Source organism: Peromyscus maniculatus, chromosome 18 (assembly GCF_049852395.1).
Source record: "Peromyscus maniculatus bairdii isolate BWxNUB_F1_BW_parent chromosome 18, HU_Pman_BW_mat_3.1, whole genome shotgun sequence".
Taxonomy (NCBI): Eukaryota; Metazoa; Chordata; class Mammalia; order Rodentia; family Cricetidae; genus Peromyscus; species Peromyscus maniculatus.
Window position 1 is genome coordinate 2220481 of NC_134869.1, and position 72089 is coordinate 2292569.

The 72089-nt window shown below is 42.4% G+C and overlaps 1 protein-coding gene and 1 pseudogene across 3 annotated transcripts; one reads left to right on the forward strand and one right to left on the reverse strand.

Moving 5' to 3' along the window:
• Nucleotides 1-304: 304 nt before the first annotated feature.
• On the reverse strand, nucleotides 305-18548 carry Tmem263 (transmembrane protein 263). 2 transcript variants are annotated; one of them, XM_006986967.4, is made up of 3 exons: nucleotides 18265-18548; nucleotides 10415-10481; nucleotides 305-3011 (listed from the first exon to the last, which is right to left on the reverse strand). In XM_006986967.4, the coding sequence occupies exons 2-3, from the start codon at nucleotides 10473-10475 to the stop codon at nucleotides 2725-2727; spliced, it is 348 nt and encodes a 115-aa protein (XP_006987029.1). In that variant the 5' UTR covers nucleotides 10476-10481; nucleotides 18265-18548; the 3' UTR covers nucleotides 305-2724. The 2 variants fall into 2 exon arrangements, with proteins under 2 accessions (XP_006987029.1, XP_076410569.1); XM_076554454.1 differs by lacking the exon at nucleotides 18265-18548 and adding an exon at nucleotides 17278-17296.
• Nucleotides 18549-18750: 202 nt separating this feature from the next.
• LOC102921560 (four and a half LIM domains protein 1 pseudogene) lies at nucleotides 18751-24399 on the forward strand (annotated as a pseudogene). Its single transcript, XR_013045772.1, has 2 exons — nucleotides 18751-19159; nucleotides 22489-24399. The product of XR_013045772.1 is annotated as a four and a half LIM domains protein 1 pseudogene (transcript).
• The last annotated feature ends 47690 nt before the right edge of the window (nucleotides 24400-72089 follow it).

Here is a 72089-nt window from a genome sequence, read left to right on the forward strand (position 1 = left end):
ATTCATGTGTTCTTTCCCATCCCTTTAATACAAAAAAAAAAAAAAAACAAAAAACGCATTATTCAATCAGCTATTTTCATCTGACATTTCACTAAGTACAGTATTCATATGCCAACATTATTAAATCAGTTATTCAAGTGGATCACACAAATTTATCTTCACTGTGCCGAAACCCACTCAAAAAAGAAGCTGAATAACAGACACTTCCAGATGTACACAACACCCATAGTTTCTGAAGTGAGCTAGTCCTGTTTAACAGGTCACACTGCTAGTCTACGTCAATAAACTGGAAGAGACCTAAGTATACAGAGGTACACATCATCAAATGGCAAGTTTATTTCAGTTAGAACACAGCTAACTGGACGCCTGTACAGTTAGTTCTCTGCTATTGTAGAATTGTACTTTAGCATTTAAGACAATTGAGAAAATTTACCAGGTGGCTTTTCTGTAGCAGAAATTAACTATAGCCATTTCCTCAAGTGATTTTTAAAGACAAGCAAAGTTGAAAATAAATATGCAAGCATATATAAACTAAGTCTACACTTAGACAAATTCAAGTACAAAGCACAGCAGAGCCTTTAAGTTAGAAATACAAACCAACAATGAATCAATAATTTCTAAATAGCAGGAATCAAGTTCTCCAATACCATTATTTAGATCATTGAGAATGGGTCTATTAATTTTGGAATTTAAAAAAATACCATTTGTTAAGATATTCCACCAGATGTACCAACAAATGTCTCAATTATATTGCATGAACTAAATGGCCATTTAATTCCTTCTAAATTTCACTCCTCAGTGATTTTAAATTTTGTGTAAGCATAAAGGTTCCAGAACATTTATAGATTTGATTGCAAGTCCTGCTGTTATTTATGAATGCTTTTAAAATTTCTATTTTTATCCAGTTGTTGATCCACATTACTATAGAATAGTCTTAAGAGTCACAAACATTTAAAACCTGCATGTTAGGGTGACGTTCTCAGGGACACTAGGTCTTGACTTCTTTGTGTCAAGGCACCACTCCCGTCCTCTCTCCAGGGAGTTAGAAAGGGCAGAATGGAGACAGAGTTCTAGTTTTAGGTATAAAGAAAATTAAGATTTTTTTCAGACTTAGATTATAAGATAAATGCCAAACATAATGTCAGTTATTAAATTTTCACGAAACTGAACACTAAAACAAAAAGAAATGAACTTTTGAGTTATGTTCTATGAGAATAAATGAGCTATGATGACACATTAAGACACAACACACTTACCATCCATATCAAAAATACGTCAACTCCCTATCTGAAACTGGCTTGAAAAATGGTATGTCTGCATCTGCTTTGAAGGGTTATAAGAGAACATATCTTAAAAGCATGAATAAATTTCACTGCAGATGCAGCTCAGTTGGTACAATACTGGTCTAACATGCATGTAGCCCTGGGTTCCATCCCCAACACCACATAAACCAAGCATGGTGTTTCATGCATGCCTGTAGTCCCAGCACTTGGGAAGTGAAGGCAAGAGGATTAGTAGCTCAAGGTTTTCCTCAGCTACATAGCCAGTTCAAGACCAGTCTAGGCTACAGAAGATCCCATCTCAAAAACAAACAAACAAAAAAAAAACTCTATATAAGTCACTGAAAGCACTTATGTATTTTTTTTTATTCAAAGCCAATGTATGGAGCCCATCTCATTCATTTAAAGAGTCAATCCTCATGTATTTGTGGTTGCTTTTATTATATTTTTAAAGGAACTGCTACTAATAATTTAAGACATCCTAAAGACAGAATATGCATGAAGGATTATCTTAGAGGCTTCAGATAATTATAAGAACTTAAAAATTAATACTTGTTCCTTCTTAATATAAAACTCTTCCCACACAGCTTTTGATCAGCTAAGAAATGTTCCATAGGCACTGTGGGGTGTATTAATGATGGGACCATGAACCCAACTAAAGCATATGTTCGATGTTCACTACTGACAACAGCTAACAAGCACTATCTTACCCACTGACACCAGGAAACGCCTTTACCTCAAGTCAATACTCCTGAGATTCTTAAGAGGGAAAACTAGTTTTACAACCTTTAAAAGAATTCACTGATAATTATATGAACTGCACATATTTAAGGTATTAGAAAAGATGTTTTCTTTTGTAAGGCATCAATGATTAAACAAATAAAATGTTTATCTAACAAAAAACAATTAACACTATCATAAAACCTTTTATCTTCTAAACTTTTGAATTCCTGCTACTTTTCTGCCAGCTTAAATAAGAATGCCTCTTGGCCTAAACCACTATAGTTATAAAAAACTAAGACATCTGAAACTATTAGGCACATCAAAGGTACAGTTTATGTAGTTCAAGAGTCCCTTTGTAAGGGTCATATGAGTTACCTGGCACACTGTACACATGGAACTGTAAAGTCATCTACTAAGTTGAACTTTCACATTTTTAGTCAAACTGAAAGACTGAGAGCAAATATTTAAACATACCATATCTTCAGTTACAACTGAGTAAGTGTAACATTTTACCAGATAGAAAGCTGAACTTAAGTATGAGAAGCCTCCATACACTGGGATGGTATTGGTCTCTTCTTGTTTTAGATGAAGCCAGCCATCGATACTTTCAACACAGCAGGTTAGCGGTTGACTTGGCTGTAGTCTGTCCTTGAGCAGTTCAATGCCACTGGCATCATATGCTGTGGAGAGCAAGTGTGCAAGTGTGCAAGTGTACCTCATCTTAGTCAGACTTGTCCTTCTTCTTTCCTGATAAGGGCACTTTGTTTACAACAGCAGAACCAACAGCTGTCACACCTCCAGCCACAGCAGACACGCCTCCTTTCACCAGCCCTATTCCCATGGAAGGCACAGTTGTAACAGCTGTTTTGGTCACCTCCAGACTCTTTCCACCAATCCAAGCCACACCACCAATGGTGGCGCCAACAGCTCCCTTTGTAACACTGAAGATACCTCCAGTCACACGAGACAACATGCCTGGCTGCTGCTGTGGGTGATCTTTCATCGACCCTAATGAGAGAAAATAGTATGATGATTAAAAACAAGTCTTTCTAAGAACAGTACAAACCATTAAGTAACCTTCCTTACAACCAGGAGCTTCATCTGATAAGGTCCACTATCTTGAGTGAACAGTAAGGAGCCCTTGCCTAAGTACTGCTGCAGAAGTTTTATATTATACCTTGGTCCAAAGCTAAATCTTTTGAAGCAAGGTCTCGATAATATAGCCCTTGCTTTCCTCAAACTCACAATTTTCCTACTTCTGCCTCACAAAGACTGAGATTATAGGCATGCACCAGCACACTTAGTGTTGTGTAGCAATTTCCTCACAGATTAAAATCTTCTATTTTGGAAGGAAGCTGGTTAAGACCCAGAATATTTTACTAAAAGGGAGATGAAATATTCCATTCTGCATAGAAGCTCTTTAAGCTCAAAAAGTAAACAAATCAAAACAGCTTCAGGAAGTTCCTGAAACTGACCAGATTCACTAAGACCCTCCCTCCCCAAGCATATATAAAAAGTAAGGACTGCTGAGAGACATTCAGACAAGCTGAGGTGCCTGGAAGAAGCACAGAGCAACTTAGAACACTCTCCAACCTGTTGATCTACCTTTAGGCTATATAATATGCTCTAGGTTTCCATCCTCTGTGAGCTGTCACTCACACTGGAGTGGACTTTGTTGGTGTAACTGTCTTTGAATCATTTCTACTCCTATAAGTAACCCCAATTAAACTCACTGGTTCACCAAGTTGGACTTTGGTCTATCAGTGGTTCCCTATTGAGAGTGAGTAAACATATGTCCATATGTACCCTGAAATAGTATCACACAGCATGTGTGGCTCAGTGCTAAGTCTTGTCTATAACAAGAAATACTGTAGAGACTAAAGCGCTTTCTACAATATAATCCTATACTAAAAGATATATTTTAAATATCTCCCTGATTTACAGTTATGTTAATAAAATTTTATTTTAAAAAGTATGAAAAAATGAAAATATAAACATATATATCCTTCAATTTCTTATGCAGGATTCAATCAATAACTAACAAAATAATCATTTTCATATAATGTGGGTCTCAAGATTCTCTGGGGATCACTAAGGTCTTTGGGGGAGGGGACACATGGTAAAAAAAAAAAACCTCTTTCAAAATAGTATTAAGATGGCATTGTCTTTTCACTTCATTCTCTCATAAATCTATAGCTGAGAGTTCCAGAAACTAGGAACACAACAGAGACTGATTGCAGAAGCAGCTGCAAGAATGCTGTCTGTCTTCTATCACTCCAAACGGTAAAGAGATTTACAAAAATATACAAAGATTATCACTTAGGTAACAAATTCTTACTTGAAAGTTCTAAAATTGAGCTTTTCTAAGACACAAAGCATAAGTTCATCTTAAGGCTTTTTTTTTTTCATTGCTTTACATTCTAACTGGGAAAATCTTACTGATTATTCTAAATAGTGCATCAGGCAGGAAATAGCCCCCAGATTTAACAATTGGAACTACATGAAATTAAAGGTTATTGCATAGTACAAGAAACAATCAGAAGGGCAAACAGCTTATGGAACAAGAGAACATCTTTGCCAGCTGTACAACAGACAGAGAACTAATACCCAGATTTTATTTTCTTAAAATACAAAAATCATAGACATAAAAAGCAATAGCCAATCAAAGCATTTTATGCCCTTAGCCCTCTGGAAAATGAAATTAAAACTACTGTGAGATACCATTTCACCCAAGTAAGAATGGCTATCATCAAAACTAATAAGGCCAGATGCAGTGGCGCATGCCTTTAATCTCAGCACTCAGGAGGCTGAAGCAGGCAGATATATACTGTGTAATCTTTTTTTGTTTTTCTAAATACTTATTTTTCACATTAACACGCAAAGTATCATTATGGCATTTGCAAGCAAAATCGGTTCTGATTTCCCCCATCAACATACAAAGCTCCCAACCAGTCAGGGTTACATAGAGAACCTGTATCAAAACAAGCAAACAAAAATAAAAAACTAATAGCTGATGTTGGTGAGGATTTGAGGAAAGAGAAACCCCTGCTAACTGCTTGAAGGAATGCAAACCAGTACAGCCATTATGGAATAGTATGGAGGGCTCTCAAAAACTTAAAAATAAAACTATCATATGACCCAGTTATGCCATTCCTGGGCATATACCAAAGATAACATACCATACCACAGAGCTGCTTGCACATTCATATTCATTGCTGCTTTATCTACAACAGCCAAGAAACAGAACTACCCTAGATGCCCATCAAGAGATATTGAAAATGTGGTGCATATATACAGTGGAATTATATTCAGCTATAAAAAGTGAAATTACAAAATGTGCAGGAATGTGAATGGAGTTGGAAAGTATTATATTAAGTGAGGGGACCCAAACTCAGAAAGAAGTAACTGTATGTTCTCTTTCATATTTAGATCCTAGCTTATATGTGTATATTCAAGTAGGAGGAAATGCAGATAAAACCTAAAAATCTAAAAAGGAAATCAAAAGAGGGCAAAAAAAGATGCTGAGGAAAAAGAGGACATGAAGGCAAAGGGATACATGTGACCGGAAAAACAGAAAGGAGACAGAAAAAAGGAGGTGAGAAACGGGGAATGGGAAATGAGCTAAAGCAAATTTTGCTCGAAAATGCCATGATACTTGTATGTTAAATATGGAAAATGAGTATTTAAAAATGAACAAAATATTACACGGGTGTAAGATACAGCCATTGATAAATTTGTTTTTAAAATTCAAATATTAAAACTACTGAGCATAATACATTTTAAATTTTTAAATGGTTAAAAATAAAGGATGTTGTAGGATGTTTTTGCTCTTTTGGGGGACCCTCCACCCAGTTCCCAAATAAATCACACATGGAGGTTTATTCTTAGTTATAAATACTTGGCCTTAGCTTGGCTTGTTGCTAGCCAGCTTTTCTTAAATTATCCTGTCTACCTTTTGCCTCTGGACTTTTTCCTTTTCTTACTTCTGTGTATCTTACTTTCATTCTTACTCTGAGGCTGGCTGGGTGGCTGAACCCTGGTGTCCTCCTTCTCTCACTCCTAGATCTCCTCCCAGATTTCTCCTATTAATCCTCTCTGCCTGCCAGCCTCGCCTATCCTTTCTCCTGTCTTACTATTGGCCACTCGGTTCTTTATTAGACCACCAGGTGTTTTAGACACTATCACAGCTTCATAGAGTTAAACAAACGCAACAAAACAAAAGTAACACACCTTAAAATAATATTCCCCAACATTTCCTCCTTTTTGTCTAAATAAGAAAGATTTTAACTTTAACATAGTAAAACTATACACAACAAAAACAGTTGTCAAGTAACAATTAATTTACAATATTCAGTTCACTTACATTTAGCACATTCAGAGGAAATAATGCATTATCTACCCTATCTTAGTGAATCCAAAGTTTTACGCCTAATTTACTCTCTATCATAACTAAGGAAAACTGCAAGTATAACTATCTAGTCTTCAACTCCATCAAAGACCCAGAAAGAGGGATTATCTAACAAAAGAGACATTTGGCTGCCTGGACAGTCACACTAAATTCCTCTGCAACATTGGTGCATCCATCTTCAGCCTACAGGCCCACAGTATCTGGCAAACTTTTCAATGAAGCAGGAAATTTGAAAGACTCCCCCAACTATGTTGGCACAGTTTGTCAGTCCCTTTCCTCTGTGTCCTGTTGAATGTCTGGCAGTTCCTTCTGTGAATCAGGAATGCTGAAGGACCATCCTGCCTTGTTTTGGCAAAGTTCAGCAGTCACTTTCCTGTGGGTCCTGTACGTTCAGTTTATACAACACACTGTTCAGCAATCCAGGCAAGAGCAGCTTCTTGCCCAAATGGCTAGTCTTGCCACATTGAAAGCAAACGCCACAAGGAGTTTCTTCATTGCCCATCATCTTTGAAGTAAATTGGTGCTGCCAGGAACAGATGTGTCTCATTGTTATAAGAAGTCCTAAGTTAACTAAATATTTTAAATGCCATATTCTGTAGGTCTCTGAAAGGTTTGAAGACCATCTATCAAAAATATATCTCTATATGATCTGGAAGGCATACCTAACATATCTATAATTTTGATTGTTATAAATGACTAACCACTAACCTATGATTCCTGATTATCCTATACAGTTTATAACAATAGCTTTCAAAAACTAGAACTTCACCCTGCATTTCCAAATGAACTGCATAGGTACAATACCTCAAACAAAAATAGAAACATACATGTGTTATAACAAAAATAACCTTAAATTTTTATCAATACACAGAAATCCTTGAAACAAGAATAGAAACATATACACAGTCTTTAAATTTGTATCAATATTCTATATTCCCCTAAATGATAGCAAACATCCATAACCCACCAAATAACCAAAAACCACTCATAACCCCCAACTCTTGGGAATGTGGGCATAGTTTTCTCTAGACTGCTTCCTGCTGTCTATGGGCAAAACAGCTTTAGGGTTCCAGGGAGAAAATTTGAGATAATGACCAAGTCCTGGGAAGACCAGCTAGAACCTTTGTTGATAGATACCACCTGTCAAGGTTCAGGAGGCCTCCCCTGGTCACACCTGATTATTATTATTATTATTATTATTATTATTATTATTATTATTATTATCCACAGTCTCCTGTGGGGACAAAACTCCAAAGCATTTTTTATTTTCATTTGAAAAACACATTTTTTGACTCTTTTTAAAGTTAAGATAGCCCTAAAGTATCTAGATTGGTTCAGTTTTGTAGTCCTACTCACAATCCCATGTCTGTCAGCAGCTGTCATTTGCTCAACAACATTCAAAAAATTCAAAATCAACACAATAACATACAGGATCCAGACTCCCTGTTATTTCCCATCTCTACATGTCTTTTTCTTTTTTATTATTTTATTTCTCTATTTAAAGACTTTATTTTTAAACTATTCATTTTTTTTTTCTATGGCTATACCCTTTTTCTTTTATTAAGCCTACACACTTTGTTAAACACACTGTAACCTGTTTAGAAACTTTTCTTTTTCCTCCTGGACCTCTTTTAGCCTTTTTTACCACATGAACAAACTTTAAACTGCTAAGCAGCATGGACCTCTGCCTGCGGCTTTGGCAGCTGACTCCACCTACTTCTTGGGGTCAGGAAAGTCAAGCCTAAAGCTCAAAACCAGGTCGAAGGTTTGTCTGACCAGGAACTGCATTCAACCTTCTTAGAGTTCTAGAATGCTGATGCTTGCACTGTAGCAGGCATTTTTACTTAGATTTTTGTTTTTACTTAAGATATAAGCTGCTCAAGGGCTTGCCAGCAGGCAGAAACTCTTAAAGGAGCCATATCTTTTTTTTTTTTTTTTTTTTTAAAGCTTTCTCAGGTACTATGGAAATTCAAGCCCCACATTGGGTGCCAAAATGTTGTCTGTTTTTGCTCTTTTTGGGAACCCACCACCCAACTCCCAAATAAATCACACACAGAGGCTTATTCTTAATTATAAATGCCTGGCCTTGACTTTACTTATTTCTGGCAAGCTTTCCTTAACTTTAAATTAGCCCATCTATCTTTTGCCTCTGGGCTTTTCCCATTCTCTTACTTCTGTAAGTCTTACTCTTACCCTGTGGCTTCCCGTGTAGCTGAGTGGTTGGCCCCTGAGGTCCTCCTCCTTCTCCCTCCAAGATTTCTCCTTCTATTTATCCTCTCTGCCTGTCAACCCCACCTATTTCTCTCTTCTGTCTCACTATTGGCAGTTCAGCTCTTTATTAGACCATCAGGTGTTTTACACAGGCACAGTAACACAGCTTCACGGAATTAAATAAATGCAACATAAACAAAAGTAACACACCTTAAAATAATATTCTACAACAAAAGGACTTAAGATAAAGTTAAGCACTTGAATATATTAGTTATAAAATTTTATTAAATCCTGAAAAATAAAGCAAGGAGCTCTGTGTCATCAGACATGCCTGTAATTAGTGTACTGAGGAGGCATGAGGACCTCAGTGTAACGTTAACCCAGGCTACATGTTAACCCAGGCTACATAAGATAACCCTGTTTCAAAAAATAAGTATGTTTAACTTTATTATAATATACAATCTTTTCCTGAAGATGAGGATAAGGGAATAGTGGCACATACTTGTCAGATAGAAACCCTGTCTCCAAAAGACAACAAAAGAGGTGTTTTGTTTTGTTTTTCTTTTTTTGAGATAGGGTCTCACTATGTAGCCCTGGCTGTCCTGGAACTCACTATGTAGACCAGGCTGGCCTTGAATTCAGAGATATGCCTGCTTCTCCCTCCCAAGTCCTGGGATTAAAGGCATGCACCATGACACCTGGTTAATAAGCTTTTAAAAACCAAAACACAGAAATAGAAAACATACATTCAAAAAATATATATCTGTAAATTATGTATTAAACATATACAAATTATTCTTTTAAAAAAAAAAAGCAAAAAATTGAGTTAATAATTTTCAGGTTATTTTTCCACTAAACTAAATTAAAACAATTAGATAAGATAGTTCCTCTGTGTATGCGGGCAGGGGGAGAGGTCTCACTATGTAGCCAAACTTAGACTTGATACCTCTGGCTTCTGCCTCACAGTGCTGGAATTGCATGTGTGAGCCGCCGTGGAGGACAAGTGTGTCCACCTTCTCTGAGGCTTACCTACAAAAATTTTATGTTATTTTTAAATTTTGGAGGTCTTTTGTTTTTATATCTTCCCAGAAATTTGATTTGTGCTTAACACTGTGGGAAGAAAATGCAATACCTAGAGTTAGGACATCTAGCCTAGGGGCCACATGCAGCCCTAAGGAGGCTGTTGTTTATGTTAAGCTTAGAAAGTCTATACCAAAAACATGAGTGAAATATGACTACAGGCATTTTCTGTACAGAGTCAGGACATTGAGGGACAGGAGGTAAACAGTGTTTCCAAAGCTTTTAGAAGCTAGTATGAGAGTAATTCATGTTACAATTTTCAAGCTAAAATAGTTTGATTTAGAAAGACAAATTAAGCAGAGCCCAAGATCATATATGAACATAGAGAGGTATCAATTATAATGTAATGAACAATAGGAATTTTTAAAATCTCAAGTCTTGGATTAGGTGTAGTTGTGGGCAGGACATCAAAAATAAACAGTCCATCCTGTATGTCCCACACCTTTGTAAATGAAGATGTTTTTGCTTGTGAAATGGTCTTAAAATAAAAGTGCAACAAAAAAATGAACCTTAAATAATGGAAATTGTCTTTACCCCCCAAGGTCTGTGCTTTCTTATTAAAGACTAATTTATTTCAATTATTTTTGGACCGTGTTTATTGACCATAGATAAAAAGTCTATGATTCTTTATATTTAATTTTTTTAAATAAATGATCATAGCTTTAATTTACCAGTACATTCCTTCCATTCTTAGTGTCAGGCACATGCTTACCTTCTGGTGGTTCATCACTAAGATAAGATGGAATTTCTTGATTTTTATCTGCCTGATTCATGATCACCTATAAAACAAAACATATTTCAGAATAAGACTACTACTTCTCACATGCTGTATTAAATTAACTTAAGCAATTTTATTTAGATAGAGAACATTTTTAAATACCTACCACAAAAGTACCTCATCCTATCTCCTATTTCAAACTGTGGAGTTTACAAAGGACTTGAAATTACACCAACAGACAATAGGAATTTTATCAGAAACACTAACAAAGAGCAGCAGCAATGATACAAGTTTTCCTTTGTTTTCTTTTTTTTTTTCTTTTTTTTCTTTTTTTTCTTTTTTTTGGTTTTTCGAGACAGGGTTTCTCTGTGCAGCTTTGCACCTTTTCCTGGAACTCACTTGGTAGCCCAGGCTGGCCTCGAACTCACAGAGATCCGCCTGGCTCTGCCTCCCGAGTGCTGGGATTAAAGGCATGCACCACCACCGCCCGGCATCCTTTGTTGTTTTTACTGTGGAACTTCAACTGAAAATTGCTAGTGAAAGAGAGCTGGACAATAATAAAAATTGGAAAAATAAGATCTCTCTCTATACAGATAAATACCTAGTGTGAGTCAGCAAGACTTGAATGTTTTTTGTTTTTCTTAGAGTTATATACAGAAGTAATGACAAGCCGGGCAGTGGTGGCACACGCCTGTAATCCCAGCACTGAGGAGGCAGAGGCAGGTGGATCTCTGTGAGTTCGAGGTCAGCCTGGACTACAGAGCTAGTTAGTCCAGGACAGACTCCAAAGCTATAGGGAAACCCCGTCTCGAAAAACCAAAAAAAATAAAAATTAAAAAAAAAAAAAAGAAGAAGAAGAAGTAGTGACAGAATTGAAAAACCTGTGGAAAAATAAACTATGATTAATTCTAAGTAAAGGTATGAAAGAACTTTAAGAACTAATAAGCTGTGCTAGGATGAAGAAACTATGGTTAGAATTCCTTTTCCCAATTCCTTCATAATCTGAAAATATCTGTTTTTTTGGTGGTTGTTGTTGTTTTTAAATGAACATGACTAAGTAAAGGCAAGACAAGATTGGCCTAAAATTGTTCTTTATAATATCCTATCTTGCTTGGAGAGAAAATAAGGACTGATTCCAGCAGTCAACTAAGTATTCGTCCTGTGTCTCTACAGCTACAGTCAACTAAGTGTTCATCCTGTGTCTCTAAGGACTAAGTTATTATGTCTATGCATAAACAAGGATACTGTGAGGAGGCCAGGCTGAGGGTTCAGTCAGTCAAGTGCTTACACAGAAGCATTGAGGACCTGAGTTCTGAGTCCCAATACCCACTTTAAAGAAAAAAATTAAAAGCTGGGCACATGCTTACTCAGAAGTGATGGGAGACCATGTCTCGAAAAAAGTAAGGTGGAGAACTAACTGAAGAACACAGCAAACACTGACCTCTGGCCTCTACATACACACACATACTTGTGCTTGCATACCTGTAGCAGGCCATCAAACACACACAAACATGTACACACCAACACAAAATGAAGAATTTTAAGACAATGTGAAAAGAACAATGAACTTTAGAACACTGATTAATAAGTAGTGATTAAGCTACACAATGTCCAAGGTACAAAGGGCAATCAATCCCTGCCATAGTGAAACAGTCACACTAGTTGGGGAGGATAATATATGAATACTATAGTGTATGTCAAACGGTGCTAAATGTTCCAGAAGTGGAGGAATGGAACAGACAGAAAGGGGTGTTCTAAATGGATCATCTGTGAAGGCTTCATTCCAGGTGTGTCCCCCAAAGGTAAGATATCAGGTATTTGGATGAAGAGTCCTCAAGCACAACAAAAGCAAGAGACAGGGCCTGAGGTGAAAGCCTATCAGGAGCAGCAAGTAGCAAGAGCTAGTGGAGCATCACGATACTACATCAAAGGGCGACAGACATGAAACCAAAGATGGGGTCCAGGGCATACAGGCCCCTGACGGCAGGGGTAGAAACTGGCTTTTAGCCAAGTCAGGTGGAACGTCAATAAGATGCACTGAACAGAATAATGAGGTGTTCTGAATTACTTTTATTAAAACAGGTGTGGTGGTTCAGGCCTGTATTCATAGCACTCAGGACGTTAAGGCCAAAAGACCAGGAGGAATTCAAGGCAATCCTTAGCTACCCAGCTATGCCCTACCAAAAAGAAAGAAAGGAACAAACAAACAAACAAACAAACAAACAACCCTTCTGAACTGTGGAAAGCACAAAGAGCAGGAAAGCACAAGCAGTTGCACAAAGACCTGTACACTCTATTTCAGTAACTCATGCCAAAATACAGCAAAATGGTGGCCTGGGTATGGGAAGCAGAGCAGACTGTAGAAAGCAGAGACTTTCCACGGTAATTTCAGTTTCATGTGTTATATCTTGCTATGGCTTTACAACCTAAATCCTAAAACAGACTTCTGTGGGCCTAAAATCCAACAACACAGATCATGTGATTGATAAACATCTTCTAGTTGCTCTGGTCAAAGTCCTCAAGACACTTAGTAGCAGCACTTGATCTGGTCTGATTTGTGAATTTAGCACATCATTTCATATGATTAAAAATAGTAATAATATAATCTTGTACAAAAATAAAACAAAACAAAACAAAAGAGTATCACTTGGTACATTACTCCAAGATGAAATTCCTGACTAACTTGACTTAATTAGAAAACTCCCACAAACTAGAAAGCTATATTTATTTTCATTTGTATCTATAATCATGGTAAGAACATAACAAATTTTATAGCATAATGTTCAAGACTCTAGCATTAGAAAACTTAAGTCTGAATCCCAACTGATATAAAATATATGGCAAAGGAAAAAATAAGAGATTTAAAATAGTAACTAAGATATTCCAGTCCTAACCCTAAAATGAGAATTTAACACACAAATCTATATAAATATACCTATATACATAGAAATATGTGGCTAACTGACTGATGGTCAACAGATCAATAGAAGCTATAATAATCTATACAGAAATTTGAAAATTACATGCAAACATACATCTTATTTCTTTTTTCTTTTTAGGCAGAGTCTCCTATGTAGCTCAAGCTAACCTGAAACTCAAATCCTGCCTCACAAGTGCTGGGATCACAGGAATATGCCACCACCCCCAGGTTCATCTTACGTATTTTAGCTGTAATTCAAAAATATGTGTGAATGTGATTCCAACTGTATTCATTTCAAAAGTGTCCCTATCTCATAAATCCCTACATTTTCCTCCTACTAGAGAACATTACATTTTCCTCCTACTAGAGAACACTTTTAAAAAAAATTATTTTTCATATTTTATCTATGTGTATCTTACATCCAATATAGAATATAGAATATCACCACATATAGATCATAGTTGCTTTATAATAGCCTACAGACATGAACATTAATATAAACATGAACTGATTTCATCCATCTGTGGATAGGCAATGAGCAATCACGTGCAGAATAACAATGCCAGATCTGTGCTTTAAAAAACTAGCTAAGAGTTCTTGTCCATAACCAGGTGAGAAGTCTCTGCTACAAGTTTCCAATACCATTAATTCTGCCATGCTTTTCTTGCTATTATATACCCTACAAATCCTTGAGCCAAACTAAACTCCTCCTCCCTTAAAAAAAAAAAGCCACTAGCTAAAATCTTTAACACATCTAAGGAAACACCAGCAGACTGAATAGACACCCTACAGAAAATACATCATATAGAGGCTTAATGTCCAGAATCTATAAATAAAGTTAAACACCGAAAGAACAAATAATATAATCAATAAGTGGGCAAGTGAACTAACCAATTTCCAATATATGCATTAAAACGTACTCAACATCCTTAGCCATCAAGGAAATGCTAATCAAAACTGTAGATTCCCTCTTACCCCAATCAGCATAGCTATAATCAAGAAAACAAAAAACAAATGCTTTCAGGATTAGGAGAGACTAATGGGATCCTTGTATAAATATCTCCTTATAAGATCTCTAGGCAAGCACTCTCTTCTACTCTATCATTTTTATTTTACTGATTTCCTCATAGCTTTTATTATCACTTAATATATATTTAAGTGTATCCCTATTAGAATGTAAACTCGTGAGAACAAAGGTTTGGGTTTTGTTCACTACTTCCTCTTCAGATCTTTCATGTCTAACATAGTCAAATACTTGAATTTTTGTATAAAGCCAACTTAGGTATTAATACAAGCTTACGGGAAAGAGCTAGGTTTCTAGTATGAGCAACCAAGTATGCAGAAATGATAATGAAGACAGGATATATTAGAAAAGAAACCATTTCATCAAAAGATGAAGGACTTCTGAACAAGTTGTGTTGGAACATCCACAGGAAGTTTTATGAGATACCTTCAGGGAATCCACAGAAGACATTCATTAGGCAATTGTACTTAAGAAGCTGAGCTAATCTGAGACAAGCTGATTTAGACAATGGCATTGTTAAGTGATAACCATCTATAGAGGGTACTTGATGTGATCACAATAATGAGTGGTGAGAATGGACTTAGAGCCTGCATTAGACTGTATTTAAGAGCCATCTGAAGAAGAGAATTTATCAAAACAACCCTTCAAATGAATAGACAGTATTCACTGAATAGTTAATATAGCTTCATAGAGGGCAAGAAAGGAATTTATAAGATTCCTAAAAACTTAATGCAGGCATTAAAATAATTTATCAGGATCAAATGCTGGAGGGAAGTGTTAATTATCAGAGATTAGTATAGAAGATACTATCAAATGATAATGCTCACAAAGACTGAGTCCTGAAGTTTTAACTATGATTGAAGTAGGAAGCCAGGTGTTCTGCAACCCCTGGAGACGGAAGCAGGACTACCATGAATGTGAGGCCAGCCTGGCTACAGTGAGCTCCAAACCAGCCAGAACTAGAAAACAAGACTGCATCTCAAAAAGAAAGAAATATATAAAAGTTACCTGTTACCATCCAATCCCCTGGAACAGGAGTCACAGCTGATTGTGAGCCTCTGTGTGGGTGCTAGAGGTTGAACCCCCAGTCCTCTAGAAGAGCAGCCAGTTCTTTCAACCACTGAGCCATCTCTCCAGCCCCCCAAATTATTGATTTCTATACAAGCCATTCTGTTCTGAACTCACTGAGTTGTTGGTTTAACATACACTTGAACCCTATGTACTGCGTCCTGTTATGCATTTAGACACACACAGGTACTACTCTAACCCAGAACTAACTAACTCACATGGGAATACACTTTCCAAGCAATTACCACTTTGATCATTGCTTAAGAAACAAAATATAGTATCTGTTTTTTAGGAGCTCATGATGCATACAAGTTAATAATGCATACAAGTGTCTAGTTATAAAAGAGGGCAGTGATGACAACAGCCTTTAGATCAAAGCAAATGATTTATTTTATAAACATAATCAGTTCCATCTTTTGGTCCTGACATGAACAAACCATTATAACATCAACTATATGAACTTCTTTACTACAGACATGACAGCAGATTCAGCAGCAGAAAACTTTAATGGGAAAGGGATAATTCTTATCTAGTACAAAATACTACAGCAGCTGGCAAATATATTGAGCAAATATCAATACCACTATTCCCTGGAGAGTAGTTTATTCCAATAATAGAAACAAGTAACCAAACACCTGTTCGAAACGTTTTCCTCTGTTGTGTTTGGGGGGGTTTTTTAAGAAAAATAAAATCACTTGTGAAGAAATGTTATTTGTGAGTTTCAGTAACGTTTTATATAAAACAGGTATTTTGAAAAGCCTGTGAGTATAATCCTCTAAAGTCACACAAGTTAACCGTATAAAGCTCAACTACAAAATACAGTGTGCAACACTTTACCTTCAAAGTCACTTCAAAACATGTTACACAAGTAAAGTAACAGTCTTGCTATATAAGAAAAAGACTGAGCTAGGCATGGTGGCTCACACCCATAATCGCAGCTCTCATGAAGCTATAGTAAGACCACCTCTAGCTAGGCCAGCTAGCTACATGGTAAGGTCTAGACCAGCCTAGGCTATAGAGTGAGAGCCTATTTAGGAGAGAGGGAGGGAGGGGAGGAGGGGAGGAAGGGGAGGAGGAGGGAGGGGAGGAGGGAAGGAAGGAGAGGAGGAGGAGGGAGGGAATTCTGCATGTGCTCTACCGAAACTGCCACATCCTCACTCTTGCCAACTAACTTTGAGGAGTTTCTAAATTACACATACACTAACAAGCAGTGTACAAGAGACACCACCTTCTGTGGCTAACAATACTGACCACCGCCTGTATACAGAGTGGCTCCTGCCAACTAAGTTAACAGCAAATGGATAGAGGAAAGGCAAGAGTTTGTCAAGTAAGAAAAATGTATCAGTGAAAGTTTTAAAATCACACATAAAGAGACAAATAACAATGTAGTCTCAAAATAGAAAATTTTAAGTGTTGTCCTTAAACGAAACATGACATAGGATTAAAATATTCTGCCAAGCCAGAAAACCAGTACATCAGTCATCCTCACTAAAATACACTTCATTGCTTCAATAGACACTGGCACCCCTACTTTGTGCCAGAGCTTGTTGAGACAATGAATGAACATACACACAGAGACTCTGCTCCTAACTGTATGTAATCTGATGCAACACCATCAGGAAGTAGGCAAAGAGCAAAAAAACTCAAGGATGGAAACAGGAAAGTTAAGATTTTCCCAGAAATAATTTTAAAAAAATCAAATACTTGTGAGTGTATTTTGCTAATGTAAAAATCATTTAAGCTATAAATGCTATAACAAAGACCAAAAAAGTGAAAATAAAAAATGAAAGCATATCTATATGACTTTATTAAACACTGCTAAAGCAGGAGTGGAAACACACTTACCTGTGATAGCCCTTGAGGGCAACAACTAGTAGACGTTTTAAACCCTAACAAATAGCAGATACAAATAACCACAATGTTCCTTTTGGATTAGCAGTGTTCACAAAGACAATATCAAATAAGATTCCACTTCCTAGTCTAGGTGTTCCTCACTCTTCCCAGAAGCCTATTCTCCCCCTCACTGATCCACCTTTAGCCTTTAGGCACAAGCCTTTTTTTTTCTTTAGCGGAGGGAGTGACGTGGCAGGAGAGGCAGAAAATGACCCTAGAGGCTAGCGCTGACTTGGGCACCTCCTTCCTCCTCTCCTTCGCTGTCCACTCAGCACACCCTAGTTCCTGCAGAATCCCCAATGTAAAACGAGTTGGAGAGAGACATCCAATTTGATCCGGAGCTTCCACTCCGGGGCCAGTCTAGAAGCTGCGTGTGCCCGGCAGGCTCGGTTTTGGATTAAGCCTGGGGTGGGCAGCGACTACACTGACGGGTGCTCCTGGACTCACCACGTCGTTCCCTGACACTGCCGGCGCCCCCTCCATCCCCACACCTGCGGGTTTAGAGCCGGCGTGGGAGGGGAGTTCCCAATTTAGGACGAGCGGCGGGAATCTCCGCTGGGAGCCCTGGACTCGAACCCGCCCGGCCCGTTTATCAACAGGTCACAAGTTAAGTGGGGCGCGGAAGCGGGCTCCTTCTCGGACGCCCCCACCTCGTCCTCCTCGTCCACGCCAGCCTGACCCAGGTCAGACCGAGGCTTCCAGGAGCGAGTCCCCCACCTCCCAACACCGCGTCCGCGAACTCACGGCCCCAACCGGGGTGACCCGGCCGCACAACCTCCATCCAACGACGCCCCCCTCCCCCTTCCCGCCCAGTGCCCCCCAAAAAGGCCAGGCTGGGGCGGCCAGGCCCGGGGGCGCGCAGGGGAGGTGCAGACGGGCTAACGGAAAGGAGCCGGAGGGCGGCCAGCCAGGCCCGCGCCCCCGACCCCCGACACTCACCGCGGGGTCGGGGCCGGAGGAGCGGCCGGGCGGAGGGAGGGAGGGAGCGGCGGCGGCGGCGGCACCGACGACTGCAGCGGCGGCCGGGGCAGCAGGGGCCGTGACGCGGTCCGTCCGGGGCGGCTGCACGATCCGGATGCTTCTCCTCCTCCTCCTCCTCCTCCTCGGGGCTCCGGAGCCAGGCGCAAGGCTGGGTCCCGGGCGGCGGCGGCGGCGGCGGCGGCGGCGGCCTCCGGCTGCGGACGTGGCGCCTGACGCGACCCGCCCCCTCCGCAGCCTCCGGAGCTCCCGCCCCCTCCCGCGCCGCGGGTTCCTCCGCGCACGCGCGCTGGGCGCCCCCGGCCCCCCCCCCTCCCCCCCCGCGTCCCGCGCCCACCGGTCGCTCGGCGCGCGCAGCCCTCCCAGCAGCCCCCGGCCCGCCTGCGCGCGCCTCCTCCTCCGCCGGGGGGGGGGCGGGGGGGACGGGAGGTCTCCCCGCCCCCCTCCGCCCCGGCGTCCAATCAGAGCGGGCGAGGGGCGCGCGGGCGGCCCCGGCCGGCCCGAGCCTGCGGGCGCGAGGGGAGAAACGGTTATGGGGGTTTAGAGCCGCTCCCCGGCCAGCAGAGTGCCCCTCTCAGCTTCGCCCCCGGGGCGCCATCCTTTAGCGGCTGCCCTAAGGGAGCGCCGGGCGGGGCCTCTGTCAGCGCTGCAGGCAGCCCGGGGGACGGGGCACCGGGAGAGGCGAGGCCTTGCTGCACAGTGTGAGCTGCGTGGTCCCCTGGTCCCCTCGCTCTTGCCCGTCCCGCAGCCCCGGGGCTTGGGGGTTAAACATCTGCCAGGCTCGCGCCCTCATCACACAGCGCTTCGGGAGGTGCCAAGGCCTTGCAGGGGGCCTTGAGCTTGGGTGACGGAAAAGGTTGGTTCTTGGTGGCGAGACGTGAGCTGGAAGGGAGAAAAACTGCCCCGTGTCCCTCCTAACCAGGGCTCCTTCGGGGTCCTGGGACGGAGGCCGCCCAAGAGGATGCAGTCTGGGGAGTCCTGCAAGTCCAGCCCTGCCTCGGCTGTGGTGGGGAGCGGACACTGTACTAGCCGACTATGAGGCTGTTTGGGGGAGCACAGGAGATAGGTCGCTAAAAGGCTGCTGGACTGGCTAAATGCTGTTAGCTTTTCCTTGAACACGTTTAAGACAAGACAGTAAACGCACTTGAAGCTTTTTGAGAGGATAAGAAGACATGGTGGATGTAAAGGGGCTTTATAAACTGTGAAGTCTTTCCAAGATGTGAGATTTATCATTTCACGACCTAATTAGCAAGTGGAAAAAAACCAGGGTGCAGGACTTCAGTTTTTAAACGAAAGTAGTCCGCATGGTGTAACTGGAGAGTAAGTGTTGACAGGACTCAGAAAAAGGTCTGCTAAGAAAAAAATCCTGAGAGGGAGCTAACTTTCCTCTGGTTCTTAAATAGAATGGACTAGAGTATGACTTAATCGTTATCAAATTAGCGAATTAAATCCATTTAGATCACTGTGCTGAAATTACGATAATCTTGTTTTACAGAACTTAGTGTATGATTAGGAGAGTCTGAACTGTGGTGTTTACTGAACATTATCTTTTACTGTCACAGAATCCTGAGTTAATAGGATTTTAATAGGTGACTTTCAAGATTGAAAATTACAATGTGCAAAATTACACTTTATAGGCCGGGCGGTGGTGGCGCACGCCTTTAATCCCAGCACTCGGGAGGCAGAGGCAGGCGTATCTCTGTGAGTTCGAGGCCAGCCTGGGCTATCAAGTGAGTTCCAGGAAAGGCTCAAAGCTACACAAGAGAAACCCTGTCTCGAAAAACCAAAAAAAAAAAAAAATTAAAAAAAAAATTACACTTTATAACTTTCTTCCCAAAGTTGACTTATGGTTTTGCTAGTTATTAAGGCTATAATTCAAAGCAATGATTCCCTCTATTTCATAAACTAATGAAGATACCAGGGAGCTTTTGGTTCCTTCTGAAACTATAACTATAGGTAATCCTGTATTTCTTAGAAATCTGACCCCAGTCATTTCTTACTGCCTCAGCCTCCTTTTATCTATAAAAATGAATAGCATCGGCCGGGCGATAGTGACACACCTTTAATCCCAGCACTCAGGAGGCAGAGCCAGGTGGATCTCTTTGAGTTCGAGGCCAGCCTGGTCTACAGAGCAAGCTCTAGGACAGGCACCAAAACTACATGGAGAAACCCTGTCTTGAAAAACCAGAAAAAAAAAGAAAAAAAAGAATAGCATCTCATTCAGTTCTTACCTACTCCTGTCTATAGAATATCTATGAAGATCTTGATGAGATTGTTTCTATCTTTTTTCGAGACAGGGTTTCTCTGTGTAGCTTTGCGCCTTTCCTGGAACTCGCTTTGGAGACCAGGCTGGCCTCGAACTCACAGAGATCCACCTGCCTCTGCCTCCCGAGTGCTGGGATTAAAGGCGTGCGCCACCACCGCCCGGTCGAGATTGTTTCTATCTTGATTTCAGATACCTTGATGCAACCAGAAGAAGCCCCAGTGAAATCAGACCCTATTTATTTTATATCCTGATCTCCATTGTAGTTTTGTTGTTGTTTGTTTGTTGAGACTGGGTTTCTCTGTGTAGCCATGACTGTCCTGGAACCTGCTTTGTAGACCAGGCTGGCCTTGAACTCAGAGACCTGCCTCTGCCTCCCCAGTGCTGGGATTAAAGGCGTGCACCACACCCAGCACCATTGTAGTTCTTCAACTTATTCTGTAATATCTTTATTTCTAGATAGTATTTTGAAAAAAAAGTCTTCAAATGAGTTCTTAAGGGAGTAACTTAAAGCAAAATTTTCAACACATTATAAATTATAGCTGAGCTTATGACTCAATTTAGAGCACTTGCCTAGTATGCCCCACTGCACCACCACCACCTAAAAAAAGTAAACTAGCTTAAGTGGCTGAGTTTTACTCTAATTGGTTACATTCAGAGAGTTATTTACCTTATTGAGACACTGGAGGAATAACAAGTGACATTACTTAACAGGGTGGGGTAGTTCAAAATGTTAAAACCAGAAAGTAGCAAGACAGAAGTCAGAACTGTGAAAGCAGACGTAAGTCATTTAGATGCCAAGAGCACTGAAGTTGAAAAGGGGGTCCAGCCTTCCACCCCGTGTGAACCTGGTCCAGTTCTTTGCACTCTGCTCCTGTGTTGAGCTCCCATCACCTCACAATGTTTCCATTGGACTTTAAATTACTCAGTGGAAGGGCAACTTTTTTTTTTTTTCTGAGATAGGGTTTCTCTGTACAACTCTGGCTGTCGTAGAACTAGCTCTATAGACCAGGCTGGCCTTGAACTCACAAAGATATGCCTGCCTCTGCCTCCCAAGGGCTGGGGTTAAAGCCGTGTGGCACCACAGCCCAGCAGCAACACACTTTTTGTTTCCTGTGTAATACATTCTTTTGGTGTTTTGAGATTAACTGAATGATAGCAGCTTTGAATAGGTTACCATCCAATGTAAATAATAATGCTTTCCTATTCTCACCTTCTTTCTGGTGTCCTGGCACAATTACTGAAACTATTCTTTGTTTTTCTTTCCCCTGACTCACTATCCCTTCTAATTTGTGATTTGACATGAGCTGTTAGGTTTTGTTATCTCATTTCTGTCAATAATGAGGCAGACACTTCTGTACTCATAAAGAAACAGAAGCAGATCTGTTAATTTAGTCTATCTTTACAACTGTTGAAGATAAAATTCTGTAATCCAATTTTGTGACCTCAACCCAAGTTCTTAACCATCATATTCTTGTTTTAAGATGAGATCTCTATCGCTTCTGGGCCTTTTGGCTAAGATCAAGTGTAGGATGAGATCTCTATATAAGCCAGGCTGGCCTCAAACTTTTGATCTTTCTAAGTGCTGGGCTTAAGGTAAGCCACTACATTCAAATTTAACCAGTATATGCTGAGAGGAAAGCAGTCCCTGAAATCTAGCAAATGTGCCAGTGCTATCAAGAAGGCTGTAATGTTGGTAGGAGCTGGCCTGACATAACTAAACCTTGGCATTTTCTAGTTAAAAAACCTCAATCAGTAATGGTCAAAACAGAAATAAGACCACTTTCTAATACTTGAACAAAAGTATGACTACTGTCCAGGTCACCAAATAGAAGACACAAAGTGAGAATGACAAACTAGTAAGCGGCTGTTGTTTCTTCACTGCTTACAGTTTTACTCACTCTAGCCTTTCCTCTTTATAGGTAACATTTATGAAGATAACGAATCATACAATCATCCCTGCTTTGTCACAAAAGTAAGGCAAGAAGGTTCTACTTCCTTAAACCCTCCTTCAGAACATCTAACTCAATCCTAAATCTAAATAGCCCTGCTTTACGTCCTATGACTTAGATGCCATCTGACTCACTGTGATATGTGTTCTCCATTTCTCTGATGAGTGATAATCTCAACCTGTCCAGCTTGCAGGAATTCTTGGTAGTCTTTGGCTAAAGTACACTGGCAATTCTCTGTGTTATCTGTACCAACTATTTCTATGGAGTGGAAAACATGCTCTGAGGTAAAAGAGTAGTGGAACTGGGAAGAGTGGTCCTAGAAGACAGCCCAAGCCCTCTTCCTTTTGTACAGCCTGATCAGCTACTGCAAATCCTAGCTTCATATCCACCACCCAGTGGACAGCCTTTACAGCTGCATGGGCCAGCATCTCCAGGCGCGGCCCATCCCGAACACATCCTGTTCTTGGCACATCCAGTGTGAGGTCCCCCCAGCTATAAGGCACCATGTCTGAGAGGCTCAACTGCCACTACTGCCAGGATTCCTTGCAGGGGAAGAAGTATGTGCAGAAGGATGGTAAGAACTGCTGCCTGGAGTGCTTTGACAAGCACTGTGCTAATACTTGTGAGCAATGCCGCAAGCCCATAAGTGCAGATTCCAAAGAGGTGCATTATAAGAACCGCTACTGGCACAACACCTGCTTCATTTGCAACAAGTGCCATCAGCCCTTGGCCAGTGAGACCTTTGTGACCTGGAATGACAAGATCCTGTGCAACAATTGTGCCACTCATGTGGCCATCCCCAAATGCAAAGGGTGCCAAAAGGATATTGTGGCAGGAGATGAGAATGTGGAGTACAAGGGCACCATCTGGCATAAAAACTGCTTCACCTGCAACAACTGCAAGCAAATCATTGGAACCCAAAGTTTCTTCCCTGTAGAGCAGGAGTTCTACTGTGTGGCTTGCCATGAAGCTAAGTTTGCCAAGCATTGTGTGAAATGCAACAAGCCCATTACATCCGGAGGAATCAGTTACCAGGATCAGCCCTGGCATGCTTCGTGCTTTGTATGTGTTTCCTGCTCTAAGGAGCTGAGTGGGCAGCGTTTCACTGCTGTAGATAACCAGTATTATTGTGTGGATTGCTACAAGAACTTTGTGGCCAAGAAGTGTGCTGGATGCAAGAACCCCATCACTGGGTTTGGTAAAGGCTCCAATGTGGTAACCCATGAAGAACATTCCTGGCATGACTTCTGCTTCAACTGCAAAAGCTGCTCTGCAAATCTGGCCAACAAGCGTTTTGTATTTCATGAGCAGCAGGTGTATTGTCCTGAGTGTGCCAAAAAGCTAACGACTTGACAAGGGCTCCTATCCTGTAACATGGCATTTGAACCATGATCTGTGTTCTTACTCTCTCTGCCCTGCACCAACATAGGGGAACAGTGGGCTTTCACCTCTATCAAGTTGCTCCTCTGTCTTTTCTTACATTTCACAGTATTATTCAGCTAAGGGCACAAGTGATCATATTAGGACTCAACATAGAACAACCTTGCAGCAAAAGTAATTTCTCTGTTGCTGCAATGGAAAAACAAAAACTTACTCTTCTACATGTTTCTTATAGATCAGAAAAGTAACCATGTAGCCACATGATTTAAGCAAGAAGCATCAGCAATAAAGCCTCCCCTGAGACGTTCCAGGCTCAGTTAGGATCCACTGTGTAGTCACACAACATGCAAGAGGTGTAGCCAATTGCTCCAACTCACTGCTTACCCTCTTCTGTGAACAGAAAAAGAACTTTCCAGAATGCATGGTTTAACTTCCTCATCAAAACTTTTGTGTTTTCACATTACATGAATTTCCAGAAAATAAACATTTTGAGCCAGGTGATGGTGGTGCACACCTTTATCCCAGTACTGGGGAGGCAGAGGCAGGTGGATCTCTAAGTTTGAGGCCAGCCTGGGCTACAGAGACAGTTCCAGGACAGCCAAAGCTGTTACAGAGAAACCCTTGAAAAAAAGACAAGCATTTTGAATTTAGCTGTAATTCTCAGCTGACTTTTTCCACATTCCACATACTGACTTTCTTCTGCATGTTTCTTATATATCACAAAAGTGCTAACCATGTAGTGATTAGGGACATGGAAATCAAAGCGATGGTGAGGGGTTAAAGAGATGGCTCGTTTGATATTTGCTTGCCATGCAAACATGAACACTCCTGTAAAAAGCTGTCTAGCACTAGAAGATAAAGGACAGCTGTATTGGTGGTGTGCTTTTGTGACCCCAGGGCTGGCATCTCGGAGACAGGCAGATCCCTAGGGCTCATTGACTAACCAACCTAACCAATCAGTGAAGAACAATCCAGGAAGATGCCAGAAGTAGATCTGTGTCCTCTGCATGTGTATATTTGCATACACTCACACATACATGCCCCTCAGTGAAAATCTACTTGGTTAATTTTTTTAGTCTAAATACCATTAATGGAGAGAAGCCAAAACACTTAATGGAAATGTAGACTTGAACAAACACTTGGAAAAATGGCTTGAGAGTTTATTTACAAAATTAATAATATACTTACATTATGATCCAGATATCCCACTAGATATCAACTCAAGTAGATATACATATATACAAAAACAAAACATGTTTTATAACAACTTAAAATTAGAAATGTCTAAGTACCCTATAATTAGTGAATATATAAACAGATATTGATACATATGCTCAGTGGAATCTACTTGGAAACAAACTAAACAAACAAAATGAATAGGTACCATTCTCAGTGAAAGACTTAAGACCAAAAAGTATACATACAGTATGAATCCATATATATGACACTGTTGAAAGACAAAAACCATAAAAAACATTTGTTGATAGGAAGTAGGAATGGTTGACTAGAGGGCCTTGAAGGATTTGGGGGAAGCAGTGGAACTATTTTGTTTCTTGACTGTGATATGGGTGTACAATGTATCTGTCAAAACTATGCTAACAAATTAATTCATAAATGATACTTCAGTAAGCTTGATTTAAAATAGAAAAAAGCTGAAATGGGAAAAATACAGTTGAAATGATGTGAGACCACCTGGCACCATGAATATTAAGGCTCTTCTAAAAGTAGACATCCCCTCCATGCTCCTAATGGACAACCCTTCACGGGAGTATCAATAATGCTGCTAAATTTTAAAACACTCCATTTGCTCCTAGATTTTTGCATAATTGTTCATCAGATTTGACCACAGTTGGCTACTTTCTGCTCTCAAATGCCCATCTATAGAAACAGAGAAATTTGAGTACCACTGTTTGAGTCTGGGCTCTATCCTAGCATAGTGAAACATAAGATATGCTACAGTAATTCTACTACAGGTCCTATTTTTTCTGTGGACTACTGCCTGGGCTTTGTCCACATTCCATTTCTGTAATCTTCCTTGTTACTTAAGGAAGTTTTCTTGTAACCAGGATAATCTAACCAAAATACGGAGTATTTTTACATATTTCCCATGTGTTTAGCACTTGATAAAGGACAGATATTTTAATGTTAAAGAGCTTACTCCATTAAAAAAAGACATGTCAATCAAGCATTATAAATTATATTAAATATGATACAAATAAACCCTAAAATGAGTAGTCAAAAAAGTTGGAATTAAGCCAGGAGGTGGTGGCGCACATCTTTAAGCCCAGCACTCCAGAGGCAGAGCCAGGCGGATCTCTGTGAGTTCCAGTCCAGCCTAGGCTACAGAGTGAATTCTAGGACAGCCAGGGCTACACAGAGAAACCCTGTCTTGAAAAACCAAAAAAAAAAAAAAAGGTGTGATTGAATGAGTGCATGAAAGATAGCTATGGGGGACCAGAGAGATAGCTCAGTGGCTAAGACCACTGGCTGCTCTTTTTAAGGACTAGAGTTCAATTCCCAGCAACCTCCCCAGAGGCTCACAATCATCTGTAATTACAGTTCCAGGAGTTACAGTGCCCTCTTTGGCCTCCAAGGATATAGGCATGCACATGTTACATATACATCCACGCAGGCAAAACACTCATATACCCAAAAAGTCTTTTTAAAGATAGAGGGGTGAAGAGATCTCCCAGTCTGCAAAGTGCTTGCCTTGCAAGCATGAGCACCCAAGTGCAATCCCTAGGGCTCATTTCTGTTTTTAACCACAATGCTGGGAAATCAGAGATGGAAGGATTCCTGGGGCCCATTGACAGTTCCCAGGCCAGTATCAGTGTCTCAAAAAAAAAAAAAAAAAATGGACAAGCATCTGAGAAATGACACCCACCCAAGGTTGTCATCTGCCTGCACATGCACTTACACAAAGATAAAGCTATAGATGTGAGTTGAAAAAGAATCTGGATAAGAAGGGACTTAAAATTTCGAAGGCAGACATCAAGATATAGCACTAACTTCTCAAACATTCCACCCTATTGCAGTCATATCCAGCTTTGTCATTATCTTTTAATAAGTGTAAAAGTGGAGCTGGATAGTGCTAAGTCACCACAGAAGAACCATTACTGTTACCCACATAAAAAGAGGACTGACATGAGCCTCTGCATAACCTTGGAGCAAACAACTCCAAATGGTCAGAACTTACACAGCATTAGCTTTATCAATGGTGTCTTAGGGTTTCTGTCAACTGAAAATGGGCATAACTCACCCAGCATTAGCTTATCAACAGTGTCTTAGGGTTTCTATTGCTGTGAAGAGACACCATGACCACAGCAACTCTTATGAAGGAAAATATTTAACTGGGGTGGCTTACAGTTTCAGAAGTTCAGTCCATTATCATCATGGCAGGATATGGTGGTGTGCAGGTATACTTGGTCCTGGAGGAACTGAGAGTTCTACATCTTGATCTGCAGACAATAGAAAGTGAATTGTGTCACTAGGTGTGGCTTGAGCATAGGAGAACTCAAAGCCCACCCCCACAGTGACATAATTCCTCCAACAAGGCCATACCTACTGCAACAAAGTCATACCTCCTAATAGCGCCACTCTCTAAGGGGGCCATTTTCTTTCAAACCACTGCATTCCACTCCCTGGCCCCCAAAGGCTTGTAGCTATATCATAATGCAAAAATGCTTTTAGTTCAATTTCAAAAGTCCCCATAGTCTATAACAGTCTCAAACTTAAAAGTCTAGTCAAGTTCAAAGTCTCTTCTGAGATTCATGCAATCTCTTAACTGTAATCCCCTCAGCAGATCATGTACTTCCAACATATACTGGCATAAGAAATACATTACCATTCCAAAACATAGTGAGGAAATACTGGACCAAGTCAAGACCAAAAAAACAGCTGGGCAAATTCTAAACTCTGCCTCTCTATGTTTAATATCAAAATATTCTTCAGCTCTCCAACTCCTTTCAATTTTGTTGACTACAACACACTTATTTCTCTTAGGCTGGTTCCATTCCCTGTTAGCAGCTCTCCTTAACAGGTATCTCATGGCTCTGGTATCTCCAACATCTTGGGGTCTCCAAGGCAATTCTGGCTTCATCACAGTTGCACATGATGGCCTCTCTAGGCCTCCATTCAGGGACACCCCTGACACATGCCTAGCCTCAGCAGCTTTCCTCAATCACTCCTTGACTATAAAGCCAGAACTATGTGGCCGAAGCTGTCAAGTTCTGCTGCTTACTGGGATTGGAACATGGCACTCTTGTTCAATTACAACTTCACCTGCTATGGGATAATCCTTTCCTACACTGTGAAAATGTGTTGCTCTCAAAAGTTGATTGGCCAATGGCTAGGCAGGATTTTCAGGAGAGAGAGAGAGTGCTAGGAAGAAGAAGGGTGGAGTCTGAAAGAGACACCATGAGAAACAGCAAGCAGGATGGGAAGTATAGACATGAGGTAAACCTTTGGGCATCAACATAGATTAATAAAAAGTTATAAGAGCTAGCTAAAAATGAGCCTAAGCTATCAGCCAAGCATTTATAATTTAAAGTTTTGTGTGGTTATTTGGGAGCAGCTGGTGGGACAGAAAAGTCTACCTACCATTCACCAGCTTTCTGTCTTCCTTGATTTCCTTCACTGCCTAAGGTTGGTTATCTTGGAACTTGTTCTGTAGACCAGGCTAGGCTTGAACTCAGAGAACTTTCAATTATATCTTCATCAGCTTTCTGTTTTCAGTGGTTTCCTTCACTGCCTAATTTCTGCTTAGCTGTTCTGGAACTGGCCTCAAACTCAGAGACCCACTAGCCTCTGACTTCCCAGTGCTGAGATTAGAGGCATGCACCACCACAGCCAGCTCTAGGCTTCTCTTTAATTCCTTTTCACAGGTTGGAAACTTAGATGGGTGGGATCTTGGGTACCACTTGTAAACAAAGGCATGAGAGTCTGTGAAAAGGGTATGAAGGATTTATTAAGATATAAAATGAGGAGAAAATGCACCCATGGATACAGAACAAAGTAAACAGCCAGCATGGTCCTCTGTTCTGCCTGTGAGTGAATGGAACCACTAGTCCAATCTCTGACCACCACAAGAGAGGGCAGGCATGCCTCTATCCTCAGTTTTAAGCAGCCACATAAACAGCCAAGAGGCCATGCCCTAAGGCTGGTACTCCAAAGCTATTGGTTGAATCAATACCCACTACACTCCCTTTATTTCTTTTCTTAATCTGTTTATTTCCTTGAACACAAGATGTAGCTCCTTTCCACTTTCTTGTGTCCCTTTTCAATCTCTACATTTTATATTTTTACTTACTCAGCTTGCTCCTTTTCCTTATAAGTCTTCATTAGAGTTAACACCAATAACTACATGACAGAGTCATTACTAGGCTATTTTGAGATTTTCTCTGCCAACAGAATTAATCCAAAAACTCTTCAATTTAGCCTCAGGCAGACTTTTCAGAGAAGGGCACATTCTTCACCAAAACATGCTAAATTCTCTGAAACCTCTTGAGCCAGGCCCCACAGTTCAAATCACTCAGCACCACTGTCTTCCATGCTCCTACTAGTATGGCCCATTAAGCAGCACTTAAAATGTTCGACTGCTTTTCTATTCCATGATCCCTAGGTCTATATTCCTTCAAACAAAAGCATGGTCAGGCCTAGCACATCAATACCCCACTTCTGGTATCACCTTCTGCCTTAGTTAGGGTTGCTGTGAAGAGACACCATGACCGTGGCAACTCTTATAAAGGAAAGCGTTTAATTTGGGTGGCTTACAGTTTCAGAGGTTTAGTCCATTATCATCATGCAGGGACCTGGCAGCATGCAGGCAAACGTGGTGCTGGAGAAGGAGCTGAGAGTTCTATATCTTGATCTGCAGGCAAAAGGAAGTGAGACTGTGACACTGGCATAGCTTACATATAGGAGACCTCAAAGCCCACCCCCAAAGTGACACACTTCCTCCAACTAGGCCATACCTAATCCAACAAAGCCTACACTTCCTAGCAATGCCACTCCCTATGGGGGCCATTTTCTTTCAAACCACCACAGAGAGGAAAAGGTTTATTCAGCTTACACTTCTACAACATTGTTCATCACCAAAGGACAGGAACTCAAACAGGACAAGAACCTGGAGGCAGGAGCTGATGCAGAGGCAATGGAGGGTGCTGCTTCCTGGCTTGCTTCACACGGCTTGCTCAAACCTGCTTTCTTATAGAACCAGGACCACAAGCCCATGGATGGCTCCACCTACAATTTTCTGGGCCCTTCCTCACCAATCACTATTTAAGAAAATGCCTTACAGCTGGATCTTATGGAGGCATTTTCTCAATTGAGGCTCTCTCTCATAACTCATAACTCAAATTGACATAAAACCAGCCAGTACAAATGGTAAAGGGATAAATGGGGATTGGTGAAAAACAGCAAGATGGAGCTTTATTTAAAAAAAAGAAAAAAGTCTTTCAAAACTAACCCTCAGAGTCTTTTGATGCTGTATGCAGTAGCTGGTTGTAAAGAAGGGACATGGATGGTCATCTTGAGAAGCGAGACTTACTGATGTAAGTTTTTTTCATGTGATCCCATGTCATGAAAACTCCCAAGTGAACTTTAAGTAAGAGATCTTCTTGGTTTGGCCTCTACTTATGAGCAGTTGCCCATCATCTCCTTTAGGCAATGGAGTCTGCCTTCTAAAAGGTAAGGTCTTCCTTGTACAGTAAAGGCTAAGTATCCCTAGCGTCTTGCCTCAAGTCTAGCCGGTGGGGATGGATTTCCACTTGCCTGAAACACTAATAGAATCTGCAGAGGCAAATGAGTCAAGGATGGTAAGAACTCTGTTTTAGGGTATTTTTTAAGTCTGCCCTTCATATTTACATTGAAATGGGAAGGAAGCAGCAGCAATCCTTATATGAGTGTGAAGAAGCCAACATTAATACCTCCGAGCTGAAATTTACGTCAGTGATGACTTGGCCTCCTTTCCTTCCTTGCCTTCAAGGCACATCCTTCTATGAGTCTAATCATTTCTTTTCCAAGAGAACAATTACTTTCGGCACCTCCGTGCTGTGCTAGGTAATAGCCCCAGAATACAGCAGTCACACAGCAGCTGTTTCCTAGAAGGCTAGATTATAGAAACAACAGAATTGAAGGAGAATATACAGGGCAGCACTTCTACACTTAGAAAATACTTTGGCTTCAACTCCTTTGGTCTCCTATCAAGATTTCCAGAGCCTTGAAAGGATGGAACTTGAGTTTCATGGTAACATGATTAGACAACAGGGCCCGGAAACAGTCCAGTTACTAATAACCACTTTGGTTTTGCATCATGATTCTGCTGCTTTGGTCAAGTTTGCTGCTGCTGTTGTTGGTTTGTCTTTGTTTTTAACAGGTGTATATGTTTGGGAGTGTGTGTGTGTGTGTGTGTGTGTGTGTGTGTGTGTATGTGTGAGTGGGTCATCCTCAGTAATGCTGCTCACCTCCTTTGAGACAGGGTCTCTCAATGGCCTGGAGTTCACCAATTAGGCCAGACTGGCTAACCAGTGAACCCCAAGGATCTACCTATCTCTTCTTTCTCATTTCTGGGATTACAAGTACACACCTCCAAGCTTAGCAAGTTCACGTGGATACTGGGACCCAAACTCAGGCCTTCATGACTGTGAGGTCTGAGCCATCTCCCTAGCTCTGGTCAAGGTTCTTAACTCATCAGGACTTCTTTTCTCTCATTTCAGAAATGGGAGCTAATAGCCCTCATCCCCTAGGAGTGTGGTGATGATTAAATAATATAATTGTGTTAGTCAGCTTTCTATTTCTATAACAAACACCGGAGATGATCCACTCATAAAGAGAAACAATTTGTTCTGACTCATGGTTTGAGAGATTCTGGTCAATAATTGGTTCATCCTGTTGTTTCAAGCCGGAGATCAAGCACATCATAGCAGGAGCATGTGTCAGGGAAAAACTCTCAACTCATGTCTGTGAAGCAAATGAAAGGAAGAGGAAGAGATGGAGTCCCACAGCTCCTGTCAGGGGCAGACCTCAATGACTTCAGACCTCCCACTTGGCCTACATTCTGAAGGTTCTTCCAACTACCAGTGCTGCCTGATGAGCAAACCTTCACCTTATGACTCTTTGGGGGACACTTGGGATCCCAACTACAGGAATAATGTGAAGGGAAGGGCAAGGTGGAGCTCAGTGGTAGAATGTTTGACCACAGAAAATATTCAGTATAAAGTAGCCGTTTTCCGATGACGGCAGGGAGGACAGTCTGGTTTTGATAGTTATTAACTCTTTTCTTTCTACCATAGAGAGGCCTTTCAAGGTCAACTTGACCTTTTTAGGGATAAATGCTTTGTCTTTTACAGATGTCTTCACTTTTCCTTCCCAAGATTCCTGCTTTTTATAACTGAGTTCATGACAACGTGGACAGGGTGAATGGATTCTTGAACCCTCCCTCAGACCTCATTGGTCTTCTGGACTTCCTCTGACTTTCATGTTAGTGCCTTTTCACCCTGACTTCTAAACTTTGTAGAGCCCCAGGGTTCAGGCGTAGACACCTTAATCAAAGTGATTAGTAAATTCCATCCATTACATTGCCCCCATCTTAGTACTATCAATTTAAATATTCATGTTCTGGCTACTCTTAAATCTATAGCCATAGTCCATGTCTTTGACCTGAACAACAGATTTCAGGTATAACTGTCTACCAGAAGGTTTCCACTGAGGTCTATGATTGGCATTTCAAACTTGAAGTACAAAATTCTTGGCCTTACTCCTCAAATTTCATCTTCTATCAGACTTTTCCAACACAGTTGATGCAATTGCATCCTTGTAACTGCTCAATTAAAAATCTTGGAGAGGGACATTCAGGCCTGGCGGCAGCCGGCAGAGACATTCAGTCCCAGCGGCGGTCCACAGAGGTAGACAGGCCCGGCGGCAGAGACAAGCAGACGCAGGTAGGCCTGCGGCGGGGGCCCGTGGAGGTAGACAGGCCCAGCGGCGGCAGCCGACAGGGATATTCAGACCCGGCGGCAGCCGGCAGAGACATTCAGGCCCAGCGGCGGCCCACAGAAGTAGACGGGCCCAGCGGCGGCCCGCTGAGGTAAACGGGCCCGGCGGCAGCGGCCGACAGGGACATTCAGGCCCGGCAGCAGCCGACAGAGACATTCAGGCCCAGCGGCGGCCCACAGAGGTAGACAGGCCCGGCGGCAGAGACAAGCAGACGCAGGTAGGCCTGCGGCGGCGGCCCGCGGAGGTAGACGGGCCCAGCAGCAGCCCGCTGAGGTAGACGGGCCCAGCGGCGGCAGCCGGCAGAGACATTCAGGCCCAGCGGCGGCCCGCTGAGGTAAACGGGCCCGGCAGCAGCGGCCGACAGGGACATTCAGGCCTGGCGGCAGCCGGCAGAGACATTCAGGCCCAGCGGAGGCCCACAGAGGTAGACAGGCCCAGCGGCGGCCCGCTGAGGTAAACGGGCCCGGCGGCAGCGGCCGACAGGGACATTCAGCCCCGGCGGCAGCCGGCAGAGACATTCAGGCCCAGCGGCGGCCCACAGAGGTAGACAGGCCCGGCGGCAGACACAAGCAGACGCTGGTAGGCCTGCGGCGGCGGCCCACGGAGGTAGACGGGCCCAGCAGCAGCCCGCTGAGGTAGACGGGCCCAGCGGCGGCAGCCGGCAGGGATATTCAGACCCGGCGGCAGCGGCCGACAGGGACATTCAGGCCCGGCAGCAGCCGGCAGAGACATTCAGGCCCAGCGGAGGCCCACAGAGGTAGACAGGCCCAGCGGCGGCCCGCTGAGGTAAACGGGCCCGGCGGCAGCGGCCGACAGGGACATTCAGCCCCGGCGGCAGCCGGCAGAGACATTCAGTCCCAGCGGCGGCCCACAGAGGTAGACAGGCCCGGCGGCAGAGACAAGCAGACACAGGTAGGCCTGCGGCGGCGGCCCGTGGAGGTAGACGGGCCCAGCAGCAGCCCGCTGAGTTAGACGGGCCCAGCGGCGGCAGCCGACAGAGATATTCAGGCCCGGCGGCAGCCGGCAGAGACATTCAGGCCCAGCGGCGGTCCACAGAGGTAGACAGACCCAGCGGCAGCTGACAGGGACATACAGGCCCGGCGGCGGACCGCAGAGGTAAACAGGCCCAGGGACGGAGACAAGCAGACACAGCTTGGAACAGGGACGCCCCTAACCCCAACATCTGGGGAAGAAGCTATCTCCGTGGGTCAGAACCAGAACGAATCTGAACACTCCGTCTGAGGACAACCCAGGGCCCAGCTGCTGATCCTGTGAAACCCAACAACTTGGAGGTGTTGGTGAGACTACCCTGCTCAGCTGAAACCCATCTGGGAGAGGATTCAGATGCCTACAGTTTAAAGTCTGAAGAAACAAGATCAGCTGAGGAGTTGACAAATGAACAAAAAGTGACCTGAGAACACAGAAGAAGGCGCTACCCAGACACCAAACCAGATCACCAGAATCATAAGTATATAATTCACCGATCGAAATCAGCTGCCCCTGAAGAAATAGCCCAAAAGCACCAATTTAACCAAGAACCCCTACTAAACCAAGACTAAAAATTAGAACAAGAGAGGCACTCTCAGACACAGACACCACCTGCACCTCACAGAGGAAGAGATGAGTAGGCGCCAGTGCAAAAATACAGGCAACAACATAAAGACCTATATGGCAACATCAGAACCTAATGATTCTACACCTGCAAGACCTAAACATACCATGACAGAAGAAACAGAAGAAATCAACCCTAAAAATGACATTAAGAAGATGATAGAGGCCCTTAAAGAAGAAATAAAACATTCCCTCAATGAGGAAATAAAAACTTTCCTTAAAGAGGAATTGAAAAACTACCTTAAAGAGGAAATAAAAACTTTCCTTAAAGAGGAAATAAAAAACTCCCTTAAAGAGGAAATAAAAACTTCCCTTAAAGAGGAAATGAAAAACTCCATTAAAGAGGAAATAAAAAACTCCCTTAAAGAAATGGAAGAAAAAACGAACAAAAAATGGGAAGAAATTAAAGAAAGCCAAGAAAAAGCAATTAAACAGATGAAAGAAACATTCCAAGATCTGAAAAATGAATTTGAGACAATAAAGAAAACACATGCTGAGGGAATGCTGGAAATAGAAATCCTGACAAAACGAACAGGAACTACAGAAACAAGCATAACCAACCGATTGCAAGAGATGGAACAGAGAATCTCTGACACTGAAGACACGATAGAGAAAATAGATTCGTCAGTCAAAGAAAACAATAAAGACAAAAAAGTCCTAACACAAAACGTCCAGGAAATTTGGGACACCATGAAAAGACCAAACCTAAGAATAATAGGGATAGAAGAAGGAGAAGAATACCAACTCAAAGGCACAGAAAATATATTCAACAAAATCATAGAAGAAAACTTTCCTAACCTAAAGAAAGAAATACCTATGAAGATACAAGAAGCTTACAGAACACCGAATAGGCTGGATCCAAAAAAAAAGTCCCCTCGCCACATAATAATCAAAACACTAAACACACAGAATAAAGAAAAAATATTAAGAGCTGCAAAGGAAAAGGACCAAGTAACATATAAAGGCAAACCCATCAGAATAACACCAGACTACTCAATAGAGACTATGAAAGATAGAAGATCATGGACAAACCTCATGCAGACACTAAGAGACCATGGATGCCAACCCAGACTATTATACCCAGCAAAACTCTTAATCACCATAGGCGGAGTAAACAAAATATTCCAGGATAAAACCAGATTTAATCAATACCTGTCCACAAACCCAGCCCTACAGAAAGCACTAGAAGGGAAAATTCAACCCAAAGAAGCTAAACACATCCATGAAAAATCAAGCAATAGATAATCCTACACCAACATACACCACAGAAGGACAACACAACACAACCAAAAAAATAACAGGAATTAGCAATCACTGGTCATTAATATCCATCAATATCAATGGTCTCAACTCACCTATAAAAAGACACAGGCTAACAGAATGGATTAGAAAACAGGACCCATCCATATGCTGCATACAAGAAACACACCTTAACTCCAAAGACAGACACTACCTCCGAGTAAAGGGCTGGGAAAAGGTTTTCCAAGCAAATGGACCTAAGAAACAAGCTGGTGTAGCTATCCTAATATCTAATAAAATAGACTTCAAACTAAAATCAATCAAAAGAGACCAGGATGGACATTACATATTCATCACAGGAAAAATCCACCAAGATGAAGTCTCGATTCTAAACATTTATGCTCCAAATACAAAAGCACCCACATTCATAAAAGAAACACTACTAAAGTTTAAAACGCACATCAAACCCCACACATTAGTAGTGGGAGATTTTAACACACCACTCTCACCAAAAGATAGATCTACCAGACTGAAACTTAACAAAGAAATAAAGGACCTAACAGATGTTATGACTCAAATGGACCTAATAGATATCTACAGAATATTCCATCCTAACACAAAAGAATATACCTTCTTCTCAGCACCCCATGGAACCTTCTCAAAAATTGACCACATGCTTGGACACAAAACAAATCTCAACAGATACAAAAAAATTGGAATAACCTCCTGTATTTTATCAGACCACCATGCCTTAAAGTTAGAACTCAATAACAACAAAAATTATAGAAAACCCACAAACTCATGGAAACTGAATAATACCCACCTGAAACATCAATGGGTCAAGGAAGAAATAAAGACAGAAATTAAAGAGTTCCTAGAATTCAATGAAAATGAAAGTACAACATACCCAAACTTATGGGACACTATGAAAGCAGTGCTAAGAGGAAAATTCATAGCTCTAAATGCACACATAAAGAAGATGGAGCAATCCCATACCAATGAATTAACAGCACAACTGAAAGCTCTAGAACAAAAAGAAACAAACTCACCCAGGAGAAATAGACGCCAGGAAATAATCAAATTGAGGGCTGAAATCAACGAAATAGAAAACAAGAGAACAATACAAAAAATCAATGAAACAAAGAGTTGGTTCTTTGAAAAAATCAACAAGATAGACAAACCACTAGCCAAATTAACCAAAAGGCAAAGAGAGAACACCCAAATTCACAAAATCAGAAATGAAAAGGGAGACATAACAACAGACAATGAGGAAATCCAGAGAATCATCAGATCATACTTCAAAAACCTGTACTCCACAAAAATGGAAAACCAGGAAGAAATGGACAATTTTCTGGATAAATACCAAATACCAAAATTAAATCAAGACCAGATAAACCATTTAAATAGACCAATAACCCCTAAAGAAATAGAAACAGTCATCAAAAGTCTCCCAACTAAAAAAAGCCCAGGACCAGATGGTTTCAGTGCAGAATTCTACCTGACTTTCAAAGAAGAACTAATACCAATCCTCTTCAAAGTGTTCCACACAATAGAAACAGAAGGAACACTACCAAACTCTTTTTATGAGGCTACAATTACCCTGATACCCAAGCCACACAAAGATGCAACAAAGAAAGAGAACTACAGACCAATCTCCCTCATGAACATTGATGCAAAAATACTCAACAAAATATTGGCAAACCGAATCCAAGAATACATCAAAACAATCATCCATCACGACCAAGTAGGATTCATCCCAGGGATGCAAGGATGGTTCAACATACGGAAATCAGTCAATGTAATACACCATATAAACAAACTGAAAGAAAAAAACCACATGATCATCTCCCTAGATGCTGAAAAAGCCTTTGACAAAATCCAACACCCCTTCATGATAAAGGTCTTAGAAAGAATAGGAATACAAGGAACATTTCTAAACATAATAAAAGCAATTTATAGCAAGCCAACAGCAAACATCAAATTAAATGGAGAGAAACTCAAAGCGATACCACTAAATTCAGGAACAAGACAAGGCTGTCCACTCTCCCCATATTTATTCAATATAGTACTAGAAGTTCTAGCTAGAGCAATAAGACAACAAAAGGAGATCAAAGGGATACAAATTGGCAAGGAAGAAGTCAAACTTTCACTATTTGCAGATGACATGATAGTATACATAAGTGACCCCAAAAACTCTACCAGGGAACTTCTACAGCTGATAAACTCCTTCAGTAAAGTGGCAGGATACAAGATCAACTCAAAAAAATCAGTAGCCCTCCTATACACAAATGATAAAAGGGCTGAGAAAGAAGTCAGAGAAACATCACCCTTTACAATAGCCACAAATAATATAAAATACCTTGGGATAACACTAACTAAACAAGTGAAAGACCTTTTTGATAAGAACTTTAAATCTCTAAAGAAAGAAATTGAAGAAGATATCAGAAAATGGAAGGATCTCCCATGCTCATGGATAGGTAGGATTAACATAGTAAAAATGGCAATCTTACCAAAAGCAATCTACAGATTCAATGCAATCCCCATCAAAATCCCAACACAATTCTTCACAGACTTGGAAAGAAAAATACTCAACTTTATATGGAAAAACAAAAGACCCAGGATAGCTAAAAGAATCCTATACGATAAAGCAACCCTTGGAGGCATCACCATCCCGGACCTCAAACTCTACTATAGAGCTATAGTAATAAAAACAGCTTGGTACTGGTATAAAAACCGACATACGGACCAATGGAATCGAATTGAAGACCCTGACATTAATCCATGCACATATGAACACCTGGTTTTTGACAAAGGAGCCAAAACTATACAATGGAACAAAGAAAGTATCTTCAACAAATGGTGCTGCCATAACTGGATGTCAATATGTAAAAGATTACAAATAGATCCATATCTGTCACCATGCACAAAACTCAAGTCCAAGTGGATCAAAGACCTAAACATAAATCCAGTTACACTAAACTTAATAGAAAAGAAGATAGGAAGCACTCTTGAACGCATTGGCACTGGAGACCATTTCCTAAATAAAACACCGACAGCACAGACCCTGAGCACAACCATTAATAAATGGGACCTCTCAAAACTGAGAAGCTTTTGCAGGGCAAAAGACACAGTCAATAAGACAAAAAGACAGCCAACAGATTGGGAAAAGATCTTCACCAACCCCACATCTGACAGAGGATTGATCTCCACAATATATAAAGAACTCAAGAAACTAGACATCAAAGCACTGAACAGTCCAATTAAAAAATGGGCTAAAGAGCTAAACAGAGAATTCACAAAACAAGAACTACAAATGGCTGAAAGACATTTAAAGAAATGCTCAACATCCTTAATCATCAGAGAAATGCAAATCAAAACGACTCTGAGATACCACCTTACACCTGTTAGAATGGCTAAGATCAAAAACACCAATGACAACCAATGTTGGAGAGGATGTGGAGCAAAGGGAACACTCCTCCACTGTTGGTGGGAATGTAAACTTGTACAACCACTATGGAAATCAGTATGGCGGTTTCTCAGAAAATTAGGAATCGAACTACCTCAAGACCCAGCCATCCCACTCTTGGGCATATACCCAAAGAATGCTGATACATACCATAAAGATACATGCTCAGCTATGTTCATAGCAGCACTATTTGTAATAGCCAGAACCTGGAAACAACCTAGATGCCCATCAACGGAAGAATGGATGAAAAAAATGTGGTACATATACACAATGGAGTACTACTCAGCAGAGAAAAACAATGAAAGCATGAAATTTGCAGGCAAATGGATGGAACTAGAAAAAATCATCCTGAGTGAGGTAACCCAAACCCAGAAAGACAGTTATGGTATGTACTCACTCATTGGTGGATTCTAGATATAAAATGAACAATCAGACCACAACCCATAGAACCATAGAGGCTATATATATAGCATGGAGGTCCCTAGGACGACTGTGGCATATAATAAATTTCAGTTTTACTCAATTATTGAAAAAAAATAGCCAAATGAATGGAAACACATGAACTATGAACCAAGACTGAGGGGCTCCCAGCTGGATCAGGCCCTCTGAATAGGTGAGACAGTTGATTGGCTTGATCAGTTTGGGAGGCATCTAGGCAGTGGGACCAAGTCCTGTGCTCATTCCATGAGTTGGCTGTTTGAAACCAGGAACTTATGCAGGGACACTTGGCTTAGTCTGGGAGGAAGGGACTGGACCTCCCTGGACTGATTCTACCAAGTTGATCACAGTCCTCGGGGGAGGACTTGTCCTGGAGGAGGTGGGAATGGAGGGTGGGCTGGGGGTAAGGGGAGGGCGTGGGAGGGGGGAGAATAGGGGAACCCATGGCTGATATGTAGAACTGAATGGTATTGTAAAATAAAAAATATATATCACAAAAAAAAAAAAAAAAAAATCTTGGAATGATTCTCTGGTCTCTCTTTACCCACACCTTTTATCAACTCTTTGAGGAAGTCCAATTACATCCATTTTCAAACATATTTTGCAGACTCCATCAATTCTCCCCACTTTGGCTTGCTACTATTGTGACTTAGGCTCCTACTATTTCTGTCTGGACCATAGTCACAGCCTCCTAAACAGTCTCAGTACTTTTTTTTATAGTCTGTTTTCAACAAGGATTCAATGTGAACTTTTCAAAAGCTACATCAGATTACATCAACTCATCTGCTAAACATCTTTCTGTGACCTCCATCGCATTCAGAGAGCCAAACTCCTATGAGACTTGGAGACTTGGTACTCCTGCCATCTTATCCGCCCTTGACTTGTCTTCTACTCTGCTCCTCCTAAACGACCCTGCTCTGGCCATTATGGCCTCTGATAGCCTTCATACTCAACAAGCATTCTTCTTACTCAGGGCCTTCATACTTGATTGTTCAAAATCATATGTGAGATCACACATATGAAAATGGTTACTACAAAACAAAGGGGGGGTGGGGATTTAGCTTAGTGGTAGAGCGCTTGCCTAGCTAAGCACAAGGCCCTGGGTTCGATCCTCAGCTCAAAAAAAAAAAAAGAAAAAACCCACAATGCTATAGTGCTTTAGTGAATGCCTATTGCTCTCAGAAGGCTGAAGCAGGAAGATCACAAGTCTGAGGCCACCTGGACCACATATGGCAAGAGTCTATCAAAAAAAAAAAAAAAAAAAAAAAACAAAAAAAAACAAAACAAAACCCTCAATAATAAACCTTGGTGAGGATGTGGAGAAATACGCCCTAAAGACATGGCTAGTGGGAATGTGAACAGGCATTTTGGACAGGTGCCTGAAGGTGCTGTTGGCCATGTTCAACTAGCTTGCCGTAAATAAGATTTCTTTGAACAATAACAACAACAAAACCACCAGCTTTAGCTGGTGATGTATTGATTGGTGAAAAACGTAACATAGGACAGGAACCCAATCTTACATTCCCTCTGGGACAGTGTTTGATAATTCAGTATTCTCAGCAACCTTATGAATGACAGAAATAAAGATAACTAACTGCATATATCCATACAAAGAAGTATTACTCATGTGCAGTACACTATGTACAAATTTCAAAAACAGTATGCTACTCATGTAGGAAAAATGAGAAGTTGAGGCTCAGTGAAGCATTCTAGCCCATAAATATATAGAATTTCATAATTTTGTTACTGATCAAAAATACCAGAATAAAAAAATACCAGAATGCATACCAATAACCCACAAGTGAATTCAGAATGATAGTGGATTTTCAGCCCACTTTATCTGAAATCAAAACTCCAGTTGTTATGTCTCATCCATGTTTAATAAACAGAAGCACTTTTCAAACATGTGTTAGTAATCATATTGAGTTGATCCAAACATCTTTCTCATAATTCTCTGTCCAGCGTGCTCTGGTGTCTTGGTTTTCATCATTATCAGGCTTGCTTGGATGCTCTGCACTTCACCTCCTGTGGTTGCCTCTGGGGTACATTTAGAATAATGATTACTTACATGCTTGAACATTCTTCAGTAATATAAATGAGTGGTTTCCTATGTGTGAAAGAACCCAGATGCTAAGGACTGCCTATTGTATTTTTTCACTTATATGAAATGTCCAGAAAAGGCAAATCTAGATTGACAGAAAGCAAGTCCACAGTTACCTAGGACTGGGATGGGACTAAGGATTTACGGCACATGGGCATGAGGACCTAGTCAGGGTGATGCAAATGTTCTAATAGTAGATTGTGGCAAAATGGTTGCACACTATGTAAATTTACTAAAGTTCATTGTTTTGTACATGAAAAACAGACAGGAATTATGTAAATTTTGTTCATCAAAGCTGTTGATTAAAAAAGAGAGGAAATATTTGGGTAGCCACACAGAAAAACTTTGAGCCACTTATAAGAGAAGAAAAAAATGAGTTTTCCATTAGTTTCTCCTCTCATTTCATGTCTTCTGCAGTGTGGCTTTGTAGCACGAATCCTAATTGGTCTTAATAATAAAAATCTGGAGCCAGACATCGAGGTAAGTGCTGAAAGATCAGTAAAGGAGCCTGCCACTAGACAGACTTCACTTCCACCAAATCCCCAGCCTGAAGGGCTGAGCTCCGGGCTCCACCTTGCTTTATCACTTCCTCTCTCCACCCAGCCATGTCACTCCTGTTTCCTCCTCCCAAGTGCTGGGATGAAAGGTGTGTGTCACCACTGCCTGGCCTCTATGGTTAACTAGTGGCTAGCTCTGTACTCTGATCTCCAGGCAAGATTTATTTGTTAAAGCACAAACAAAATATCACCACACAGCTTTATCACTCCATTAATCAAAAGTGGGGCCTAAAATCATGCAAGATGACCCAAGCCTGTAATCCCAGCACTCAGGATCCCAAATTCAAGGCCAGCCTGTACTATAAAAGTAGTGGAAGCCAGGTAGTGGTGGCACATGCCTTTAATCCCAGCAAACAGGAGGCAGAGGCAGGCAGATCTCTGTGAGTCTGAGGCCAGCCTGGTCTACGGAGTGAGTTCCAGGACAGTTAGGGCTGCACAGAGAAACCCTGTCTCAAAAAAATAAAAACAAAACAAAAACATAAAAAACAAAAAAGGAAGGGAGGAAGGGAGGGAGGGAGAAGCAGATGTTAGAAACTCTCATGACCATCAGAATGAGGCAGAGGTGACGATGCATGTCTTCCAATGCTGGCTTATAAAAGCCTCACAGCTCCTTCAGAAGCCTACTGAACTCTCTCTCCTCTCCTGCACGGGTACTGAGTCTCAGAACTCAGTACCAACCTGTGAGAAGCACAAAACCATATGGAGAGGCCGTGTCTCAGGGTTTCTATAAACCCTAAGGATAAAAAACAAAGATCAAAATCAACCTGGGGAGGAAAGGGTTTATTTCAGTTTACAGTTTCACATCACAGCCCATCACTGAAGAAAATCAGGGCAGGCACTCAAGCAGGGTGGAAGCCTGGGGGCATGAACAAAGCAGACGCCATGGAGGAATGCTGCTCACTGGCTTGCTCACTGTGGCTTGATCAGCCTGCTTTCTTATGCTGCTCAGGACCACCTGGCAAGCGTGGCACCATGCCTCTCACATCACTAATCAAGACAACACCCAACAGACTGGCCTGCAGGTCACTCTTATGGAGGCATTTTCTCAATTGTGATTTCCACTTCTCAGATAATTTTAATCTGTGTCAAGTTGACAATAAACTAACTAGCACAGGCCATAGGTACACACACTGCTTCAAGGACCACACCCAAGCCCAGCACTTTTGAACTTTTCCCTGCCAGACAAAAACTGAGTAGACAAGCTTTCAGATTGTTCTGCACCTGATTTGTTTGTCACCCAGAAGCTATGGCTTTCCTAACTGCGGCCATGGGTGTTGTAGAATAAGACAATCCCTTGGCTGTGGTTAATGCAAATTCTGCCCCTGTGAGCATGGTGGACAGCTGTGTTTTCTGTCAAGTATTTGGAGTAACTTGTTAAGCATCAAGAGGCAACTACAGAGCAGCAGCATGCCAGAGTGATGCTGTGTTCTAGCTCGGTATGCCTCATCATATTCCCTTTAATAACTTGTTTAATCCAGTATCCCATAAGGCTAGTCTTTCCTTAGGACAGTGTGAGACTTTGTAAACGTTTCCATTTTTCATCTATTTTTCAGTTGATTTATTTTCTTATTTAAATGAATACAGACTCGTGGATTCATATTTTATTTGATATTTTGTTATCCACTGTTGTTATTGGATGCTCATCGGAGCCTAGACTTGAGTAGTGAGAGTCCCTTCTGGTTGGCAGAACTCTGTATTATACATAGATACATAGAGAGGTGTGTAATGTTTCTCCTCCAGTATCTCTGATTCCAAATTGTCAGCACACAGGTAATGTGGGGTTCCTGCCTTTCCACACTGTGTCTTGCTGACAGTGGCACACCCGTTACTATTATTCTTACTGTGCTTACTTGACTGTTCCCACTCCCACACTGTTTCCCTGCCTCCTCTTCTGTCTATTATTCTTACTGTACTTGACTATTCCCACTCCGACACTGTTTCCCTGCCTCCTCTTCTGTCTATTATTCTTACTGTGCTTACTTGACTGTTCCCACTCCCACACTGTTTCCCTGCCTCCTCTTCTGTGTGGGCACTCCTCTCCCACCAGCCTTAGCACCACAGAGGTGACAGAGGGACAGACAGACAGGACGGAAAGACAGGGTTGGGGAAGATGTGCATGTGTGGCTCAGGATTTCAGAATGGCCATGGAATGTACCTTGCCAGCGCCCTTAGGGTCTTAGACTGAGTTTTGTACAAAGTGAAGGAAAGAGGAAAAAATAGGAAGAAAGAAAAAAAGAAAGAAGTGCCGGATGGTGGCGGTGCACGCCTTTAATCCCAGCACTCGGAAGGCAGGGGCAGGTGGGTCTCTGTGAGTTCAAGACCAGCCTGGGCTACAGAGTGAGATCCAGGACAGCCAGGGCTACACAGAGAAACCTCATCTCAAAAAAAAATATATAAATAAATAGAATAAAATTTAAAAAAAGAAAGAAAGAAAAGAGGGAACTTAACAATTTGGGAGGCTAAAATATATTTTTGACAAATATACAAACAAAGTTTATGCTTTAAAATATCAAGCACTTACATCCATTTCTGTACTAAACTATAGTCACCTTTTTTTTTTTTTTTGTCTGAGACAGGGTTTCTCTGTGCAGCCCTGGCTGTCCTGGAACTCGCTCTGTGGACCAGGGTGGCCTGGAACTCACAGAGATCCTCCTGCCTCTGCCTTCCGAGTGCCATGTCATTCTCAGCCTTAAAATCTTATAATCTGCTCCCCGGGGTCATGGTAACATCCAGGCCCAAGCTGCTGCTGAGGGCCATGTCTGGACCTGTGGTCCTGCTGCAGCTGAGGTCTGTGTTGATGTATGTGGTCTGTATTACCACAGGGGCTCATGAGAGTCCTGCATGTTTGTTGAGGTTCAAGGCGCCATGCTGAACCAGCCCCGCCCCTCACAGGCCTCACCCTTCACAGGAGAGCTGGCTCCACCCCTCACCATGGAGGCAGAAAAGATTACTCCACTCCTCACTAGAGGTGAGTGGTCCCAGCATTCAGGACAGACCAAATCGGCTACTGCCCAGACCCACATCTGGGGCTTTGAGCTGGCCCACCCCAATATCTACGCCATCTATGACCTGCTGGTGTCCATAAAGGAAATCATAGCCGCAGGATCTCCGTGACTTGGGACAGCAGCAGGATATTCTAGAGGAGTTTTGGTGAAGGTCCAGTATTGATGGCGTACCAGAAACCAGAGACCTTGAACCTGACCAACAACTCATTACAAAATGAACATTTGCAAGTAAAGATGTTTAGACAAAAGGGTCAACTGTGTGACACGCCGTGGCTCCCAAGGCCACTGGGACAAGGGAAGAGCTGATGGAGAGGAGGGAAAATGGAGAGGCGAAGTGTGTTTTGTTTGTTTGTTTTTGTTTTGCTTTGTTGTTGTTGTTTTGTGTTTTTTGTTTGTTTTAATTAATATTTTTATTTTTTATTGTATCTTTACTTTTTAAATTTTCTTTGAGGGGTAGATGCTACAAAGGGTGAGGAGCAGATATGGAGGGACTGGGAAATGACGGAATTGGGGTGCATGGTATGAAATTCCCGAAGAATCAATGAAAATTTATGTTCAATAAAAAAGAAATTAAAAAAGAAATCTTAGTCACTTCTTAATGAAACTTTTGTCTTTGTTTACAAATACAGTAACAGCTCAGCTTGCTCCCTTGCTCTTTATACGAACCATACGCTTAGTCACATCTTAAGCGTCTTGATTTAAAACACATAGACAAAGACATCAAATTTGTCATTAAAATGTTAATAAAACCCACAATTTCAACAAGATAGTGAATCAAAATAAATAATAAATTAAAGAAAACTTTATAATGCACCAGAAGTCACATTTCTTATAAGAACTTTGTTTTCCTGAAGTACTGAAGTGCATTTCCCCCTCGGGATGGCCTCGGACAAGCGCTGTGACCGAAGGACAGGTGTGGGTAAGGAAACTCAAACTCTGTTAGGTTCTGCCCCTTAGGCAGAGCAACTTGTCTCAATGTAGGGCAGCTACACTTTACATATGCATCGCCCTGGATTTTTATGTTAATGTTAGTTTCCAAAAATAGCAGACTTTAATAACTCAGTGACCCAGGTGTCTAAAAATAAGGCAATATGGGTGAAATTTAAAAAGAACAGTTTACTAATCAAATCTCAAGAATTTATATGAACCATCTAATAAACTCAACACATAACAATACTTAATGTTTTCAAGTGTTTATTTTAAAGCATAATCTAAAAAATATTTATTAAACAACCATCTATATAAGACCCATCTATTTTTTCCCAAAGATATTTTTAATAAAAATATTAATTATAAAAAAAATCTTATAGCCAGGCAGTGGTGGCGCACGCCTTTAATCCCAGTACTAGGGAGGCAGGGGCAGGCAGATCTCTGTGAGTTCGAGGCCAACCTGGTCTACAGAGCTAGCTCAGGACAGCCAGGGCTCCACAGAGAAACCCTGTCAAAGAAAACCAAACAAAATTCTTGAGGTCGGGCATGATAGTACACGCCTTTATTCCTGGAACTCGGGACAGAGGTAGGTGGTGCTCTCTGGGTGTGAGAGAAGCCTGGTCTACCCAGAGTTCCAAGCCCAGCTACAGCTGCATAGTGAGACCTGGCAAATAAGTAAATATATAATAAAATGTTGAAATGGTTTATGGGTACAGTTGCAGATTCCGTCAATAACTCACGTCATCTTAAGTAGTAAGTATATGGAGTTAGCTCCCAGCGGCCTGGCTTTCGGCGGCTCTCCAGGGGCAGCGCTGTTTCCGCTGTCCTTACAAGCTGCACACTTCCCTTTGAGACACTACAGCCCTTAGAAGTGTTCGTCAGCCACTCTTCTCTCTCTTGCTCTCGTCTGTTCTGTCTGTCTGCCTGTCTGTCTCTCATGTGTCGTCCCCGTCCCCCCCCCCAACGCTCTGTCGCTCTCTCCCCTCCCCCAATAAGCCTCTTGCACTCACCCTGTCAAGCCTGGTGGCTCTCAGCCACCCACCTTCGCCTGCCTGCCCGGGTTGCTCTGTTTTCTGCCACTTTATCCTTACATATGGTTTCATAAACAAATTCCAGCGAAAAGCTGTTGATTATAACTAATTAAAATGCTCTCCCTTAGCTTTCCATATAAAACAAATAAAAATCACATTTGAATTCTTCAGTGAATGCCCTCCTAAGAATAATAAAATGAGCCAGGAGACCAGGTAGCTGCCCTTAGGCCGCCCTCACTCTCTCAGTTCCCTTAGCAGACACCCCATGACTAACGCACCTCCTCCACCCTCTGCGCACTCGCCAGCATTATCCCCATCCTCCTCCCCTCTTCTTTTCCATATCCGAGCCCCAACTCAGTCAGGGACTCCTTGCTGGTTCAGAGGCCACACAGGCCACCAGAACTTAATCCCCCACCTCTGGTGCAGACACCTTGTTCAGCCACACAGTCCAGACAACCCGAGAAGAAACAAAAACCAAGGAACAAAACACCCCCATCCAACAAGGACAAACCCAGAAATCAGCACCTAGACCTGTACTCTCTCCAAAGGCAGATGCCTAGATGCCAGCATAAGAACACAATTAACAGCCAGGGCAATATGTCATAACTAGTGTAGTTGGACCTTTTCATTGGGACCATTGGCTCCCCAATGATGACATTAATTATTAATTATGGACTTTGGCCAATAGCTTAGGCTTGTTTCTAACTAGCTCTTATGACCTAAATTAACCCATATTTTTGAATCTGGGTTCTTTTACGTGGCTTGGTTACCTTTCCTCTGTTCCACCCATGCTGCTCCCTCTTCATGTCCTGGCGTCTCCACTCTTCTTCCCAGCATCCTCTGTGCCTGGAAATTCTGTCTAGCTATTGGTCATTCAGCTTTTTATTAAACCAATCAGAGTGATATATCTTCACAGTGTACAAAAAGATTATTCCAAATATTTCCCCCTTTTTGTCTACATAAACAAGGAAAGGTTTCTAACACAGTAAAACTATATACAATAAGAAAAATTATCAGGTAAGAATTACATTTACAATATCCAATCCATTTATATTTGGCAAATTTGGAGATAGTACCATGTTATCTATCCTATCTTGGTGTGTCAAAAGTTGTGTACCTGATTTATATTCTATCATAATTAAGGAAAACTTTAGCTATAACTGTATCTAGTCTTCAACTCCATCAAAGCCCTGAGAAGGATATAATATTACTTGAGTAAACAGGAAGTACAGAGCAAGCAACTTCCAAAACTATAGAAATGACAAAAACAGCTGACTGATGTTAGTTATTTTGCGATGCTCTTACCCTGCAAGGAAATGTCACGAAACACGACAGAATCTGCTAAGATTCTTATTAAGAGTTTTATTAAGATGAAAGGGACAGAGAGTGCCCAGGCCTGTGGAAGACACGTGTGTAGAGAAGAAGAAGGAGCCAGGAATATGGCACTGGCTTATAAAGGCACCATGTAAAGTCATGGATCCTGGTCACACGAGACACCTTGACCCAGAAATGGCTATCTTGATGTGGAACTGGCTAGGCAGAAGTGTCCAGGTCTGCCGGGCATATACAAACACGTCCAACCATGGGGGCATGTTGTGAACCCATCAACTGACTGGACAGTCAGTCACCCAAGGTTCCTCAGTAACATTGAGGCATCCATCTTCAGCCTACAGGCCTAGAATATCTGACAGACTTTTTTGTGCAGCAGGAATTTTGAAGGACCGTCCTACCTTGTCTTGAAAAAGTTCAGCAGTCCCCTTCTTTTGTGTTCTGCTTATCTGATTTGGACAGTTTACTGTCAACAATCAAGGTAAGGGCAGTTTTTTGCCTAGTGGATAATTTTGCCACAATGAAAGAAAACTCCGTATGGAGGTTCTTTAATACCCATAATCCTTTTTTGAAGTAAATTGGAGCAGACATGTCTCACTGTCATAAAAAGCCTTATGTTATTAAAACATCATAAATGTTTTCTGTAGGTCTCTGAAGTGTTCAAAGACTACCTATCTATCTAAAATATATCTGTTTAACTTTGAAAACATACCTAACATTACTACAAGTTTGTTTGTTATAGATGACTAACTACTAACTACATATCTTAATTATCTTAAACAATTTGTAATAATAGCCTTTAAGGACTAGAACTTTACACTACATTTTAAAATGAGCTACATAGGTACAATACTTTGAACAAGAGTAGAAAAATATGTACCGTATAACAAAAATAACCTTAAATTTGTATCGATATCCAAAAATCCATACGGATTTAAAATATTTAAGACTAGTAGTTGCTTTTTAGTTTAAAAGTAGATTCAATAACCTACCCTTTATCCTATCATTTCTATATTATATCCCCCTTTTTTTCTTTAGAAAGAGATCCCTGAATCTAACCTCCTTTGCTCAACTTTCTCCCTAACCATGACCACCAACAACTTTCAATTAACTTCTCTAAATGATGATAAACATCCATAATCCATTGAAAGACCAAAAAAATTACCCACCCTACCTCTTGGGAATGTGATCATCCTGTTCTCTAGATTGCTTCCTGTTGCCTGGGGGTGGTGGCATCTTTAGGGGACCCTGAGAAAAATTAAGATAATGGCCAAGTCCTAGGAGAGTTAGCTGTCTTGTTTGTTGCCAGTCTCTGTGTAATGGGAAAGTGTAGGGCTTATCTGAAGTCCTGGCTGGAGTAGTGCATGAGGGTGAACCATCTCAGCTGGCAGCCTTGAAGCTGTTCTGGATGCAGAACTCTGAGGGAACTGCAGCAGAGGTACCCTGAGAGGTTAAATCACCTGGGCTACCCATTCTCATTGGTCTGGTCCCCTTATGTCACAGGCCACAGGAATATAAAACACAACTCTAGCTGTATATAATAAAACTATATCTTGATAGGTCATGAAATTCTTCAAGAGGGAAGCCGTTTATCAGGGAATATTTGATGCTATTCAGCTTTTAATATTCAGTGGTTTCTTGCTATGAATTTCTTGTGCTCATAATTTCCCCAAGAACAGTGTGTATGAATCATTCCTTTTGCATGTATACTCAAAGTACTTGGATAAGGTCATGTAGACAAGGTCTTCTGCCTCCGCCTGATCCCTTTTTAGCATTTGAATTGGGTATCTGCCTTTTGCAAATATCTCCTTTAGCTACATACAAAGATAGGGCCAGCTCCAAACAAAGCACCCAAGGACAACCAGACCACCCACTAGATGCCTGAAGCCCCTGAATTAAGGTAAAGCATCCTTTTGGAGACATAGCCTGCCTCCTAGGCCAAGCGCCTGGCTCCTAGGTGCATAGCTTTGCTTCTTGTGCAAATCAAGCTCAGCTCTCCCCTCCTCTTACAGTCCTAGAGCTACCTCTTAGAACAAAAGGTTTTCTTCTTATCAGGTGTGTTAAGCTGCGATGCAGGCTGTTAACACTCCTCCCCAGCCCTGTCAAAAAAACTGCAGCCTAGGAAGACAGAGGCAGTTGTATTTCAGTGACTTATAGATTTCTTTACCTATCACCTGTAAATTTGTAGTTAGTTTGAACACATTTATGATAGACTCGTAACCACATGTGAGGATATATTTCTAGCACATAATTTTTTTTTCTTATTTATTCCAGCCCTTATCTAACTCCACCTTTACTCACTCCCCCTTTGGGTTGCAAATGAAGTTAACCAGGAAGCTTCTGGTGGGGACCTTGTAATTCTTGTGTTGAATTGTAAACATGAGAGTTGTTGCTGTTTTTTGGAGATATAGACCTGTCCCCTAGAGAACCAGAGAGAATTATGGTGGCAGACGAATAAATGAGTCGGACAAAAGAGCTCCGTGTATTTAGATTCATTTCCCACTGTTAGTAGCATCTTTTCTGGGCCCCTGGGAAGGAAATTAAAGAGGCTAGACCTCAAAATTTCCAACACCCTTACTCTAAAAACACACAAACTTTTAAAGTTAACATACATATCTGCATTACCACAGTATTGAATGTGTGGTGTGCACAAGTCAAAGACTTTTTTTTTTTTTGGTTTTTCGAGACAGGGTTTCTCTGTGTAGCTTTGCACCTTTCCTGGAACTCACTCTGTAGTCCAGGCTGGCCTTGAACTCACAGAGATCCGCCTGCCTCTGCCTCCCCAGTTCTGGGATTAAAGGTGTGCGCCACCACCACCTGGCTCAGTTAAAGACTTTTTTTGTTCTATATTTGAAGAGATAAAAGGCATCTGTCAACTTTATAAGTCCGTTTGGACTGCATAACCAAACTGTAATATAAATCTTTATCCATGCTATATAAAAAGATGGCATTTAATAATAAGTCATGAGGACTCTGTAGCCAATATGGGAGCCCACAGAGGCTCCCTAGTAAGGCCTTACTCAAATTCAGAAAGTATGAGCTTGATTTACCTAGCAGGGCTGCATAATAGGATGATTTGGCCAAAAATGTGGTTACCAGGTGTTTGGGAGAGTCTACACTTGGTTGTACATTGTACTTTGATCTTCAAAGGGGGGAGTCTTTTGCTCCCCGCCTTGCTGATATATAAAAAACCCATCATGATTAAACTCAAGGTGACTGGTTATTGACCCAGGGCCCTTCCGAAGCTGTCCTGTCTCTGTCCTTCTCATTGTCTACATCTATATTTCTAATACTACCTCATTGCTCTCTCCTCCCCCAGGAACCCTTCAACAGGTCGGAACTGGACTCTGACGAGCCAACAAGATTTATCATGTCTCATCTCATCTCCGAACTGTTCCCATGCAGAAGGATCAGCCTACATATCACTTGTCTTGTAGTCTTTCTTGGCTTTCATTCCCCTGTCTGTAGCCAAGATACTCAGGACGTCTCACCTGATCATTTCTGATCTCTATTAACCTGGAAGGAACCCATATCCTGTGGAAACAAAAGCATAACCTCTTCCCCAACGTAATACAGTTTTTGACTTCCATTTTAAAGTTAAAGCATTCCTAAAGTATATAGCTTGGTTTAATTCAGCAGTCCCTTCCACAATCCAGCGTCTCTCAGCAGCTGTTCTCTGTTCATTACCATTCAAAAAATTCAAAATCAACAAAGCACCAGATAAGGTCCAAACTCCTATGTTATAATATTTCCCATCCTTACATGGATTATTTTTTTTACTTTATTATTATTTTTTATTTTACTTCTCTCTTTAAAGACTTTATTATTTTTAAATTTTTTATGACTGTCAATACTTTTTTTTCTTAAGTCTATACACATTATTAAACACACTGTAACCTGTTTAGAGGGGTTTTTTTTCCATCTGAACCTGCTTTACTACATATCTGTAACCTTTTCTATCTGCATGAGCAAAACCTTAAACCACAGCTTAGCTCAGCTCATGGTGCACTGTGGGCTCAAGCCCGCAGGCAGTGGCCGGGAGACACTTCTCTGTGCTGCACCTGCATGAGACTGCGGGACTAGGAAGCTGCATTTTTTAAGCTTTCTCAGGTCTTACATGGAAATACATGGCCCCATGTTGGATGCCATTTGTAGTTGGACTTTTTCATTGGGACTTTTGGCTCCCCAATAATGACATGGAGACATATTATTAATTACAAAGCTCAGCTGATACCTTAGGCTTATTTCTAAATAGCTCTTATAACTTAAATTAACCCATATCTCTTTATTAAAAATTTACTTGTTTTTATTTATTTATTTATTTATTTATTTATTTATTTATTTATTTATTGTGTATATGGTGTTCTGCCTACATATATGTCTTTATGTACCAGATCTCATTATAGATGGTTGTGAGTCACCATGTGGTTACTGGGAATTTGGGAATTGAACTCAGGACCTCTTAACCTTTGAGCCATCTCTCCAGCCCTAATCCATATCTTTTAATTTATGTTCTTTTACATGGCTCAATTACCTTTACTCTGTACTGCCCATTCTGCTTCCTCTGCATGTCTTGGCATCTTCACCCTTTTCCCCCCAAGCATCCTCTGTGCTGGAAATCCTGCCTAGCTATTGGTTGTTCAGCTTTTTATTAAACCAAAGTGACACATCTTCACAGATGTGGAATAATCTTCAAAAAGTTCACCACAATACACTATAGCCCAGCTATCCTACCACTGCAAGTCCTAAATATTCCAACACAGCTGAGGCACAGGGAAAAGATTTTAAAACCAACTTTATGAAGATGATAGAGGTTCTTAAAGAAGAAATAAAAAAAAATCCCTTAAAGAAATAGCAGGGGAAAGTTGAGGAAATGGATAAATCCATGAAAGAAAGCCAAGAAAAACAAACAGTTGAAGGAAACAAAGAATAAAGAAAATATAACCCAAAGGAAATCTGGAAATGGAAAATCTAGGTCAGCGAACAGGAACTACAGATGCAAGCATAACCAACAGAATACAAGAGATAGAAGAGAGAATCTCAAGCATTAAAGATATGATAGAGGAAAATGTTAAATCTAAAAAATTCCTGAAACAAAACATCTGGGAAATCTGAGACACTATGAAAAGACTAAACCTAAGAACAATAGGAATAGAAGGAGGAGGAGAATCCCAGCTCAAAGACCCAGAAAATATATTCAACAAAATTATAGAAGAAAACTTTCCTGACCTAAAGAAAGAGATGCCTATAAAGGTACAAGAAATTACCAAATAGATTGGACCAGAAAAGAAAGTCCCCTCACCATATAATAATCAAAACACTAAGCACTGAACAAAGAAAGAATTTAAAACTTCAAGGGAAAAAGCCAAAGTAACAAATAAAGGAGATCTATTAGAATTATACCTGACATCTCATTGGAGACTCTAAAAGCCAGAGGGCCTGGACAGATGTGCTGCAGACTCCAAGGGACCACAGATGCCAGCCCAGGCTACTATACCCAGCAAAACTTTCAATCATCATAGATGGCAAAATAATATATTCATGATAAATTCAAAAAATATCTACAAATCCAGCCCTACAGAAGATACTAGAGAGAAAACCCCCACCCAAGGAGGTTAACTACACCCATCAAAACACAGGAAATTAATAACCTGACACCAGCAAAACAAAAAGGAGAGAAGTGCAAGTGCAAACACACACACACACCAACACACACACACACACACCACCACCACCACCACACACACACCACCACCACCACCACACACACACCACCACCAACAAAATAATAGGAATTAATAGTGGTAATTAATATTTCTCAATATCAATGGTTATGAAAACTGCATACAAGAAACAAACCTCAACATCAAAGTTAGACATTATCTCAGAATAAAGGGTTGGAAAAAGATTTTCCAAGCAAATGAACCTAAGAAGCAAGCTGATGCAGCCATTCTAATATCTAACAAAATAGACTTCAAATCAAAGTTAATTAAAAAGAGACAGGGACAGACACTTCATACTCCAAGGAAAAACTCACCACCAAGATGATGTTTCAACTCCTTTTTTTGGGGGCGGGGGGAGGCAGTGGGATTGGGGAAAGTTTTTGGAGACAGGGTTTCTTTGTGTAGCCCTGGCTGTTCTGCAACTAGCTCTGTAGATCAGGCTGGCCTCAAACTCACAGAGATACACCTGCTTCTGCTGGAATTAAAGGTATGTGTAGCGGTAATGCCCGCATTACCAATACCCGTTCACCATGTCCGAGCGAAGGGCTGCGGATTAAAAAATAGAGACAAGAGACAGTGGGTCATTCGTACGACTGGATGTCGAATGCCGTTTATTGAAAGAGGGAAGAAACCTTAAATACATACAGGCTTACAGCACAAATGGAGGAACCCCCGGAGGGCAGAAGTTCGCTACCAATGGTCTACATTCCAGACCCAATGTTCTACATTCTTGCATCTAAGTTGTTAACGCCCAAAATGCAGGATACACAAACAAGGAACTTCCCTAAGCATTCAGAAGGGTGGATACCGGCAGGGAATCTGAATAGGGAGGACATCTGATCAAGGTCAAGCAAGCAAGGCCACAGCCACTCCCAGTCGGAGGCCAGGGCCCATGGCGCCCACAGGTCCCCCCTTTTTATTAAATGAGCTTCTGACCAGCAGACCACCTTACCCGTCATAGAGACACTTGCCCAGGCCACACAAGTGCTCTGTCTTAGGTTGATGGCAGCCCCCAAGCATTACCCGTCTCTGAATACTCATTATCATACAGACTCAACCATGTGAGCTGTAGAATGACTGCTGCCAAAGATCTCAAAGTGGCACTGGGCTTGCAATCTGTGTGACACAGAAAAGACCAACAGAAGTCCGAACCCACCCATAGCCAGAAGGCTACAGGCAATTGAACCATTCCCTTCTTAAACGAGCCTTACTGCAAATTGGAGTTCTTGTAAGGTGGTATCCCATAGGCAAATGGAACTTGAGTTTTAATAATTTATAACTTACAAAGCCAATTATAATGTATAAAAGTGGAATTAAATTTATCATGCCCAATAAGAAGAAAGATTAACTAACTGTGGTAGCTACTTTTGCTGTCAGGGTCTCCATTGTGCTAGCTGTAGTAACCAATTATGAAATAGCAATCCCAGAAACAATAGCAGCAGTGGCCACCACTGCTATAACAGCAACAACGGCAACAGCGATGTCAGAGTCTCTTCTGGAGCGTGTGAGCATCATCTGTGTCTAGCTGCCACGGTCCACTGGCATGGACACGGCTCCAGGAACACGAACCACCAAGGCCCATTTTTCTTGATCCCAGCACTACTTAGGCTGGCAGGTCTGCAAGAGAACAACTGAGAAACATAAAGAAAACAGAAAACAAAAACAGCAAACAAGAAGTAGAACTAATGGTCTCAATAATGGCTACATTCAGGCTCACAAATTTTGAGGTATCTTCAAAAAGGCTAGATGAATTTCAGGAGGCAAATAAATGTTGCACAGAGCCATTCCTGACAAGTAGGTACTACACCAGCTTGAGGGGGGTTGCAAAATGCGAAAAAGGCTTAGCTGGCATGCTACTGTTAGCAAATGAAGTTTATTGACCTTCAGAGTTATCCTTTAATCTCCAAGGTGTGATACATTCTCAACATTTTTGAAAAAAGTTACCATACATTACCTTCTGAAGAATCCAACCACATGGCTACAGTTCCTAGGCTTACAATAATGTTTGCCAAGGCTGGCTGTATTGGGCTCTCAATCCCCATTGGCATCAGAAGGGGAGAGTTTTTTACGAAGGCCCAATAGGTCTCTGCCATGTTGGGATTCAGCAGCAGCCACAGGGCGCACACAGGGTTCAGGAATCCAAAGAGGAACTTCATTGTCCTGTGGAAAGACACAAACAGATCCCCGGGCCCATACCAACACCGGATCGGGTCCCCTCCAAGTGCCAGTAGAAAGATCTTTCCATTGCACCAGAGGATGATTTGCAACAGGAGCCCTCCAGTGCTTATCTGCAGCAGATACTCCAGCAGAATCCACCGATAAAAAATTTAAAATATATAAAACAAGGGAAAGAATAGAATGTGGAGAGGAAAGATGAGCCCCTAACTCCCCCTTTTTTACTTTAGCAATATAAGTTTTTAAGGTACGATGGCAGCGTTCTACTATAGCATGTCTTTGAGGATGCAAAGGAATGGTGAAGAAACAATCCCTCAAGTCAACCACAATTAAGTGCCAATGTTTAGGAATTGCCACAGGGGCAGGCAAGCCAGGCTGTGTTGCTCCCATGAGAAGCATGGTTTTATTTACAGCTCTAAGATCCTGTAATAGCCTCCATTTTTTTGATTTCTTTTTAATAACAAATATAGGTGAGTTTCAAGGTGAAGTGGAAGGAATGATATGTCCAACATCTAACTGTTCTTTAACCAATGCATATGCAGCCTCCAATTTTTTCTTAGCAAGGGGCCATTGTTCCACCCATACAGGGTCATCACTTTTCCAAGTGATTTTTATCGGTTGTATAATCGAAGGCTGCTGTGCAGTGACCCTTATGGAAAAGACCCTAATCCTCTAGTATCCCCAGGACCTCTAGTGACACAGTTTTTGTCTGTCGCAGGTTGTGGGCCTCCTTGAAACATTTTCCCTAAGCCTCTGTCCGGGCAGTAGCCCTGACTCTTCAGCATCTGTTGTACAGGCTGTGTAGTAAGCACTGTTCTCATATCATTTAACACATCCCGTCCCCACAAGTTCACTGGAATGTCAGGTAGCACAAATGGTTGAAAAGTTCCTGCATGACCTTCCTCATCCTTCCAATTTAAAAGTAGCCTGCTCTACAATGGCGTCTGAGCTGTGCCAATACCTTTTGGTTAGAGGTAGAATTTTTAAGGGGCCAATTGGGATCTCAGGATTCTTGTGAAATTATGCATATATATAGCACCAGAATCCAATAATCTTTCAATCTCAATCCCACATAATTTTATTTTTAATTTAGGCTGTTTATCATTGATAACTGTTTGTCAAAACACCTTTTTTCCCTGTACTTCCAAAGCCTTTAGTTCTACATACATCAGCGCCATTTTGCATTTAAAATATGAAAGTGATAATAATTGAGCAATTCCACCATCAGCTTCTATTTCTATGGTCCTTTTTACATGTGTCAATTATAAAAGCGTTAAATACAATCTCTATAGGATTTGAAAAGGTAAACTTTAGGTAATACTCTTTAGTATTTTTTTAAAATTTTAAAAAGAAGATTCTTTTTTATAGATTTTAAGTAACACATTAACACAAATAGCCAAGTATTAACAATGTGGACCAAACAATTTACCTGTATTTTATTTACTGGAAAAATAATTTTGTAACCTCTTTATCAGGAAGAGATTATCATTTATGGGTTTATCTTAGCAACATTATTTAATAAGCTAACAACCTAAACCATTTCAGGTGTTATATTTTTATAGAATTAAACCAAGAATTTCTAGAAAGCAACTTAAATTGCAGAGCCAAATTTTCAGTAATGATCAACAGACAAGAGCACACCAAATATATAGTTCAAAATTATGAATCCTGTTCCTTTAGTTTATCTACCATGAAAATCCAAACATTTATCAAGACAATCAAAAGAACAGAACATCCTTTATTCAAACAGCATTGACTTAGCATTTAATGTCCTGACCAAAACCATTTTTTACCAGAAGTTAGGCCCGGTTTAAGCTTTTAGTGCTAGTCCCTTCCCGGCCTCAGCTCGCTGGCTCTGCCCACTGCTCGGGCTCTATTGCCAGCACCTGCCTGGGCCGCACTCCATCACGGCTCTGCCTCCCACCTGTGCGTACCTGTCCGCCCGCTGCTTCGGGCTATCTCGTGTACACCTTTGTCCGCCACAGCCGCTGGGCGTGCCCCGCACACACAAACTCACGTTTAAACTTCCTACTCCTATGAAGGGACTACCCAACAATGAGTCATTCCCACCATAAGGGAAAACAGAAAAACATTTCCCACGAAGGGACCCTAAACATTGAACTATTCCCACTCTGAGGGAAAAACAAAAAACATTTGAACCAAAATTAAGCAAACAGACAGCAAAACTTTAAGCTCTGGGCTCTCTTGCTGTTCAGCCAGCAGCAATGAGGCCTACCTGCCGATTCTTTGTAATCCAGATGCTGCCGCTCTGCACTTGCAGGACGAAAAAACTCAAGAGTTTTCGGCTATCCTGAAAACTCTACAACTGGAAAAGGTTTTTACATTCTCCATTACCACTGGGAAGAGGCTTCTCTCTTTCCTTCATCCTTTCTCTACAGGGCCCCAATCTTTAGGCCTAGTTTCAAAAATTTTTCCCCTTTTTACCGGGAAAATTCTTTTTTCTTGATTAAAATTTTTTCTCTCTTTTCTAACAGGAAACTTCCTTTCCTTCCCTCTTCTCTATTGGGAAGATTTCCTTTTTCATTTAAAATCTTTAGCTGTCTTGCCCTTTCTTAATTTTGGTGCCTTCCTGCTTCAACAGTCCATTTAACTGACTGTGAGCTACCTGCACCTATTTCAATCCTCTCTCACCTGTAAAATGCTGGCCGGCCTTCCAAGAGCATCCGTCAGCTGGTCCTTCTTACTCGGATCTCGGTAGGAACCTCCATTTGTAGCGGTAACGCCCGCATTACCAATACCCGTTCACCATGTCCAAGCGAAGGGCTGCGGATTAAAAAATAGAGACAAGAGACAGTGGGTCATTCGTACGACTGGATGTCGAATGCCGTTTATTGAAAGAGGGAAGAAACCTTAAATACATACAGGCTTACAGCACAAATGGAGGAACCCCCGGAGGGCAGAAGTTCGCTACCAATGGTCTACATTCCAGACCCAATGTTCTACATTCTTGCATCTAAGTTGTTAACGCCCAAAATGCAGGATACACAAACAAGGAACTTCCCTAAGCATTCAGAAGGGTGGATACCAGCAGGGAATCTGAATAGGGAGGACATCTGATCAAGGTCAAGCAAGCAAGGCCGCAGCCACTCCCAGTCGGGGGCCAGGGCCCATGGCGCCCACAGGTATGTGCCACCCCTGCCCAGAGTGGAAACAAGAAAATAAGACACGATAATAAGAAAACATTTGAAAATCAAGTTTCTTTTTTTTTTTTTTTTTTTTGGTTTTTCGAGACAGGGTTTCTCTGTGTAGCTTTGCGCCTTTCCTGGAACTCACTTGGTAGTCCAGGCTGGCCTCGAACTCACAGAGATCCTCCTGGCTCTGCCTCCCAAGTGCTGGGATTAAAGGCGTGCGCCACCACCGCCCGGCTGAAAATCAAGTTTCTAAAGTGCCTGCTCAGCTGCTCATTTTCAAATGACATTTGTTTTTTCAAACTGGGATATTTTTGCTCTGCATTGTCTAGACATATTGACTAGTGAGAGATAACAGAAGATGCATATTTGGTTCAAGGAGCAAAGAAAGGCACACTCTAGACTTCATGTATAGATGCCTGGCTTACCTCCTTCTGCTCAGGTGACAACCCACTCTTCTGACTCAGAAGTCCCCTCCAGTGTCACTGAGGTCATGTTGAAGCTGTTTGACTCTGACCCCATCACAGTGGTGTTACCAGAAGAAGTCTCTGTGGATAACCCTAAATTCATGGACACAGTGGCAGAGAAAGCGCTGCAGGAACACCGCAAGAAAAGCCGGTAAGCAGGCAGCCTTCCTGAGATCCCGAGGGACTGATAAACAAGCCTTCCTGAGACCCCGAGGGACTGATAAACAAGCCTTTCTGAGATGCTGGGAGGCTGGAAAGTCCTCAAAAGTCCATTATCCCTGTGACTGGAGCCCACGGGTGAGCTAGGAAAACCCTGTTTTCAATTCTTAACATGCTAGGCCCCTGACGCAAGGCACCCATGTTTGTAAAAGAAACACTCCTAAAGCTTGAATCACACATCAACCCTCACACATTGATAGTGGGAGACTTCAATATCCCACTCTCACCAATGGACAGGTCATTCAGACAAAAACTAAACAGAGAAATAACAGAGCTAACAGATGATAGAACCCAAATGGACCTAACAGATATCTACAGAACATTTCACCCAAACACAAAAGCATATACCTTCTTCTCAGCACCTCACAGAACTTTCTCCAGATTTGACCACATAATCTGTCACAAAGCAAGTCTTAATAGATACAAGAAAATTGGACACCAAAGCTTGTCTCAAAAAAAAAAAAAAAAAAAAAAAAAAAGAGTTGCCATGGTCATGGTTTCTCTTCACAGCAATGAAAACCCAAACTAAGACACTGTCTCAAAACACCACGGGATGGAGGACAGAGTTGAGTGATAGAGTCCTGGGCTCCATCTCCAGCACTGTAAAAGAATAAAAAGAATTTTCTGATAAGAAATATATGTATTCGTATATAAGTATGTGTCTTATATACATATATACTAACCTCATACTTAATATTGAAAGATCAGGCGCTTTGCCTCTTAGAGCAGAGAGGAGGCTGGGAGAGCCCCACTCACGATTTCCAGTCAACGTCACACTACAGACTGCAGCAGGTTCAACAAGGCCCAGGAAACGACACAGGCAAGAGCATGGCTGAGCTGCAGAAACATTAGGCTACGTCAGAGTTAAGCTTCAGGCTTTCGAGCAGCGGTTCAGCTGAGAGCCACTGGGATGAGGACACAGAGGCCTCCAGTCTGAGGAAACAAGACCAGCTGGGAAGTTGGCCAGGTGAGGTTAGCTGTGGCTTGTTCTGCATCTCTGACCTTCCAGCATTTCACCCCAATATCGGGCTCAGGTTTGATTTTATTAATAAGACTCGTTAAGATTCCTGATACATCTGGCGCCCAACGTTTGTGGTACAAATTCATGAAAAAGCTGCTTGCCTGTGGCCTTGTGGGCCCCAGCTCAGGCCTGAGCTACACTCAGCCGGTTGTGGTGGAGCACACTGGTTGGATTTACTGAAGAAGATAGAGGCAGGAGGATCCAGAGTTTGAGCCCAACCTAGGAGAAGCTTTGGCTGGGGCAGAGCCACACCCAAAAATTTTCTTTTCTGGATCCCCTAAAGATATCTTCACCCCTAGAAAACAAAAAGAAAAAGAGAATATAGATATGAGATAGATCATCGAATCTACTCTGAGAAAAAAGATAAAGAAATAATAGGATAAATGGGTAGATCACTGAATCTACACTGAAGAAAAAGGAGAAGATATAAAAATGACAAAAGGTAGACTACTGAATCTATTATGAAAAAAATATGGATATGATAAGATAAAAAGGAAGATTATGGAATCTACTTTTAAAAGGGAACTACTTGTTTTCCATATGATAAGTAATGAAATTTTTTTTATCTGAGTTTATCAAATGTTACTGGACTGGACGTTGTTATATATTAATGAAGCTATTCATCTGAATCTTTCAAATGTTAATGGACTAGACATTGTTAATATAATTCTTGACTGTATATGTTGGATATACTTCTGACTCTTGTGGGCACGAATTATGCACATGGTACACAGACAGACAGACAGACAAAACACTTGTACACAGAAAATACAAATCTCTTAAAAACAGGATATAAAAATAGTTATTTCTGGAAAGTACCAACAACAGAATTATACACATCAGACTCAGGATATCAGTTCCCAGCACTCACATGGCGGCTCACAGCTGTCTGTAACTCCAGTTTCAGGGCCTCTGACACACTCACATAAACACACATGCAGGCAAAATACCAATGCACAGAAAGTAAAAATAAATAAATTTTAAAATACTTATTTTATTTGTGTATGTGTGTGTGCACACGTGTGTGCACAAGAGTGGAAGCCAGAAAAAGATGTTGGATCCCTCGCAGCTAGAGCTACATGTGTTTTCAGGTCACCAAGCTTGGGATGTGGTTGTAGATGCTTAAATTCTGGTCCTCATGATTCCTCGGCAAGTACTCTAAGCATGATCTATGTGTCCAGCTTTGGGTCTACCTCCAGAGTGCTGAGACTGTGGGCATGCGCCCCCGCCCAGTTTGTGGGTACTGAGAACTAAACACGAGCACTGGGCAAGCATTGCCAAGTGAGTTACACTGCCAGCCCATCACTCTTGTTTTTAAAAGCCAGTAAGATTGAAATAATTCTTTGACATCACACACACACACACACACACACACACACACACACACACACACACACACACACACACACGGTCTCATCTAGCTCAGGTTGACTCACTATGATCCTCCTGCCTCAACAGCCCAAATTCAGGGTTGCGGGTGCGCTGCCACACTTAGCTGTAGCGAACATTCTCAGAGGACACAAAGCCAACAGAAAGACATACGGGCTTTGGATAGGGAAATTCAACACCGCATAGGTTCATTAGGAGGCCATAGCTGAACTCGGAAATCTGAATTTGAATTTGAATGCTGAAGCTGCTTTGCCTAAAATGCAAATAATTCACAGCATCACCAACAGGTGGCAGTATCTCGTGATTAATTCACAGCATCACCAACAGGTGGCAGTATCTCATGGTTCTTTACAAAGTTGAGTCAACCGTGTGATTGCCCCTTGGGGTTTGCGGTGCCGTTTACTCCAATGCCTTTAATGTGCACATATGGAAACCTGGGGGTGACATTAAAGCAGAGCACAGGACAGTTGGGGAAAGAGGCAGGGAGAGAAATCTGTGCATACACATCACACTTAATTTGAATTACGTTCAAGATCCTGAATTCAGCTGCTGAAGGAAATGTAAAACACAACAGAAAGCACTGGTTAGTTTGAATGGAGATTTCACTTTGCGGGAAATGCTGTGACAACTCTCGAAATGTGGAGATCTTCTGTCCTGTACCCCTTCAAAGTATTCTCCATTTGATAGAAGCAATGCCCCTTATGGTCCTGAATCCCACAATCAGGGACAAGGGACAAGGCTAATTTGTTAGGAATTCAAATGCAAGCCAGTCATTCATTCTTTTCTAATGTAATTTTTATTCATTCTACACAGATCCGGGTTCATAAAGACATTCTCACGTAGGTGTATCATGTACTTTGACTGTGTTTATTCCTGCTCTGTCCTCCCCAGGGCTCCCACTAACTCCTCCAATCTCCTTATTTCATGTCATATACGTCATCTTCAGGACTATTTTTTCAGTGCATAAGCGTTTGTTTGGATATTTAGTTTCTTTGTTGCTCAGAAGGTACTTAAGGACCTGGAAGTTGTCCACAGATCTGGTGAAGTTTGTGTTTTGGTCACCACCCGGGGCCTCTTTGGAATGCCTCAGTAAATGTAGAGGCTCACAAACCCAGGCAGACTGCTAGATGGCAGCAGAAGCCCACGCTGCCTTCGGAATCCCTGGCTCCAGCTCACAATTACAGAGAAGATAGTCTCTTCTCTCCCATTTCAAACGGAAGGTTGCAGGCCCCAAAGGAAAGGCAGTTATTCAGGCAACCTAAAAGCAGAATTGCATACAGATCATCTACTTTTCTATGACTTAATATTTACAGCAATTGTTTTCTTGTGGGTACATTGAAAAAACCATTTTTAAATGTTTTGTGTAAAAACATTTTGGAAAACTGAAAGCCAATACAAAAGAAGAGGAATGCAATTAAAAGTAAGTCTCCCTCCAGCTGCCACCTCAAGTTTCCATCCCAGGAGAGACACTCCACCAAGTCCCTGACTGTTTACCCAGAGACACTGAATTAAATGCATGCTGACACTTGGTGCAGTATCTGTGTATCTGTGTGTGCAAGTGTGTGTGCGATCAGGTGGGCAGAATGCACAAACAGACTGTAAAGCAGCGTGAACAAAAGCAGGGAAGCCGCTGCTGACCCCAGAAAAATGTCTCCTATGAAGTTTTCCAAGCTCCTCCTCCTCTTTTCTTCTCCTTTTCTCCTTCTCCTTCTTCCTGTTGATTTAACAGATTGAAACCCTACCAGCGGCACCCACAATATCGATCTTGGTAAATTCTGCTTTCTGAAGCTGCCCCTGCTGTAATTAAATTACTGTAAATACAATTAGAAGGTCCCTCTAGGTGGTCTGTGTGACACCAGTCCCAAAGGAATTGTCTTGAGATATTTGAACCCAAAGTAAAGAGCGAAGTGGCCGGATCCCCTTAATCTTTGGGGCCAGTCCTTTGAGGATTTGTGGCTGTGAAATAACCAGTGGCCAGTGGGTGGGGGGTGGGGGGGGTGTTAGGCAGAGTGAGCCAGCTTTCAGGAGACATCTTTCTCAACCAACGCTGGCCTTCAGGGTCAGTGTGGGGGCTCCAGCTTCCACTGCCAGCTTCCTGCTCCATCCCAGCTGTCGTTCCTGGGCTGACAGTGATTTGCAATTCTGCTTTCAGTCTGGCCGAGCAGGGAGGGTCTGGGCCAACTTTGCATCCAGCACTTTTTGCATAGCTGTTGCTATGTGGTCCACGTGTGTTGCTCAACAAGCTTAAACTTTGCGTAGCCCGCGCTAAACTAATTTGCGTCAATTTGTCTACATCATGCCAACAATCGTCCTGAGAGTCCTGAATAGAGCATACAAGGATGCTGATAAAGGCCCTGGGACCAGATGCCGCCGGCCATTCTGCTGAGCCTCGAGGTCTCTAGTTCTTCTCCATGGTTCCGTCATATCCTAGTGACAGTGTTAGTTTTTCCACTGTGGAGTTAAAACTTTCTCTTTCTTTTTAAACAAAAGACACTGCCTATACAACTGGCAAGCCTACCGATTTTTTTTTTTTAAAGAAAGAAACTGCTGAATTCTAGACCCAGTGTTTCCTAACAACGTACCCGCCCCCCCCACCCCAAGTTTTAAAGAAGCAAACGGAGTTAAGTTTTATAGAAAGTGTTTATGCAGCTGTGACCTGGTACTGTTCAAACTGCTTGTTATTCTTGCAGACGAAAAGTGTAAACCTAAAAACCAATTGCTTTTTCCAGGAAGATTTTTGTAAATAAGAAAATAATTAGCATGTATGCTTAAAGATAGCAATATTAAGGTAGCAAGGCCAAGGTGGTTTTTAATAAAAATAGTTATTGTGAATGGTCTGTCTTGTTGCTTATTTGGGTCTCACTCCATAGCTCAGGCTGACCTGTACAGCCCAGGTTGGCCTTGAAATCACTATGATTCTCCTGCCTCAGCCTCCCAGGTTAGAGGCATGAACTACCACACTCAGTTCAGAAATAATATTTTTTAAGGATTTACTTACTTTTAATTGTGTGTATGCATGTATCTGTCTGTAGGTATGTGCACATGGGTACAGGTACCCTCCTGTATCTGTGTGTGGGTGTGTGCTCATGGGTACAGGCACCCTCCTGTATCTATGTGTGGGTGTGTGCTCATGGGTGCAGGCACCCTCCTGTATCTGTGTGTGGGTGTGTGCTCATGGGTACAGGCACCCTCCTGTATCTGTGTGTGGGTGTGTGCTCATGGGTACAGGCACCCTCCTGTATCTGTGTGTGGGTGTGTGCTCATGGGTGCAGGCACCCTCCTGTACCTGTGTGTGGGTGTGTACATGCAGGTACAGATGCTCTCAGAGGCTAGAGGAGGGTGTCCAATCCTCCGGAGCTGGTGTTACAGAGGTTGTGAAGTTACTCAACATGGCTGCTGGGAATGAAACTCGGTGAGAGCAGTGTGCACTCTTAACTGTTGAGCTAGCTCCTAAATGCCAGAAGATTTTGTTGTTGTTGTTTGTTTGCTTGTCTGTTTTTGTTTTGTTTTTGAGACAGGGTCTTTCTACATAGCCCTGGCTGTACTGGAACTCATTATTGAGACCAGGGTAGCCTTGAACTCACAGAGATCCAGAGGGATCTCTGCCTCCTGAGTGATAGGATTAAAGGTGTGTGTCACCACTGCCTGACCTCTGTGTCTAATCTAGTGGCTGGCTCTGTCCTCTGATCCTCAGGCAAGTTTACTAGGGTCCACAGTACATCACCACACAATACTATGTGCCCAGCACTCTTCCAACACTTGGAATCTAGTTGTAAACAGAGAGTCCTTCTGTAGCACCGAGGAAAGAGATGTTTAATAAGGAAACCGTTAAACATTACAATAGTCGGTGGGGGGTGGGTGGGGATGCTGGGTAATGGGAAGTGCTCAGAAGAAACCTGAAGAGAAGAAACTCATCAAACTGCTGTCTTAGAGACAGAGATTGGAGAAGATGCCACCGGCAAGATGCCATTGCACAGACACTGAAGGGAGAGGAGGAAGCCCCTAAGGTGAGGATGCATTGAACGTTCTGGAAAACAGGAAGCTGGGGAAGGGGCAAGAAGGTAGGAAATGAAATTCCCAAGACAGCATCGACTGCAGACTGCAGCATCGTGGGCTCTCTCTACTGCTCAGTGTCACAGTGAGCCTGGATGTTAGCACGCCACTTCCCAGCCCGTCCAGCTGCCCTTGAGAGAACCCTAGAGAAGGGTGGCTAACTCGGAATGGCAGGAGTCTTTAGAAGTTTCAAAGCCTACCCCTAGTCACATACTTCCCCCAGCTACGCTGTGCTGGCTGGTTTTATGTCAACTTGACACAAGCTAGAGTCATCAGAGAGGAGGGAGCCTCAGTTGAGGAAATGCCTCCAGCTGTAAGGCATATTCTCAATGAGTGATTGGTAGGGGAGGGCCCAGACTGTTGAGTGGTGCCATCTCTGGGCTGGTGGTCCTGGGTTCTACAAGAAATCAGGCTGAACAAGCCATGTGAACAAGCCAGTAAGCAGCTCCCTCAATGTCTTTTGCATCAGCTCCTGCCTCCAGGTCCCTGCAATGTTTGAGTTCCTGTCCTGACTTCCTTAGATGATGAACAGCATGTGGAAGTGTAAGCCTAATAAACTCTGTCCTCCCCAACTTGCTTTTTGGCTATGGTGTTTTATCATAGCAAGAGGAATCCTTTTTAGCCATGCCTACCAACCCTCCAAACAGCCAACAATGGGAGCAAGCATTCAAATGCCTGGGACTTACGGGTTCTTGGATTCAAACCACCACAAAAGCAAAGCAAAGTGGAATAGAAACAGGACCTGAATCTAAGTGTATTGGGGGAGAAAAGAGGGCAGGGTGATGGCTGAGGCTCGGAACCTCCTCACCCTGACTCCTCGTCACATCTCAGAGTGTGCCTTCTTTCCACCCTAGGTACAGTTTGTGACCCTCCAGGGGTCACTGGTGCCACTCACACGGCCAGGACAGCTGGACCACTTACCTTTCAGTAGCGAGGCTGACTGCTCCTCACGGAGATCAACATTAGGTCAGTTTTTTTTTTTTTTTTTTTTTTTTTTTTCCTGTTGCCCTCAGGGAGACCTGAGGAATCTCCTCATAGGTCAGGGATGACAGACGCTTCCAATGACCATCCCCACACAGTATGCGGGCGAAGGCTAGAGAGAGAAGTCCACACACTCCGACTGCATAGTTAGCTCTTGTAACCGGAACAGTTTACATGTTCTCTTTGTTTTGACTACCATACCATTGGGACAACCTACAAAGCAGTGTTAGGATTCAGATTTGTTTTTTAATCCCCAGAGCACAGAGAAGCCAGCTCGCAGCCTGCAGCCTATTCTTCCTTCTTCCCACCATGAGAACCAGTCAGCATTGTGAATCCAAGCTGATAGCTGCCTTTGGTGACCAGCTCCACAGGCCACCCTTCAGACCCTGGACAAGCATTCTAATGACAAGTTGGGTCTAGGGAGGGGCCCTGCACAGCCCCTCTAGGGGAACATGCAATACTTTGGGTGTCCTGGGCTCCCGAGCATTCCTGCCCCGGGACACAGAAGGTGGCCAGGATGGAGCCCTCTAAAGCAAAGGGATCTACCGGACCAGGGTGGGACTTCTAAGAAACGCAAGCAGAGTTGGCTGTGCCTGGGCTAAGGATAACATGTTAAAGAATGTGGATGAGTTCTTGAGCAGCATGGAGAATGATGGGCTCCAGCAAGTCTTTGAGGCAATGGAAGTAAGTGGTAGACACAGAATATTTTGAGACAACCCACAACACCAAAAGATACCTTGTATAGCTATGGAGTCTCGGGCAAGCTTCCTTAAACTCTCAGTGCCTGCCTCAGTTTCTCCATCTGTGAGTCAGATGGGTCAGGCAAGATTAACAATCTCTCCGCCCCAGTTCTTTCTGTGTGCAGACAACTGGGTTGAACCAGATGTGAGATTCTCAGCCTGAGGTCCAGTGAGGTTTCTTTCTGCTCCAATCCCCCACCCACAAGTAGAATCTCACTTTGAAAATCTCCTTAGGCGATTTAAATATAGCCAGAATTGAGGCTCATGGGACCAGATGCTCCTCCCCGAGACATCCCACCCCAGCCCCACCATGGCCTCTCCATACATATGGGGAGCACACTGGGTGGGAACTTCATTCTTAACTTGGCTCTTTCGTGACTGTGGTCGTCTCTAAGACAGTGTTTCTCACAGGACTTTGTGAGAAGACCCATGGAGTCCAAGAGAGGTTCTGGTTATAAGGTCACCTGCATTCATGTGAAACATTGGGGGTGGCAGATGAGACCTGAGGCCTGGGCAGGCAGACATGACTGCTAAAGAGAACAAGACCCCACAACGGAGCTGCTGAGCTTGGGACTTGGCTCTTAGGAGGCCACCTCTCAACCGCTCTGAATGGCAGATGCTGCCCGGCCTCTCCAGGCCTCTGCCAGACACCTGCAGGCCAGAGTTTTTGGCAGGTGAGGAGGCGAGAAGAGAATAGGGCTTTTCTCAGGCCGTTCTCCCAGAATGACACCGGGTGGGAAACACAGACCTCTGTGTGTTGTCTCCGGGTGTGAGAAACGGGCAGCAAGTGGCAGGAAGGGACTTCGTGCTGAAGTGCCTGGTATGTTCCGGGCACCGTGAATGAGACGGGTCGACGCTTTGTACCAGATGTAAAGTGGCCTCTTTTCACACGGTTGGCATTGAAGGCTGGTGAAGGGGATCCAGTGCTCTCTGGGAGCTTGGCAGAGCTGGGCCTGGAGCCTGAATGGTGACTCTGTGGGGCAGCGAGGACAGGACTGCCTGCTGGGGAAGTTGTCACCATAGAGCAGAATCCTTCCGCCTGGAAGTGAGGAGGTTCCTCTACCAGGGATGACCCACCACACCCATACCCCTCGGGGCCCAGAGCGGCAACTCAAAGACCACACTTTCCAAAACAGACTGGAGTATGAATCTCACAGCCAGGGTGTGTTTTAGATACCCAAGTATTAGCGTGCTCAGGACAATTCCATGGCTCCAGTAAGCCTCAGGGGAGACTAGGGAGATGGAGACAGTCTGGAAATATGAGGTTAAAAATCAAAGCATGTTTTGCATCTATTTATTCTTTCCCTGTATTGGTCGTTTTATAGACTTCATTATCAATGTTATTAATCATGTGAGAGCATTATTCCCACCATCATCATCATCATCATTTGAAATGAGGTCTCACTGTGTTGCCCAGACCACCCTGGCACTTCTGAGCTGCATCTCCCTGTGGGTGCATGGCATTGTGCCTGGCTCCAGCTTATAGTGAAGGAGAGACTGAGAGGTTAGGGGAAATACAGTTGCTTGCTCAAGCTTTGTGTCACTGGGCTTTAAACTCTGCTCCAGTATTAAATAAAGCCTAACTTCTTTCTGTGAGATTGCGCTTTCCATAGAGGCAGCTGGGGGGGAATGATGTGTACGAGGCGGAGCTTGTCTGTGTGGGGTGTGTGTTTACCTGTATACATGCATGCTTGTGTGCTGACAGACGCCCACCGTGAATGTCTTCTTCCATCACGCTCCACTTTATCTGTGTGTTCATGCAGGTGCATACGTACTCCAGTGCATGGGTGGAGGCCATTTGAGCCTTGTCGTTCACTGATGCATATATGCCAGGTGAGCTGGCCTGTGAGCTTCCGGGGTTTTCCTGTTTCCACCTCCCACCTCGTTATGGGAGCCCTGGAATTACAGACACATGCTGCTGTGCTTGGAGTTGTAAGCCTGCAAAACAAGCACTTTATCCACTCACCGTCGCCCCTGCCCTTCCCTCTCCACTGTGTTATAAGGTCTCTCCTGCTAGGCTGGGCTGGCTGACCAGTGAGCTCTGGAGACCCAGCTGTCTCCCCCTACCCCTCCTGGAGTTACAGGCTCACAGCACAACATACAGCTTTTTACTTGGGTGCTAAGGATCTGAACTCAGATCCCCAAGCTTACACAGCAGGTTCTTTATCAACAGCCATTTCTGCAGCTCCAGACATTTTTAAAAATATATTTTATGTATGAGTGTTCTGTCTTCATGTCTGTCTGTACTCCCAAAGAGGGCATCAGATCCCATTACAGATGGTTGTGAGCCACCACGTGGTTGCTGGGAATTGAACTCAGGACCCCTGGAAGAACAGCCAGTGCTCTTAACTGCTAAGCCATCTCTCCAGCTCCCCAGAGCTTGTTTTTAAAGAAAGCTGAGGTGACAAAACCCAGGGTGTCCTCAGCTGGATCATCGTGCCGACACATTAGTGTCTGAGTCTATAAATATTGCTGGAACTCCAGGAAGGTTTGGAAAAGCGAGAGATGAATAGGTGGATTGTTCTTGTCTGAATCAGAGTTTGTGGTGTGCGTGAAGCAGCTGTTCTCCATGCTTTTAAAAAAAGGTCTGGGGAGGCAGAAATGCCTAACATGTTCAAGGCCCTGGGCTTGATCCCATGCACTACATACAACGGGGCACAGTGACACGTGTCCATAATCCCAGCTCCTGGGAAGTCAAGACAGGAGGATCAAAAGTTCAAGGTCATCCTTGGCAATGTGCCAAGTCTGAGGCCCATCTGGGTTACAAGTGACACTGGGGGGAAAGGAAGGGGTAGGCAGTGGATCGTTGTAGAGGAAAGATACAGTGGCATCTCTGTGGTTCATGGACACCAAGGGCAAAAAAGTAGCTGGGCATGATGGCGCACACTTTTAATCCCAGCACTCAGGAGAAGAGGCAGATGGATCTCTATGAGTTTGAGGCCAGCCTGGTCTACATAGTGAGTTCCAGAACAGCCAAGACTGTTACATGGTGAAACCCTGTCTCAAAAAAACCAAAAAGGAAAAAGAAGAAAGAAAGAAAGAAAGAAAGAAAGAGAGAGAGAGAGAGAGAGAGAGAGAGAGAGAGAGAGAGAGAGAGAAAAGAAAGTGAAGCCAAGCTTTAGAAATGACAGGAACTAGGTCTTCCTCCCCACTGCCCCGTTCTGTGAGGAGAGACTCAGATTCACCACTCACTAAGGAGCCTGTTCAGTTTCTCTCTTGGAGAAGATGGATTATTCCCTGCTGTAGCAGTGAAGAATATGACTTTTTAAACAGTCACAGAGTGAATGATCCACGGCTTCTGACTCAGGCAACAAACTGTGTAGGCTGACTCTGCAGCTAAGTCTTCCGGGACCAGCTTAGTCCTGGAGCTGTCTTCCTAGTTAGGCCGGAGGATGGCGGTGATAAAGCCCACGCCAGATGTCCAGCTCAGTCCTGGCCCTTCATAACCAGTGTGCTTGGCTTCCTCCTCTGTCACATCCTGATGGAAGTGACTGTGTCACCTGCTGGAGAACCCCCAGAACTGCATCTTGTGTGACATGTCGGGAACACAGGCTGTCACCTGTGACAATGTAT

Coding starts and splice junctions, on each gene's coding strand:
- Tmem263 (XM_006986967.4), bottom strand. CDS start 10,475: ATGAATCAGGCAGATAAAAATCAAGAAATTCCATCTTATCTTAGTGAT. Junction 3,012..10,414: donor TAGTGATGAACCACCAGAAG/GTAAGCATGTGC, acceptor TTCTCTCATTAG/GGTCGATGAAAGATCACCCA.